Consider the following 72,089-nt stretch of genomic DNA (forward strand, 5'->3'; position numbering starts at 1 on the left):
GGGTCGGTAGTTCTTGATATCGCTTTTGTCGCCTTTTTTGTGTATTAAAATGATAGTTGCGTTATTCCATCCTTCTGGTATAGCTTGGTTCTGGATGCATTTGCTGAAAAGCCTAGCTAAGATATTAATTAGGGGGGGGCCGCCACATTTTAGTAAGTCGATGGGAATATTATCTTCCCCTGGGGTTTTACCATTCTTTGCAGTTTTTAGCGCGGCCTCTACTTCGCTAGGCAATACTGCAGGAACCCTTTGGCCGTGTGTCGATTCCAGAGTGGGGAATTGGCCGTTGTCGTTCTCGTATAGTTTTGCATAGAACGTGTAAACTCTGTCTATGATTTCTTCTCTATTCCTAATTATTACTCCGCTCTCTGATCTGATTGCGATCATTTGGTTTTTGCCTAAGAAAAGATCCTGTTTGCACTTTTTCAGGCTACGGTTATTCTTAATGGTATTTTCTATTAGCTTGCTGTTAAAATCCCTGACATCCCTGACTATTCTCTTCTTAATTTCCTTATTTACTAGATTGTATTCTTGCTTATTATTATCCCTATCTAAATTCCTTTTATGCTTAATTAGGTTTTTTGTTTCCGCTGAAATTTTGCTTAATTTAATCTGTTTCCTGAAACCACCTAATTTCTTACCTGTTGAGGTTAGAACCGAACTAATTACAGTGTTCAATTCCTCGATGTCTGCTTCTGGGTTTAATTTCCCGTATCGATTTCCAAGTTCGAGTTCGAATTCCTTTTTCCTAGACCTTAGTTGAGCGAAATCTGGAGAGTTACTGCATCCTTTTATTAATTTCCTACGTTCGCAATTTATATTAATGGCCATCTTGGCACGGACTAATCTGTGATCGCTGCCTATATCTACTTTACTTAAAACACTAACGTCTTTAACGGAGTGCAGGGCATTTGTTAGGATGAAATCGATCTCGTTTCTGTCTCCTTTAGGACTCTCCCAAGTCCACTTATTGTTGGTGTTTTTCCTGAAAAATGAATTAGTGATGAAGAGCCTGTTGTGTTCTGCGAATTCTATGAGGCGATCGCCTCTGTCGTTTCTTTGGCCGGTACCAAAATTGCCTACTGCTCTTTCTGTGTTTGCCTTTTGTCCTATTTTTGCGTTAAAGTCGCCCATGATTATTTTAAAGTGGTGGCGGCTATTATCGTATGCGCCCTGTAGTTTTTCGTAGAAGTCTTCTATTTCCTCGTCTGGGTGGCTAGATGTGGGGGCGTACACTTGGAAGATTTGACAAGTGTACCTGCTCGAGATTCTTAATACTACATAGCATATACGTTCCGATATGTCGTTTATTTCTATAATATTTCTTTCTATTCTCTTATTGATAAGAAACCCTACTCCTCCTATTCTACCATTTGGTAGCCCTCTCCAGTAGAGACAGTTACCACTTTTTAGGATTATTTGGTTTTCCTGTTTTCGTCTTACTTCGCTAAGTCCTACTAAATCCCATTTGATACTTTCTAGTTCATTCTCTAATGCAAGCACACTTCCTTCACTCGATAACGTTCTTACATTGTACGTGGCTAAATACAGGTTTCTATTAGCTAAGCTATCATCCATCGTCACTCTTACCTTGTTGGAGGTTTGGATATTATTTTTCTCGCATTTATCCAAGATGTGTTGAGAAAAAGGCGGTACTTGAGAGAGATTTCCATTCAAGGAGTGAGTTCTTACCGCCATAAACTCTTCTCTGTGGTCAGCTTTGACATATAGTCATCCTAGGTATCACTTGGATCACTTATGAGTTATTACATGCCATTTAACAGGGTTACTTTGTAAGTGAAAGTAGTTAGTTATGATAATAATAGATTAGCAATTGTTATACTACTTTTTTACAGATCTTTATCGTGAGACGCCTCTTTGGAGACAACGGATTTATATATGTGAGTGCGGTTTGCAATTTAATATTTTAATAATAACTTTAGTAAAGTATATAAAATTACACGAATTACTTTAATATAATTATATATATATATATATATATATATATATATATATATATATATATATATATATTTACATATATTGTCGGGAAGAAAAATTGTATATGCAGTGGTGTAGTCGGGCCAGGTCGCCACCCTGGCACTGTGATTGATATAAACATGTTTTACGTAAATTAAAAAATATTTTGGTTAATATTTCATATAAAGATTTGTATAGATAACAAATATTGTGAGCAGACTCTCGTTCTAACATTTGTTGACCACAAGCTAAAAGTAATCTCAGCATATTCAAAACTTAAAAGACTTTTAATGAAATGTATGGGCTTTTATATCTAAAACCACCCAAAACTTCGAAAGTAAACATTCTTTGAACTATTGACCATACGCACTTGAGGGTAGATAAAATAAGGGGACTCAGCTTAAATAAGTAGTCATCTCTAAATTGTTAAAATTTTAAATTTTTGCGACACACAAACACTATTTGATAATTAGCATTTGATTTTTTTATAAATATTTGAATTACCAATATTTTTTAATTAAGGAAAAACGCGGGGGGGGGGGGGGTCATAAAAACTAAACACCGACCTGGTTCTTTTTTATTTAGCACTACACCATTGCATAGACACATACATATGTATATACATACATATATACATATATTGTCAGGAAGAAAAATTGTATATGTAGAGTTTGCGATCTTTCCGAAAAGTTTTACAAACTTTGTAATGTATCTTATTTTGATGCTAGGGTATATGTCACAGTGAAATTATATTTTCACTGACGATTTTGTGAAATCATAACCAGTTACAAATTCATTGTTTGATACATTTTCACTGCTTGAATTGGTGAAAATATATTTTCACTTGAAATATGCTTTCACTGTAACATATATATGTACCAGCAGCATGTCTCAGTTGTTGCTGTCAAAAGTTGAGGCCAAGTTTTTTTTTAAATAAAACTTAGTAGTAGTACTTAAGTATATAAGAAGTATGTTATAATCGACGCATGCTAGTGACTGTAGCGAAATCTAATAATTAATTTGATTTTATTTGCAGTATGGGTCAGTGGTTGCGTTTATGTTTAGCACCAAGAGATTTTTGGGTTGGATCCCGGGCTAATATTTATCTGATCATCGTTGAAACGGTTCCTCAAAATTGGCAAAAATCATCTTTCCTGTTGTCACAAATCTTCTGTATTTATTGTGTGTATAATTTGTAAAAATTATGTACAAATCTAAAATCCATAGATGTCTCAATGGATTAATTAAATAATTAATTGTTATTTCGAGTTCTTCAGCCTCTCGAAATAAAGTGATTTATGTAATAAAAATGCTGCATTGTTTGTAGTTAATTGTCTAGGAAGGCGCATTGGGGTCTTCCTGTCAAGCCTTCCTGGTATATATAAAAAAAAATATATATATATATATATATATATATATATATGTGTGTAAAATAAAATAAAATATAATTGCATACAAAACGAAAGAAAATGAAATAAAATTTTAATTATAATTGTATTAATCAAAATTTTACTGTGATTATGTATGAATAATCAATTAGTATTTAGACCACTTTTCTTCACAAGTTAACAACATCGTTTTGTATCTTATTATGGGATGAAGCTTAATCTATTATTCTAGATACTTATACATATATTATATATACATGCTAAATATGTATGTACTTTTACTTGTTTTTCATTGTTAAACTCGTATCAGCTAAAGATTCTAGCGAATCGTCATTTATTTGTTTATTGCATATTTCGTGTTTCATGGCCTTTTAATGGTAATCTAAATAGATTTCCTTTTTATGAGGGTCTATTTTTATACGTGTATGAATGAATTAAAGTGATGAAAACAAAATCGATTTTTTACACAGAAATATTTGGGTTTAAAATTAAACCGTTCGTTAAAGTCTCCAAAAGTTATATTTTCGCATCACTCAAATATCGCACTTTTAATCACGTACCATGCTATTTTAAGAGTTTATTGCAAATTAATACCGAATGATTTGAATTATGAATCTTTATTCCACCTTTTCGACACTCATTTTCCACGCCTGAGAAAACCTCAGCAACACAATCGCGAACTCTTCTCCGCTTTTACAAATTGCTCTTATATAATTTTTTAATTAAAATAAATGTACACGAGTAAGACGAGAGAAAGTGGCATATTTAAAAGAGATTAGAACCAAGTGATCCGCTGTTCGAATTCGTGTAATTTGTGAACCGGAAGTCGCTCGCAACTCATTAAATTCTATCGGATATAGCATCTGTAAACATCGAGGTTTATTTTCGAACGCGTGAAAATTGGTCGCTTTCACTCCAATCGACGCGACGGTTCATAAAAATTCATGTCGTTTAATATACATAGTGTAGTTTCACGCGAAAATAAAAATTTGCAAAAAATATCGGGCGACCCCATCGGTCGACTGAAGGTTCAGATATGAATCTAATGCTAAAATCGCAATGGTGCCGTATCATAAGTACGACCAATAACGTCGACAATAAACATAAATATCGTTTTGTCGACGGCGGGCCATAAAGGCGCATTATTAACATATAAATTATGTACACGTCTCTGATTGAATAACGAAACGGAAAACAGAATAATAATGTCGAAATAATAAAAATCGGACGTAAAGATAAGCAATGGCCGCCTCGTGTATACTTAGCCGCCATTCTGAACGCAATTTGTATGCAAAATGTCCAATAACAAATTGTGTGCATTAGCATAATAGACCGTAATGGCGCACGGCCCTGGCCGGGCTACAGGGCGCCAATTACATTGAAATGGGCGCCTCGTTCAATCTTATAATTGGGACTATTTTCCACTGAACAAAAATCAAACGTTACGGCTACCGGATCACTTTACACATATGTACCTACATTTCTCTAAATTGTTAAGATTATTTAACACGCCCTTAATCTCCGTATACAAAGACAATTTTAGTGTTGACATTTGACATTTTAACAATCAATTTTAAATACGGAGCTTATATGTTTTATCAAAGTACGGCTTTTTGAGACGGTTTTCTATATCTATTCGTTTGAGTCGAATTTATAGTGCACATTATATAAAGTGAAAAAATAAATAAAATGGAAGTATTGTAAACGAAGATGCAGATTTGTCTGTTTTTTTTAAAGATTTAAATACGAACTCCATAAACAAATAAAGTGGAAGGGGGTTGGGGAGGATTTGGGATGGCTTCTATGATGATATACATATGTATGTACCTACATATGTACATATATATAAGAATACGTTCAATACTTGTACGCACATATATACATATTATATGTACATTCATATGCGTAAGAAAAACAGTGTCAACGTTTGAGTTTTTTTTTCTGTAGAAAGATTTTCTTTAGCATTTGGTAATTTCCATCAAACATATAAGAATGTATTCAAGACTTTACAATTTAACAGTATGTTTGAAAGCGACCGAAACTTCGCTATTCGTCTTCGACGGGTACATAAAAATTTATTTGGCAATTTAAAACTGTAAATTTGGCGCGGTTCAAAAGTCCGACACGAGTAGGTAGGTGCATATATGTCTTGATCTTATCTTGGAAGTCTAAATTGGACACTAAATCATTGTTATATATTGGCGTTTCGAAAACGCAAGTGTCGAAACTGGTTCCTCTTTCACTTTCCGCATGAAAAAATATATAAAATACGCCGTAAAAAAGAGCCGACACAGAAAAACATGCAAATAATGTCGGTAAGAGTGTTAAATTTGTTTTAATTTATCACGCGTGTCCGAGAAATAAATCGCAAACTCGTTGTGTAATAATAGCTGATAGTATATATTCTGAAATTTCGCACATACGACCGGTTCACTTTGTTTTGATAAACGATCAACTATTAAATTTATTTATCGAATTGCATATGTACATATGTATGTACATACGTATGCATAATAAAGCGATCGTGTAGGGCATAGCGGGTTTTTTGAATCGTTATAATTAAGGGCCACTTAAAATGGTTCTATGTAGGATGAAATCTCAATGTTAAATTAGACGTTGCCCTAACCATTTTAAAGACACAAATCAACGAAGTTTATAAGGCGTTAAACTCGCCAACTAATGATTTTACGTTAGAATTTCTCAATTATGACACTCGGAAAACTTTATTTGTACATAAAAGCACACACGCATTCGTTATTATCAGTATTCTACCGGAAAATATTGCTTAAATCTGTATTCTTCACTATAATTGGACTATAAAGCGAATATTTTAGTACACGTGTTTTATATACATATATTTTTTAATATTAATGCACTATATTTTTTTTATTTAACGGTGTTAATGATATAAGATTTTCATGTCTGCATTTTACATATAATCAACAAAATAGATTATTACGTATTTACTTTTAAACAAGTGTGGTGAAGATAGCTTTTAAAAATGTATATACATATGTATATAATTTATTTTATATGGTTTATATTAATCTTATGTACGTCTATAATAGTCTATGAAAAATTATATTGAAATTGGTTTGGGTTGAAAAATTATATTGAAATTCATAAAAATAATGCTCCGCATATCAAAACCTTCATAGAGTAATTTTACATATTGACTGAAAATGTGTTTGTTTATTAGAAATATAAAAGTTGCCAGTACAAAAAAAAACCTTGTATTATTTATGAGTGTAAATTATTATTATGAAAAATCCTTGTATTAGTTATGATTGTAAATTATTATTAAGAAAGTGAAGATGGTTAAAATAAAAGTTCTATTAATTAGCACCCTTAGCATTATTAGCTGCATTATGGTGCTGGATATGAAATCTGTGACATACCTATTCCAAAAAACTGTCACATAGCCCTATATGCAGATGATACAGCTTGCTTCACAAGTAGCAAAAAACCAGGCACTATTCTTAAAAATCTTGAATTTTCAATTAAAACAATGACTGAACACTTCACTAAGTGGAAAATTCAAATTAATCAAACCAAAACAGACGCCATATTCTTTAGTGTTAGAAAACATAAGCCAAGTTCAGATCTGAAAATCCCCTCTGGAGAAAGTCTGAAATGGCAGTCAGTAATAAAATATTTAGGAGTAACGTTTGATAAAAGAATGAGATGGGCACCTCACATTGAGGCAGCGAAATGCAAGGCGATGCGGGGTATATCCTCAATATATCCAATATTTAATCGCCATAGTTCTTTATCAACGCTAAATAAAATAAAATTATATCGTGCGCTCATATTACCATTATTAACCTATGCTTCACCTGTATGGAATAACGCCTCGAATACTAACCTTTCCAAGCTCCAAGTAATACAAAATAAATCCCTTAAAATAATTTATAATACACCCATATATACTAACCTGAAAAAACTGCATGCTATATATAATATTCCGTTTGTTACAGACATTACTAACAAACTAACCAGTAGATTCTATGAAATAATCACTAATAACCATACTAACACACTTGTGAAGAGTCTCGGTGATTACAACAAAATGTCTATACCCTTCAGGTATAAACACAGATTACCTAAACACAATCTGCTTTAGGTCATCGACTTTAGATAGTCTTTAATTAATATTATGTATTAGATGTATTATGAACATTTATAAGGATTGTAAATAGGTTTTTGAGCTCTTTTTCCTATTATGCTTTAGATTAACATTAGAATAATATAATACTGTGATTACTAACCAAATTAAATTTAAATTGTAAAATAGAAAATGATCAGTAGATCAGTAGCTATTAAAATAGATATAAGATGTATTGTGAACATAATTTCGTAATAATAAAAAGCATTTAAAAATCAAAATCAAATATTGACTGAAAATGTGTTTGTTTATTAGAAATATAAAAGTTGCCAGTACAAAAAAAAACCTTGTATTATTTATGAGTGTAAATTATTATTATGAAAAATCCTTGTATAAGTTATGATTGTAAATTATTATTAAGGAAGTGAAGATGGTTAAAATAAAAGTTCTATTAATTAGCACCCTTAGCATTATTAGCTGCATTATGGTGCTGGATATGAAATCGACACACAAACTTTCAGTTTATCTTATAATATCAAACGAACTAATGTTATATTATACTAGTGTTGTACCCGATGAAATATCATCGCATAGGTGTTGGCATATTGAATATAAAATAAATAAAAGAAATAGTATGTTGATCTTGTGTTCGATCCGCACGCCATCGATTTTTTTTTCAAGTACCTTTAATTTAATATTTATATTTAATTGTTTAATACAGCGGTTTCCAAACTTTATGCTACTACGCCTCCCTAAAAAAAATTTTTTTTTTCCGCACCTCCCTACCTTTTATTTTTTAATAGATATAATAATATAGACACTTTTTAAATAATAAACCTTTATTTAAAAATAAAATACTGAACTCTACAATAGACAGAATAATAAAAAGGTTTTGCTATAACATAAATTTATACGAACACGTACATATATTTATTTTTATATTAAATTACTAATTAAACTACATCTAACACATCAAAATTGAATGCGAAGGATGTTGTTGTTTACTGGCACAAAGTTTATCAAATCTTGGGGGCAATATGGAGAGTGCCACTCGTAACTCCTTTTCGACTATTAACCTGGCTCGATATTTGGTTTTCATTGCAGCTAGTGCCGAAAAGCCCGTTTCGCATAAATAAGACGTTACGAACGGTAGCAGCACTTGCATTTCTTTGCAATACAAAGATTCATACTCTCCACTAAGATTCATCTAAAATTTAATTATGGTTTCATTTTGAAACTTTTGTTTTAGTGAGCTATCGCATGATAATTCTATCAATTTTTCTTTTTCGATGGTTGTCAGATCGAATTCGTCTTCTTCATTGTAGTTAAATGGATTCTGTATCCACAAAAATTTTGAGAAATCAAGGTCTTTGAAATAATTGGAAAAATGCAGCACTAAAACATCCAAGTGGTCGGTAAAAATATTTTTACTTGCTTCAATATTGGCTGTGGCCCAGAAAACTTTGGGAAGTGAAAACCTATCCAACCCATTCTTTTGTAAATTTGATTTCCATGTGCCTCTTCATGATGGTTTTCTTCGAGAAAGGTTGCTATTTCTTCTTTGAGTTCAAACACCCTTTAGAATCATTTTTGCACGAGATAGCCAGCGAACTTCACAATAATACAAAAGTGAGGTATAATTGGCTTCCATATCAGCACAAAGCTTTGCAAACAGCTTTGCTCTCAAAGGACTATTCTTAATGTAGTTTATAATTTTTATAACTTTTGTAAAAATGCTGTTCAGTTCTTCGCTCATATTTTTTGACAATAGAGCTGCTCTCAGAATCATACAGTGTGTCCAGATAGCATGTGGTGCTTTCTTTTTGATCAATGCTTTAAGACCTGCTTTGTGTCCGGACATTGAGTGAGCTCCGTCGGTACACAGTCCAATTATTATTTTTTGTCGTTCACAACGCAATTATTTCACTTTATGTCGTTTTCTTCAACAAAACTGTCTATTATATTAAAAATTTCAATGGATGTGGTCTTTCCAAGAATGTGTTTGCAAAATAATATATCTTCTAATATATTATTATCCGCGACATATCGAACATATGCAATTAAATGGGCATCTTTAGCTAAAACAGAGCGTTTGCAAAGGCGCAATTTTTAAAATCTTCTTCTCCGGATAACTTTTTATAGGAATTAAATGTATAAATAAAAATGAAAGAAAAATAAAAATAAACATTCATGCGTTGAATTTTTACTGTTAAGCTACGATATGAAGCTTTATTTATTTGTAGATATTATGGTATGAAAATTATTTTTTTATTAAAAAGTTTTGGCGCCTCCCCTGGCAATAGTCCGCGCCTCCCCTGGGAGGCGCGCCTCCCAGTTTGGAAACCGCTGGTTTAATATGAAAATAAAATAGTAAAAACCATTTACCTGCATACATATAAACAATATAAAATACCAATAGAAAAAATAATCAAATAAATACATTTTCAATAAAAGGTGCTAAATGCTCAGAGACTTGCCTAGCGGAAACATTGGTAGCAAACAAGTACATATATGTATATGGAAGTTTTTTTCTTTCATTATTATATTCGTACATTTAGGTGGCAGTTTTTTTGCTGTGACGTATATATGTACATATGTATGTTTGTATGTATGTCGAATCGAAACGACTATTATAATACGGCGAGCGTTATCGCAGATACACACTCAAACTCAATAGCAATATTACATATACATATGATAACTGTTTGTTCCAAAATATGCGCAATGTAGGCTTTTGAGCTTTTTACTTTATCTATGTATGTACGTAGTAACAAAAGGTGAAGTTTTGTGATCATGCGAAAAAAACTCGAGATTTTGACTGATTTGAACTCAGAATCGATCACCGATCACGTTTTCATGATCTAGAATGTTTGTGTGTCTGTATTTTGGGGATTTTTTGAACACCGTTATTACTATCGAACTGAAACTTAGTATCGGTTACTAAAGTTTTTATCGATACGACATAAATTAAAGTGACAGTTTACTATTGTTCGATTTTTCTTCCAGTATTTTTTCGACCCCTTAAACATATCTGCTCTTCACGAAAAAATTCAAGTATAATTCTTGTATCAATGTTATGAAATTAAAAAAAATCACTTAATTTAATAAACCGGAAGTGGGATTGTTTCCTCTTAGAAAGGACAAAAATGTTGTGACCACGATTCTGTCCACACCCCTGAACGTATCAAGCTGAAAATTTATATTTGTATTCTTTATGTACTAACTTAAAGCTGATTAGGCTTTGGTCAGAATTCGTAAACCAGAAGTAGTATTTTTTTTTTAAACAATATTTCATTATTTTATTTTGACCTTCTAAATTATTTTTGTTTTCTTGATATTTAATGTGTATAATACTGATAGTGTTTTTAAGTAATTAAAAAAAATTGAACAAAATCCAACAACCGGAAGTAGAACTTTTGTCTTGTGCAAGTTTCCATACATTTGCACTCAATTTGTATCGCTGTCATAGTTATTAGTATTTCATAGTCCGTATGTACGGTTCAATATCGAATTTTGTTTTGTAACCTTATATTCCTCAAATACATAGATAAAGTCATGGGTTGGTCACACCCGAATTTGAGTGCAAGGAAGACCACATGGGAGATGGGTGGATGAAATTAGAAAAATGTATGGAAGGAGATGGACGAGAGATTGAGAGTTGCTCAAAACAGAGACGAAGCGTGTTGCAGAGGCCTTCATCCAGCAGTAGATGGCGAATGGCTGTGAATGATGATGATATTGTTTTCTTGATATTTAATGTGTGTAATACTTATAGTGATTTTAAGTAATTCAAAAAAATTTGAACAAAATCCAACAACCGGAAGTAGAACTTCGGTCCTGTGCAAGTTTCTATCCATTTGCGCTCAATTTATATTTTTTGTATTTTTATTTTTTTGCTTTTTTATTAAACATGAACATTCAAAAAATACAATACTGCAGGATCTGATTGTCGGGAGAGAAAGGCTGTTTAGAAAAAAAAATGGACTAGTTGAGCGGCTTAAAACATTGTTTATTCGGCGGAACACCACAACGACCTATCATTCATTCTACTCATGCATGCCAACCTAATCATTGATACATGCATTATTCCAGGTTATAAAACCAAACGAAATATTTCTGATCTGAAACCCTGTATGACATAATAAAAAGGTGAATCATTCGACAAGTAGATAACATAATCCGGTCGATGCGTTAAAGCGGCGCCCGGTAGCGATGATGTTGTTTCGCCGGGGCGTCGCTTTTGATGTGTCGATATAAAATACGTTTATAATTTAAAATAATATATATATATATATATATATGCTGTATGTGTGTACATATACATAGATACAATTTATGATAGTAATACGAGAGTGTGTCGATTTATCGTGTGTCGATTGCGGTCGATTCGCCCGCGCCCGATTAACAGCCCATTAATTATTGCCGAGAGACCACGGCCGAACTCGCCCGATAAATCGCCAGATCGCTATCTACTACATTGTGTATGTATGTATGTATGTATGTATATGTATGCATACATACGTATGTATGTATGTATATACGTGTGCTCGTATATACATACATTGTACTCGTGTTGGTGTGCGTGATCGCACTTTATTACGAGGCATACATTGATATTTATTGCGGCATCGCAGTTATTTATGCGGCTATTAATTTAACGAACAGCCTTCTTAAAAATAAATTATAAATAAAAATAAAAACTCTGTATGTGTGTGTCGGTAATAAAACGGTCGCAATGTTTCACCGATTTTGGGTATTTGTGTTGTTTAACTGGGACTTGTGTTGTTGTTCGTCGCTTCTTGACAAATTGATAATTTATAGAATAATTGTTCCGGGAGATTTATGAGAGAGGTTGTACTATCGATCCCTTATTACGTTTTCATGCTCTTAAGAAAATGTGAATGTCTATTTCACCACAATTTGACTGTTTCAAAGCTGTTTTTATTTATTTTTCTAGCTTCCTGTAAGATTACATCTGGAAATGAAGTCAATTTCAGCACTTACTCTTATGTAAGAACCTCACATTGTACATTATAGAATAATTTAACCCTTTGAATGCTGACCAACGCCGATCGGCGTTTTGCCAACGAGTCTGAAAAACGCCTATAGGCGTTGTATTTTGAGCATGTACAAAGTAAACGAGAATACTACCCGCTAAGCCTTTCCAAGTAGCATCGAAAATGGGTCGTGTAATCCGTGTCAATGTTTATAAAGACTGGTTTACACCGGAATTTCTGAATTTATAACCATAGCAGAATTTCCCGATGTAAGCTGCTGCTAACTGCTGAATATTTTAGATTGTGGCTTTGCATTTAGTTTGTAAGCATTACATTTTAACAACAATGAAGAAGATACAACTAGTTTTGGAAAAATACATTCATTAATAGACTTATTTTGTTTATTTTATATTGTTGCAAGATATATTAGAGAGTCTAAACACACCTTTAAAAAACTCAAAATCCTCGGCGATAGTTATCTAGGGTTTGTTTGGATTAGCTACAATTTTTATACCTGCTTTCTATTGGATTTCAAAATAATTCTAGTTGGAAATTTTGGCGAAATTTTTAGCGTGGCGGGGTTTTCAACAGAAAAGACGTCAGCATTCAAAAGGTCAATAAATATTTTCATTTGAAATATAAGTAAATGGGTTAGTTTCATAATGGAAATACATACTTACATGTGTACGTATTAGACTTACTTTATATGGTATACATATGTACATACAGTGGTGTAGTGCTAAATAAAAAAAACCAGGTCGGTGTTTAATTTTTACGAAACCCCCTCCCCCGCTTTTTTCCTTACTAAAAAAAAGTTTTATCCTAATATTGGTAATTCAAATATTTATAAAAAAAATCTAATAATAATTAACATATATTCTTAATTATTATGTTTTCTTATATTTTATAAAAACTTCCATAATGCATCATCTTCAACATCTTTGATTTTCCAAAACCCGTGTTTGTGTGTCAACTGCAAAATTTCCTTTTAGCAAAGCTAAAACCATGTACACATGTATACATGCATATGTCAAAAAACTATTAAATTTTAACATGTCAATTTTAACATGCGTATGGTGAATAATTCAAAGAATAATTTCTTTCGAAGTTTTGGGTGGTTTTAGATAAAAAAAAGCCATCACATTTCATTAAACGTGTTTTAAATTTCATATTAATATTTGATTGTGGTCATCGAGTGTTAGAACGAGAGTCTGCTCACAATATTTGGAATACAAAATTTTTTAATTGTACTCGAAAAAACTTTTATATCAATCAAAGTGTCAGGACTGTGACCTGGCCCGACTACAACACTGCATACATATGTATATAAATTTTTAAGTATTTTACCTACATCATCACAGCGACCTGCTAAGTCGGGAAATTCTATCAATCGATTCTTTCAAGTCCATTTGGATCGTCCCATTGACCTTTCCTTTCCAACAATCAAATCTTAAAGCTTTCCATTCATTTGTAAGAAAGCTTAATCAAATCAACCAACAAATGAATAAAATATTTACACATATAAGTTTCTAAATCTGCTGCCTGTGCTTTTGAGCCTTGGCCTTTAAATGTACGTACTTGTATTGCAATCTAGAAATTTAAAATTGAAGTCACTGACAAATTTAATCGCGGATACAAAATCATACTTGGTACTTTGTTACTGGCAAGTTGAAGCTACATATGTACTTCCGGGGGTACGTATCATCAAATACGTAGGAATTTCCAAACGATTTCGTCACGTTTTGAGAAGCTGCGTGTGGAAAGAGTCACCTGCATGCACGGATTCGAGAGAAGCACATCAAACGACCGTAAACCGATTTTATTGGTCTAATTGCGTATACAATTGCTGTGGAGTGGCTCGGTAGCGCTTACGGTTTTATTGTTGAATTTATTATCTCGATGACATTTACAACAACGAGCGAGCGCCGTTTAGATGGGTGACCCGATACCGACTATTTATTATACCACAGCTTGTACAAAAAATACTGCATAATATATAATATCATATTATACATACATTGTATGTACATATATACCGACTGCACGATGCAACTGATAGTACTAACCATGCTTATGTTTTATCGACGATAACCGATGTCCTTTAGGTACACTTTACATAAATCGTGTATCGCATTGGATTGCAACGTAAAGTGAATAATTTGCAATAAAATTATCAAGAAAATCAATTCCCTTTTTGAACTCACATACACATACATATGTACATTTAAGTATTTAGTATAGCATTATTTGTTTTAAAGTGTGTTGCCGACCTCTGGTTGCGTTCAGAGTTGGCCAGAGACGACTGCCGACCGAAGTGCCGCAACTGGAATTTCAAATTAGAAAATAAGACGTTTTATTGGCCATTGTTGACCGGACCAGGGCCGTACTAGCCCGTTTATTGCCCCTAATAAGTTTCAATTTCCACCGACCGGAAGGGCGAGGGAGAGGGCTTTAAATCTTGCCGCGCAAACGGTCGAACGTCCAAGCTTTCCCTTCTTTATTTAAAAGGAAACGGTTTTAAATCGACTAGGGGTGGTTCTTATTTAACGCCTTTTAGTATTTCGGATCTCTTTAGCTCCGAGACGAGGAATTTAAATGTGTTTAAATTGTATTAGAAAGCGATTCGTACATACAATAGAAAACTTTGAATTTTCCAAATGAATGTAAGCTAAAATAAATTTATATATGCAAAGAAACCTAATTGAGAAATCACCAATTCTCTCCGTAAACTTTGATCATGAGTATATCAAAGTGCTCAATCTGCCATAGCGAGAGGGTAAAAGGGCGAAAAGGGTAAAAACGATCAGTGTGGAAAAATGCGACAGTGTGGACGATAGACGTCACCGTGAACGAAGATGCAGTATTTTCAAACGTGTCTATTACGATTATTTTTCACCATCGTAATGGCGGACGACATTTCCACATCTATTGATGACCAAACCGAGCAAAATGGCAAAGTTTGAAAATGATCGGATAAGAACCCAAATTTCAGACGATAAAATCATAAGTAAAGTAAGAAGAGGCTAGTAATAAAAAGGAATGTAGCATCAGTGAGTCGTCACCTAACAGAAAGATTGTAGAAGGATAGAAGTTTTAAAATATCGGTTATGTAATTAAGTCACAGCAAAGGCCATCGATCAATCAATCATAAAATTTTATGCCAAATTCAAATAATTATATATGTAGTGTAAAAAAACGAAGAGAAAGCTTGACTTCCCTGAACCATATTCATTTCCACTTATATTGATGACCAAACCGAGCAAAATGGCTAAAAGTTTGAAAACGATCGGATAAGAATCCAAACTTCGTCACACGACAAAATCGATTCCGAACAAAGAAGAGGTTAGTAAAAACAATTAAATATAAATATTAAATTAAATATATTTAAAAGGTGTTAAGGTATATAAAAAATAGCCTTGTAAAAAAAAGTTTCTTAAAAACAAACCTGTTTTCTAGTTTTGTATATAATATTAAGATATATAAATAATTATTTTGAAAAAAAATACCAATAATTTTATTTTACTACCGCCGTCTATGTATAAAACTAAAGACTACATAGACGTCACCCAGATTTTAAATTTGCAAACTTCAAACGCGTCTTAAACGATATTTTATCTCTATCGTAATGGTGGAGGATCCATTTATTTATATTGATGACCAAAATGAGCAATATGGCAAAGTATGAAAACGATCGGATAAGAGGCAAATTTTTTCCTGAATTGTAATCGCAATTGAAACGTAAAGGAGGTTTGTAAAAATGGGGTCAAGTTTGAAGACTATTTTAGTTAAATAAACATTAATTTAAGAACGAATAGATTAGTTTGAAATTTGCCTTCCGAGATGTTACTTAAAAATATATCTATTTACCTTGCTATTTTATATATTTTTTTGTATTTCAAATATCTATTCATCATATCGATCAATTTATTTGATCTAATCACATGCATATGTATCAGTTCTGATGCAATTGGTAAAACAATTGTTACATAAAAAGTGTGCTAAAACAATATCATCATCATTCACAGCCATTCGCCGTCTACTGCTGGATGAAGGCCTCTCAAACACGCTTCGATCCGTCTCTGGTTTGAGCAACTCTTAATTTCTCATCTATCTCATTCCACACATTTTTCTGATTGCATCCACCCATCTCCCATGTGGTCTTCCTTGCACTCTAAATTCTCTCGGGTATAGGGATTCCAATCGAATGTTAGCATACCTTGTAAAAAGGCAGTGGGAAATGAATAGGGGTAATATTTATAATGATATCATTACGACCACTTTAGAAGTCAGTTAAGTCAATCAATAAAGCCCTCTACATGAGGCTACCACCCCCTCCCAAAGAAGACAGTTTGAGAGACCCTTTCGTCGGGGAACGAGATGGTTGTCTAGAACAACCGCACATCACTAATGATATACATACATATATAACCTGAAGCATAAAATGATAAGAACAAAATGAAAAAATCTTTTCAAAGGAAAAAAAGCAAAAGTTATATTATTTTACTGTACCTAATTACGACTCGACTATTTATTACCCATAAACGAAACTTGAGCTCAACTTATCCCACATTGTACTAAGTTGGTCGATCAAAGTCACACGAAAGCTTTTGATTTACCGCATACACAATGTGTGTGTATACATATTTTAATACGGCCACGCCATAAAACTGACAGGTATAGAAAGACGATTGTACAAGTCTACATATATACGTGGTGTGGCTATTTCCCATTGTATTGAGTATATGTGCATTTTATTAGGGGGAGTTTGGTATTATCCATACATACATACATACATACATATATATCGTATAATTGATTTGTCTCCGTCCATAAACGGGGCCCCGGCCGTATTTTATTTTATGGCCTAATCATTTTACGAGCGGGAGAAAAAAGGGTTCCATTAAATTTATTACCTAGAACCAGTCATTTCGAGCATAAATCAAACGGCTTATATGGGAACGGCCCTAATAAAAGTATTTGTTACACGTTATTGCTACTAAATCTGTACCATTTTTGCTGACTATTTTGACTCCACTTTCAATAGTGATTCTACCATTAACCTTTCTATCTCTAATACAGATACTTCTTCTTGTAACTTATCTACTTTTCATTTTGACTTATCTACTGTACTCAGTCACATCAACTCTCTCAATGTTAATCTTGGTGCGGGTTGTGATGGTTTGCCTTCTTTTTTCCTTGTTAAATGTGCTGTCCCATTATCTCTTCCCATAACAATCCTTTTCAATCTTTCTATGTCGAACGGTAAATTTCCTGACTATTGGAAATTATCTTACATCACCCCTATTTTTAAAAAAGGTGATAAGAATCTTATTGAGAATTACCGTCCTATATCTAAACTATCTGTCATTAGTAAAATCTTTGAAAAAATTATCTATAATTTCCTTTTCTCCAATTTCAAAAACTACATTATACCTGAACAACATGGTTTTTTTAAGGGGAGATCGGTAGAGACTAACCTGCTTAATTTCACTAGTACTCTCACATCTTATATGGACAAACGAATCCAAATAGACGTCGTTTATACGGATTTCTCTAAAGCTTTTGATAAAATCAATCACAACCTTTTACTCAATAAACTTTGGTCCCTCGGAATCCGAGGAAATTTATTTCGTTGGATCTCTTCGTATATACTAAATCGTCACCAAATCATAATTCTCAATGGTTTTAGATCATCACTTAGACATATTCCTTCCGGTGTCCCACAAGGGTCGCATTTAGGTCCCTTATTCTTTTTACTCTATATTAATGATATCTCATACATCTTCAAACATTCCTTTATACTTCTTTACGCTGATGATTTAAAAATTTACAAACCTATATACACCATAGACGATTGTCATAAGATACAAGAAGATCTAGATAGATTCTCTATATATTGTTTAAATAATGATCTTTTTATTAATCTAGAAAAATGCTCTATTTTAAATTTCACTAGAAATAAGTCAATTATTACTAATCAATATCAATTAAATCATTCAATCCTTAACACGTCATCTTCTATTAAGGATCTTGGTGTAATACTCAATAATAAACTAGATTTCTCTGAACATATTTCTTTTATTACCAACAAAGCATTTAAATCTCTTGGATTCCTACTCCGCTCAACAAAACCCTTTAATGATCCTTATGTACTAAAATTACTTTATTTTTCCTTTGTAAGGTCTCACCTTGAATTTGCCTCAATTATCTGGTCACCTTTTTATTTATCCCATATTAATTGTATTGAGAAAGTTCAACTTAAATTTATTAAATCCTTACGCTACCTTTTTCCTACCTATACCCATTCTACTGTTTCCGACATTTTAAAAATCCTTTCTTTTAACAATCTTTCTGTCAGGCGACGACATTCTGATGCTATATTCTTCTTTAAGCTCATAAATGGTTTCCTTGATTGTTCTGATTTACTGAATAAGGTTAATTTCAGAATCCCAGTTCGATACCCTAGACGCGTTGCACTCTTTTCACTTGATCCTTTCAATACTAATTCCCAAAAATATTTTTATCTGCAGCGCGTTTATCGTATGTTTAACGGAGAGCTGAATGAGGTTGATCTGTTTGGTATTTCCTTACATCAATTCAGGTCTAACATCAAGAGAATCTTGACCGATTGATTCATTTTTTCTTCTATTCTATTTTTCCAATATTTCCATTATTTTTATACTTTAGTTTAGTTATGTAATGTGCTATTTAATCATATTATAGCTTTCATTCCTTTCCATTTCATTTGTTTATTTTGTATTTACCTTTTTCATTTGTTTTTTATATTTGTAAATTTCAATTTCTTCTTATATTCTATCTTATAACCTTTTCCAATTATTTTAATACTATAGTTTAATTATGCAATGTACTACATATTTTGTCATGCCTTTATTCTTTACTTTTTAATTTGTTTTCCTTATATTTATCTTTTTCATTTTTGTAAAAATCTATTATTGGACTCGGGTGTTACATATATTATTTATTTACTTTTTGTGTTTTTTATACCTATCTCTGTACATCCTGTCTGTTGATTTTTCAATTAATAAAATAAATAAAATAAAATAAATAAACAAGCGGCGAGGCTCACTTTGCACAGATTCTACAAGTTTTCTTCGACGGCACCACCTCGTTCGTGTAAATTAGCCCTATCGTAGAGTTAACGACTCTAAAATGCACCGTGATAAATCCAAGCACATCGTATCGTGCTTGCATGATTGCGAAAAGTTTCAGTTCCATCATCCGGCTGATTTAAAGATTTGATATATTTTTACTGAAATCACGGCTTATTTTAACCAGACGATAAGTCCACACTGTAGAGTTTCCAATTATTCGACTTCGAATATTCGAATATTCAAATAGTTTTAAAACAATGTGAAATATTAATTCAAAATAATTAAAATCAGTGGGGTCCTCATATGTACATTAAAAAGAAAAATTTAATTTATCGTCATACACAAACTTTATTTTAATTTTAAAAATACATATTTTAAAAGTAATAATGCGTTCAATGTTTCAAAATTTAATCTCAACCTTAATTTTGTTTTTGTTATTCCTGCTGTGGAGAACACTCTTTCAGTAGTAGTTGACGTTGGCTTAATTGTTAATGAAGTTTTTAGAAGGATATCTAAAGTTTCGGTTCGTTTTTTCAAGTTATCCAAGTACTTGAAATCTTTTTTTAACCATTTGGAATTATCTTGGAATTTGTAAAACGTAATTTTATAACGAGCACGGGCGTTCAATCAATTTATTTAATTTGAGAAAAAATACATGAAGTTCAAAACAACATAAATGAAACGAAATATTTCTGCTTATCCATAAAAATTGCATTCCCGCTTCGGACTATATTTTCGTTTCCGTTTCAAATAAACGCTGCAATAAGTTATCTTTCGTAAAATACATAAGTTCAATTTCTAAAGCGAGGATTTTCAATGTGAAATTCCACGAATCCACTGCACTGAAGCGATAAAATGACCCGAGTCGACGACTAATACGTTTTTACACAATATACTGTTGCGTTACACATTTTGAGTTAAAATAAAATTGTTTGATGTTAAAAAAATTCTAAATTTGTAAAATATTTTATTACAATTTCATTAAAAAATTTCACGAATATTATTCGAATAACGAATAGTTAAAAATAAACCGAATATATTCGAATATTCGGATTGCAAAATCTAGTCCACATGTTCATGACTAGTTCTTAATGTGATCAAAATGTTTATTTCATTATTATTTGTCATTGAAATACTTCATTGCTAATCAAGAGCTTATCTGTTCAAGAACTTGACACATTTAAAGATTATTTGGTTTGAAAATATGTAGTGAAGCATTCAAAAAACCAAAGTATGACTCGGTCATACAAAATAATGAATACATATAGCACAACGAGTCGAAAAATGGGAATTGTTTCTCGAAGGAGAAGAGGATTTGTTTGAAGAGGAAAAGGAAGAGGAGGAGTTAAGTGGCGTTCCCGGTTTTATTATATTAGGAAAGTTTAGCAGTGTATCCTGGCGAGAGACGCGCTCTGAATTTTATTAGCCAGGACCCCTTCCTATCTATGTATGTATGTATGTATGTAGGTGTACATACATACATACATACATACCTAGGAGTAAGTGGAAATATTCGGTCACTTGTTATTCGTCGGGTGCCAGGGACCCCACTTTTCGACCGATTGTTTTATTGTCGACGCGTTCAATAAAACCTTGTCTTGTAAGTTATACGACACCGAGCACAGCGTATTCTTTATTCATGGACCCCGCTTAACGGACTTCGCGACTCGAGGTGTGCCTTTCTAGGTAACTACTTCGCCCCAATTTATGGCAACCACAAAAAAACGTGCAAGGTAAAAAAGGTGCTACGCGTCCAAGTGCTACTGAGCATACATACATATGTATGTACATTGTATGCACATACATATGTTCGACGAAGAAATTTGTTCGCAGACTAGTCTTTCGTGGAATACATATTTGGTTAAAGATTCTACGACAGACAAATTTATCGACTTTTCCTGAGAATATCTTCTTCTGCACAAAACAACAATGTGTCATATCAATTTTGGATTCATATTGATAAAATCAGTAAACATCGTAGTTGAATATTAAACCTACCTATGACATATCTACATACATGCAAAAAATATTTATTTTCCTTGACGAATACAACTAGGATCACCTGCCCAATTGCATATATTCATATATTTTCACTGACGTTTCGGTGAAATCATAGCCAGTTGCATTTTCAGGGTTTGTTTTATTCATTTAAGATTAGATTGTTGGGGTTGGTATTATTTAAGGGTTAGGATAGGTTAGGTTAAGTAAGAGTTGGCCCTATTAATTTAAGATTGAGTTTTTAGGGTTAAATTTATAGAGTTAAACGTTGTAGATTCATTGTTTGATACATTTTCACTGCTTGAATTGGTGAAAATATGTATTTTACCAGTGAAAATATATTTTCACTTAAAATATGCTTTCACTGTAATATAGATATTAGGTTTATATTGAAAAGTTTCTTGTCTCTATAAAACCAAATCGCTAGCCTGTCAATTTGTCTGCATGCAATCACCTTCAGGTAGTCTTAGACGTTCGACGGATATTTTTTTTATATAATAATAGACCTCTCCATTACTGTTCAAAGCAAGAGAGCAAAAAAGCATGACTTTTCTAAGAAATTGACAATAGTGAATCATTTTTTGTGCGAAAAGCATCCATCGAAAGTCTACCACTGTTTATAATCTTCAGTAATTGAAAATGATATTTGTATGTTGTCCTAAAAAAGCGACGATCTCTTTTAAAACGAAAGTCCAATTATTTGAAAACTTGTTGCAATTCAATGATCCGTATTGAAATTTTACTTTGCATAGAAATAAATTTGATGTTGACATTATGAGTTTTACTGTTGTTTTCCAGTGAAGTCGAAATGAAAAATATTATACCAATTAATGTAATGCCTTGATAATACAATTAATCAAATTTATAGCTTCCTTACATATGTATATGTATATGTATAACTGAAATATATGTATATATCATTTGAGGTGTATCACAGAGCTGAATTTATTGTTGATTTTTAAATCAATGTGTAAGAAGGATTAATAGGGATATACATATGTATGTATCTACATATTATTCAACCGAAAAAACGAAATTTCAAATTATATTTTTTCCATTTATTAATTTGACTTTTAACAACAAATAATAATAATAATAATAATAACCATAAATTATAAAGTATAACGATAAACTGTGCTTAAATTATGTAACCGTCCAAGGTTTTAGGTTTTTTTAATATAATTTTGTTTCTGTATTTTTGTGATAATAATTGTTTAATTTATAAAACATGGGGATGCCTAAATTTTTTTTAATTGTTTTCAAATTATGATATAAATTATTTTCAAAATCAAAAATATAATATGTTCTATATAGTATTATATGCAGATATTTTTCGCATTGAATTTGTTTAGGAATAGAATGAAGGCCTTAACAAAATAAAACAGAAATTTAATATTCGCAAACTTTTGGAGGATTGATTTTATTTGAAACAAAAATGATTTGCAAAATGATTGAAACAATCGAAATATGCCTATTACATAATATTTGTTTACACGATTTAATTAAAAAAAGTATTGTAGGCATACTAAGATTTTCATATATGAATTACTGATTGCATGAATATTTTTTTCAAACACTTCTTTATCGAATAACAACAGTTTTGGAGACACACATTTATTACAAACACGCATACATTTTTCACACAGAATCCTGTCGATTTCTTCTGTCTACTATTGTTTATATAATATAATAATTTAATTTCTATAGCACATGTTTTATACTTTATTCAGTTTTTTTCGAGACGCACACTTTACGTGTTAAACAATCGAAAAGTTAAAAATAAGAAATAAAAATAAAAAATGTATAATACAATCGTAACACACTTGCAGTGTCCACAAATTAAACAGAATACATATGTACACGTACATAAATAATAAAAAAATAATAATAACACCACATGTCCATTTAATCAACAAAATTTGGACACAGTTACACCTGTGATTATAAACTAAATTCACACCCAAATATTTTTTAGCACAGGTTAGATATGTCATATACACACATGTAATGAATGTGGACCGACGAGAGTGGTACGAGACTAGCAGATGTTTCGAAAAAGATGTGGAAAGTCGTCGATATTTTCAATTGAATAAAATGACTCCGAAATTAAAATATCATCCATTTTAACCAGTAAAATCTGGTTGAAAACACATTCGATTTGAAGCGAACGCTTCAAATCTTACCGAGCGATAAACTACACTATTTTTTTTTCATCTAAGGTCAAAGACGAATAAATTCAAAATAGAATCAAATTCGCAGGTAAACTCGCCTTTGATAAATTGATATGAAGCAATAAAGCTGCCAACGTTTACACTAATTCTGAAGCGTTGATATGCGGTAAGGTAACCATAATATTTCAGCACCTAAACGATTAACTTTCAACCCTCTTTAACGATTCATTTACATCGACGTTTCGTTAAGAAATAAATTCAATTTAGTTCGAAAGCGCTCATCAGTGTGAATGCCCCTTAAGAAGAACAGGTAACAGTAAAAACAGTGCACTCCGAAGTTAATTAATTGCATTTTCAAATGAAACATTAAAACGGAATTGGTGAAATAAATTACTAAAATATACTCGAAATAAATCCTCAGAGACTTCTCTTTACTTTCTAGAACACATATTTAAAGCAATTTATTAAATATATATAAGAAAAAAATAACATAGAAATTTTTGTATTTAAATTTAAGTATTTATAATTAAACTATTATTATTTATATTATATAACACACTCATAAAAATAATCTAATCAAGCAAATGAAATGAAATTTAGAGCCTTGAAATGATTCACTTTTTGCAATTGTGTTAGGAAATAACGAGTTAAATAAAAAAAAAAAACATTCTGCACAGATTTGGCAAAATAAAAAATATTAAAGTTAAATTAATTACTAAATCAAATGGTTATTCGGGACAAACATGATGAAAGAAACATTTTTTTTAATTTTTTGGTTGTAGGTTCTTCATATCGTCAGTCCGGAAGAAAAACGTCACAAATCAAAAAGTGTATTTTTGCAGTAGAGACGATTGAAGTTTGCACGTGGTGAACAATTCCATACAAGTGAAAAATAAAAAAAGAATTGCCCCGTGTCAACCGTAACTAGAAAATAATGAATCGCAATCGATAACTCAAAAATCGTTTAATCGTCAAAAATAACTTAAAAATCGTAACAATTGATGAAGTTTTGTGATCATGCGAAAATCAGAACTCGAGATTTTGACTGATTCGAACTCGGAATCGATCACTGATCACGTTTTCAAGATCTAGAAAAAAAAAGTGTGTCTGTGTATTTTCGGTATTTTTTTTTACTTGCGACGTTTTTCTTCCGGATTGACGATATATCCAATATAAAGTAAGTATATAAAGTAAAAATATGGGTGCACTGTATTCAAAGACGAGTTTCCACATCTCGATCGATAATAATTGCGAATAAATTTTTCACCGATTACCGAATAGTGAACAATACAATATTAACATCATACACATATTATTATACATAAATTACTTAAAGCGAATTTTCATCAATTTGATAATATTACATCATATCATAATAATAATCGATCAATATGTACAGAGAGGTTCTTTGTAGAAGAGTTTTATTTTTTTCTTTATTTTTTGCTTGTTTGTTTGTTTTGAATTTCCGTATATACATATGTACATACACACGCATGGATGTACATATTATATATCTACAATAATATACCACAGTCACGTTTTATTTGGCTTGCGTTGGGAATTGCGGGTCAACGCGCGGCGCCCCCCTCTGCGGCGAGGCGGAGCGCGCAGGGTCCTCACGGGTGCAGACCTCTGGGGCCGAACAGGGGGTACGGGGGGAAGTAAGCGGCCAGAGACGGGTGTGGGGGGAGGGGGAAGGGCAGCTGAGGGTGCTGCATCAGGTGGGCCGGTTTGCTGTAAGGGTGGAAGCGAGGAGCCAAAGGACTCAGAGGAGGCGTGGGGTACGCCCTGGGGAGCAGAGGGTGAGAGCTGGATAACCCCAGGGCGCTCAAAGCAGACCCTCCTCCGGCCTCTCCCAGAGCAGCTGCGTGTCCTCTCAAGTGCTGCAGCAGCTCGTCGGATCCTGCGAACCTCTTGCCACAGTAGGCCGAGTCTCCAGCCACCCAGCTGCAGACGTAGGGGAGTTGGGAGGCAGCAGCCAGAGCGGCGAGCTGAGCGTGGGCGTACGCAGCAGCGGGGTGCCCAGGGGGTGGGAAACTCTTGGCGTGGTCGCATTGAACACACCCAGCTGGACAGGCACCGGCTTTGTACCCGCCCAAAAGATGGGCACTCAAGGAGCAACCGGTGCAGTAAGGATCCCGGCAGGCGTCGCCGGCTTTCAACCTGGCGTAGCTCAAGTAAGGATTGAGAGCTCCGCTTTTGAGCGCGTGATGCTGGGCGGCCAAGAGTCCGCTGGTCATCAAGTCGGCCGGAAGCGGAAACCCCGGAGCTGGAAGTCCACCCAAGAAAGCCGACGAGCTCACAGGTATGCCTTGTCCCGGCTTGAACGTGCCCAAAGGTAAATCTTTGACGGCGAGATCGTTGCTCGAAGTGAGCACTGTCGGGGTGTATCCTATCTTGGTTGGACTATCTCCGTTGGGTCTGGGCGAGGCCTGAGACGGACTCGACCTGTCTGCCGACTTCTCCGACGGGGACTTCCTTTGGTGGGGTGATGTCCTTTGCGAGGACGAGCTGTGGTTGCTGGCGCACCTCGGCTGCACCGGTGTCGTGCTCTTGGACGATAATGGCGTTCTGACTCGGGGTCCACTCGAGGTCCTCTCTTCGGGCGATCTCGTCTTGTCCCGCGATGTCAAGCACGACTCGTATGGTTTGAAGCTGGCTTTCACCGGCACTTCGGCTGCTGTCGAGTTGTTGTTGTTGGGGGACGATTTGTCGCGGTTGCTGTCCGAGCTGTGTTTGTGGCTGGATTTCAGGCTGGCTTTTTCAGCGGCTGAGATCAGTTTTGGATTAGGCGAATCTGCACCGATTGCGCTGCAAGTTTGAGCCAACAGCGCTAAAGGACTCTTCTTAGCATCCAACTGTAACAAGCGAAACACATGGTCAGACTTTACATACATATGTATATGAAATGAGTGAAATAAAAACATATATATATATAAGACATAATGAAAACCTATAATGCAAATTTTATAAGATACTAGCTGAACCCGGCATGCGTTGCAATGCCACAATTTATTGTAATATTTTTAACGATTTGTAGTCTATTAGGGGCACTAGCTTTGAAATTAAATTAGAAAACGATGTAAATATATGTATAATACATATATTTGTTTTGTTCTGTAAAAGTTTTTTTTAATGAAAAAACTATTCATCTATACATAAAATATACAGTCAATAAATAAAATTTAATAAAAATGAAGTTTTTTCTATGCATTAACCATATTTTCTTTAATTTGAAATACTGATACCCAGGGCCCTTGGGAAAATTAATTCCGGACCCTATAACAAACTTTAAAAAAATAAATCTCAGAACTATTAGAAAAATACCTACAATATGTTACGTTGCCATTTAATTGAATAAAAAAGTATGATATAACAGGTATGATTTTCGACTAGGGGGCCTTTCGAGTAGTCAGGGTCCTGGAACTTTACACCCCCCCCCCCCCCTCTCGTCAACCCTTGCTATTTGATTTAACTGGTCATACAACTTTTGACGAAAAAACAGCATTCAAAAAATAGAATTGTTTTCTTGGACAAAATTTGTAATTTTATGTACATATGTATGTTACTACTAAGCGGTAACATAAAATTTTACGAATAAATTGCGGTTTTAATACTGTTTTACATTTCAAAATGAAATAATTATTATTCATGATTCTTTAAAATATTTTCAAGCGCTATAAAAATTTACCATTTCGTAATTCCATATATTTGTTTTTATTATTTTTATATTCATATTGAATCGTAGCGACATTACAGATACCCCTATCGCTGAAACTCCCTATTACGCTCAGGGACCCAAAACTTTAACTTCTCCAACATAGGGATTGGTAATCTCACCCCTCAAAATTTTTAATGAGTTTTTCAACAGAAAAGAACATCTCTTCTTCTTCAAAAGCTTTTGCAAGCGAGTTAAATTGCAATGAACGTTACAAAATAGCACTGGAACATCTATATATTTATAAATCAATGTTTGTCTGTCACGTATACGTTCCTATACCATTCAACCGATTCCGATGAAATTTACAGAAGTTATTGTGTGAATGCCACGATGGTTTCTGTAAAAAATGGGAACGGGAATGGGAATTGCATGAGTTATTGTGGCATTGCAACGCATGCCGGGTTCAGCTAGTATGTACACAAATAAGGATAGCAAAAATAATAATAGATTAGACTCAAATCCGATCATGTTCAATAATGGCCGCATAAATGAATCTACATATAACAGGCATTTCTTTAATAATTTTACAAAAGCCTTTTGCTTAACCCTGCCTCACCGAAGTGGGGTATGCAAGTGCTCCAATTTTTACGTTTTTCGTAATAACTATATGGTTTTCAAAGCTATACACCCTATATTTCTTGTATTCCTAGAATGAACTACAAGAAATTTATTTTAATAGATTTTGTATGATTTATAAAAGGGGTACATTGTAAAAAAAAAAAACATGTATACATTTCTACGTTCCAAAGTATGATTTAAAGGCGGTAGCGATAAGTCATGTTTTTGACTGTTCGCTTGCATATCCTTGTCGATCGATGAATCAATGCGAGAGAAAGAGACAGCTATATTTTCGTCGCTTTTGGCGCGTGGCTATTTAGTCATGCAGTCGCCTGTTGGCCTTACCTATGTGCGTTTGCATGTCGATGCTTATCGTTATTTTTTAATACAAAAATAGTCAAAAACATGCTATAGGACTAAAACTTTTTTATGTTGATGTATAAAATGATTAATAAGATATATATTGAACCCATTTGTATCGAAAAAAGCTGTATTTTGATTAAAAAATACTGGGGTCTTACTCAACCCCGGTTCGTGACACTCGTTCGATCTCGACGCTCCGTCCTTCAAAGGTTAAACATGAACATTAAACTAAGACAATACTGTAGGATCTGGTTGTCAGAAGACAAAGGTTGTAGGTAAAATGAGACATTGAAAACATTGTTTATTCGGCGGAATACCACATCGACCTATCATTCTACTCATGCATGTCAACCTAATCATTGATACATGCATTATTCTAGGTTAGAAAAACAAACGAAATATTTCTGATCTGATTCTGATCAAAATCTCGATGCTCTGTCCTTCAAAGGTTAATTAAGAGCTGTAATTCTTGTAGTAGATAAAAGGCAAAATATTGGTAGTAAAAATCAAACGTTTGAATTTTTTTTTTTTTTGACATTTAGCGATTGATTATACATACACAGTAAATGTGATGATTCATACAGTTCTTCCTACACGTGGAACGAAAATTGAAATAATGTTTAGTATCTTCCGGGAGCAAAGAGGCAACTTGATAAGGTTCAATTCCACTTGGCTCACCCCCTAGCTCGAAACTCATGTCTATCAGATTAAAAACAATGTAACAAAATGTGTAGAAGTGAGGTTATCCAACGTCTTGAGCAGACGTGGTCCAATCATGTGGGGAGACATTTTCATTATCCACACGTCTCCCTCCGGAACGGTTAAACGCGCGGTAAACACGCCTCAGTCGTTTCGAACCTTTTCCCCAAATACGTATTGTACATCATTAGGTACATACATATTAAAAATATACACACACCAATAGACACACGGTAAATTTTAATCGACACGCGGCCGAGAAAAAAAATCACTAATGATGTTATTATGTATATTATTTGGTCGAGTCGAGAGAATAAAATTAGCCGTGGGGGAAAATATCGGCGTGCGCAGGTGGCATATAATATATGCGTTGTTAAAATAACGATATAACCAATGTTGATTTGAGAACAGTGATAAATTGCTCGTTTAAGTCGGTAGTTAATTATCCGGAGGTGATTCCTTATAGAAAAACGTGTCACGGATAAACATGAAACATGGCCGGGCCGACGCAGACCGAAATCGCTGTTATTTCCGAGTGAATTATCGCCATAATTCGAAAGACGAATGTGTCATATTATTCGGAGAATTCGAAATGTTGAAATTTTTCGCGTGGTGGCGATGCTTGAAAAATGTCACGCAATTTTTCACTTGTGCGGGATCGATTTTGCATACTTTTTCCGTATATTTCGTGTTATATTTTACATTCGGCGGAACTGAGACGAAACGACGTCTATTTCTATCCTATTTACATTTAGTGTGTCTATCAGTGATATAAAAACTACTAAAGTATGGGCTTTCGATGAGTACATAATATCTAACTAATAGTTTATGAGTATTGAAATATTTTATGTACGTAAAAGTTCCGAATAAAAAATATTGTATAAACACACTGCCTAGACTTAATATATTGCCGTAATAAATACCTGTAAAAATATTATGTATTCAAATACAGTCGATTCTCGTCGATTAATCATATTTATTAGCATATTGGCTAAATTTTTATCGCTTTGTATCTAATGTATATATATAGGAAAAGTATTTTATTTTGGCAGTTTTAATACAAGTAGATTTTTCATGGTTTTGTACGTAAGCTCAATTTTAATCAAATTTTAAAAAAAGCTCAAATTTTAATCATTCTATGAATTCAAATGCAGTTAAGATATTGCTAAACAGCAACAAATTACTCATTTTATTACTTTATATTTGACATGTGGTAAATATGAAGATTCTATGCTAATTTGTTGCTATTTAGCAATATCTTAACTGCATTTGAATTCATAGAATGATTAAAATTTCACTTTTAAAACAAGGTATTATTTATTACAAGGTAAAAATCTTAATAAAAGACAGGAGTAAAATTGGGAAAGAATGGTTCAAAATAATTTGATATAAACACACACAAAAAAAAATTATAAATACGGCTCTTCATTTAATTTAGGATTTTTCTAATAAATTTCAAACTTATTTCGGTATAACAAAAAAAATTACAATTTTTTAAAACTCTTCAGTCCCATATTTTAATTGAATCATAGATATATATATATATATATATATATATATATATATATATATATATATATATATATATATATATATATATATATATATATAATATCGCTATTCTGTATGTGTATCTGTGTATCTGCGATAACGCTCGCTATACTATAATAGTATAATAGTCACAGCTAAGCCACCGCCAACAAAATGTACGAATATAATTACAAAAGAAAAAACTTCTATATACATATATACTGTTTGCTACTAATGTTTTTTTTACCTCTAGGCAAATTAGTCTGTGAGCATTTAGCGCCATCTAATGAATATTTATTGCATTAATTAATTAATTAATTATTTTTTATATTGTTTATACATAGGTAGGTAGGTAGTTTTTACCACTTTTTTCATATTAAACAATTAAATATGAATATTAAATTAAATATATTTAAAAGGTATTTGAAAAAAATACGACCCTGTGCGGATCGAACACAGGACTGACACATTTCTTTTATTTTTTTTTATGTAATAACTTAATATGCCAACACCCATGCGATGATATTTCATCATTGGTAACATTTCATTTGTAACCGTTCACCATAAATGGATGGATTATTATATTTTTATAGGCATTAATTGAGCAATTTTCTCAGCGCCTTTACCATTTCAATCTCTTCTCTAAAAACAGGCAGTCTGTGCGTTTAGAATTAAATTAAAGTTTAACACGCCCTTGTTTTAGATCAAATGTATACAAAAGTAATTGTTTATGGTATCAACGGGGCATTTTGATTGAATGTACTTAATATAGAGGTTGAAGTTTTGATGAAACATTACATATAGTATGTGTATGTGTTATCAAGTAAGAAAAAGAAAGAAAAGTGTTGGCAATCCCTGACGGGCGAGTTAAATCTTCCAGCGCCGCGCTTGACATTTCACTTTGGCCCGCGCATGATGTAATCTCTTGCGAGACGGGATGAAAAATAAGGTAGACAGTCGGAAAATTTGAACACAATGTGACGTGCGTGAACGTGGCAGGTGGGTTTAGTGGGGTGCGGCAGTGATCATTCATCATAAGGAACCGGGGTGGGGGTGCAGTCTAGGGTAGGAGAAGAATTCCACCCCCTACAGTCTCGCACACTACTGGGTAGTGGATTTTCATCTCGGGCCATCAAATCGACACACTTCCACGGCATAGGAACATATACATAAGTTCCCAAGGTTGTGTTCCGACACGAGCAGTAAAAAATACACTGTAGAGGTACATAAAAAACGACTAATTTAAAATTCAAACTTATCACTCGGTGTTATAATAATTAAGTCGTAAAATGAACGAGGCGATGAAACGCGCCGCCGCTGGATTTCAGCGGCGCGCTTTTGAGAATACTTTTCGTTTAATTATTAATTAGCGGTGTGTGAAATGCGCACATCGACCGAATGGAGTTGCACATAAAATTTACGAAGTCATAAAAACGCGTTCGAATCGGCGAATACTAATTTACAAAATTGCGAGATTTCATTTCAATGCGCGAATAAAATATTAATAAAGAAAATGTCTACCTAATAGATGTTGGGCAATCGTGGTCGATTGCGATATTAATAAATATGAGCCGTTTAATAAATGAGCGAAAATTTACTATAAATACGATGTTATTTGTCATATGATAATAATAATAATATCTACGAGGAATAAATAATGTGAAAATTATCAATTTTTTATGTATCGTTCGTTAATTTTATAGCGAGGGGAAAAGATCATTCACATAAAATATACGGCGATAAAGAGGAACACTGATAAGTGCTGCTTTAGCGGAACCGCAAACGACCCAATTGAGAAAAAAGTGAGATAAAGCCGAAAAAATACTCGTTTTATATTCAATAGTAATTTCGTGTACGGTAATTTAAACTTTTTGTAGCGATAGTGTCACTTTATTGCGTCAACACAGTTATATTATCAACAAGAAAGTTTATTACATATGTATGTACCTATACATACATACATTCTTATAATGATATTTTATATTTAGAATTCAATTTCAATTTCAATAAATCCCTTTCAAGAATTAACCGTGTAAATTAAAATTACTTATTGTGCAAAACTAAAAAAAAATATGTTTGATAAATATAAAATATAAACATGTATATGAATTTCCATCGTGAAAAATTCAATCCAATTAAGTTTTAAGAGATATTAACAATACATTATTTAGTTAAAAACTTAAAAAAAAATACAAATGAATTGTATAAAACAACTGTATTATAAAATAAAAGTGAGCAATACAAATAAAATTTACCGGATACATTCGTTCTTCACATTCCGATACAAAACAAAGTGTGGTTTTATGTTTGGATTAAATCGATTTTTTACTTATCCCATACATTTTTACATTTTAAATATATTTAAGCCTAAGCTTTATGTTTTAAGTCTAATTTATCTAATCTATCAGGTGTTAGAAATTAAATTAATTATTGCCAATAGTGACAGTTATATATGACATACATTATAATATAATGCCTTCATATTTTATTACATACATATTTCAGTATAAGAATCTACACGTGGAATGGATTTTATTAACGAAGCAGTCAGTTTTTTTTATTTAGTTTTTATGACGAAATATACGATTTCAATGAGTTTGATTTCAAATTTAAATTAACACGTTTATATAAAAAGATAAAAATTGCTATTGCGAGGATACAATCATAGTTAATGCTATGAGATAAAACGTTGATTAAATTAAAAATAATAAACATTTAATATATTAAAAATGAAAATAAAAGCACCCAGTAGACGGGCAGAAAAATTAAGCGAATAAAAATAAATATCGCGTAAAGATTATGTAGTTGGTAAATAAGAAACAATTTATAGGTACATAAAATTGACAACAAAATCTAAGCCTCTATTTTTATTATTATGCACTCGTTTTGCTCCGTTTTGAAACACCTGTAAAAAAATACAATTTGTAGGATGTCACTCAATATTTCTAAAATTTCAACGGGAAATTCAACCCGTTTATTAATTTGTATTCGTTAGGCTATATACCTAAAATGGGGGGTCACGAGTTCAAAACAAAAATTTTGTGTTTGGGCATTTTATTCATTGTGCCCGCCCTCAAAAAAAGTTTGAAGAAAAATAGCATCCGGTAACTTAATATTATACATAGATATACTGAAAAATATTTTGAGCGAAATTCACCGGTAAGAAATTTCGACGCGGCGCATTACAATTAACACGTTGCGCACCGGACACCGGATTGAGACCGCGTGAAATGAGTAGGTCCACATCCAATGGGAGGGTGTGGGGAGTAATGGTGGTTAGTCGGTGGGTGGGTGGGTGGGTGAGGAGGTCGAGAAATAAATTTCGCCGCATTCGAAAGGCATAAAGCAATCATGGGTCGTAAACCGCCGAGTCGGCGAGCGGCCGAATTATATACTGCGATCGTAAAATTGATTGCGATTTCTGCGCCGACTTGTATTATATTATATTATACATACATACATACATACATACACACGTCTCTAAGTATACAGGGTGGGGTGTAATTTGGTCGGCAATTATGACCGCCGACCAATATCGTTATGACCGTATAATATACGACGTCTCAAATTCACACCCGGCTCCGTCGAAGGCCGAATAGCTTCAATAAATCGATCGGAATTTAATTCCAAATAAAAAAATACATTTAAGGTATTTAATGTATTTATATGAAATATCAGATGTTTGTAAATAAATGTTATCTGTTTACTTGCGAGCTAAATGAACGTTAGCGAATATATCTGACCTTTATGCGGGTATATCGCTAACGGTCTTCTTATCCTTTGGTTAATTAAATATGACAGTATTTACTGTTTATAGACAGAAATTAAAATGCGATTAAACACCAACAGAATGGTTGATAACCTCGGTCTACAATGTATGTATGAATATACAATGTATGTATACAAATATGCAAGATGCATACAAATGTATTAATGAATAGTGTAATTAATTACAGATAGTAAACATGGTTATCGTTAAATCAAAGAAATAATATATATTATAAAACTATAATTCTAATAACACGGTAGATCGATTCAATATAGAAACGTACGAAATAAGGGATTTTATAAAAAAGTTATAAATGGAATTATCACGTATTAATCAATTTTCTTTTTTTTTTTCTTTTTCCTAATGCATAGTTTTTTGATCTGCCTTTTGTTTGGAGATTGGCTGTAATTTAAATGTTTTCTATTTTTTAATTAAATTAAGCAACGCATTTAAAATAAATATAATATATACCGACCTCAATTAAATATTAAAAAGTATATTTATTTTTCATGATGATTTTCAATAAAATTTTCGAATTATCAACGCGTAACCTTTTCAAGACATTAAATGTATTGTACATATAGTAGTATAAATTTGAATAGATTATTGTAGAATTTAATTTTCAATATAAATACGTACGGTAACAGTAGTAAACTATCGATTATACGGGCGCGGATTATCTGTGCTTGAAAAATATTAATTATGTTTTTTAAATTAAATTAATCTTTTTTATATGATTATGAGACGCACATATTGATTGCGACCGTAAATACGCGTGTTATTTGAAACAAATGATGTCACACAGAAATGTTTTTCGTTCCCTTTTTAAATGTCTTTTACTATCGCGTTAATTCTTTTAGTCGCTTTTGATCAGCGAAGAAGTAACGAGTGCGTTTATTCAGTGCAGATTTTTTCGTAACATACATATGTTTATTATTATCAATAATTTCTGTGTGAAATTATTTTCTTTGCTGTAATATTTCAGATTTACACAACCTGTTCGAGATATAGTTAAACAAAAAAATAAGTTAGAGGCGTTCGCGAGGAATTGTAATAGTTGTGCAGGTCCTTCGAAACGAAAAAGAATGAAAATGTCAACATACGAAGATTTGAATGCAACTATGCTCATATGGTTTAATCAAAAACGAGCAAAAGGAATACCAATTAGCGGTCAAATGTGTATTGAAACAGCCAAATTTTACCATGAGAAATTAGGATTAGAAGACAACTTCAATGCTTTTTCTGGCTGGTTGACTAGATTTTTTTTATATTTTGGCAATACTAGTACTAACTACTAACGGCCACCTATCTGCTTAACATTAAGCTCTATAATGAGTATTAAAATTGTGAAACAAAAATTTGTGTTGTTAATATGATATTATATTCGAAACCGAGTCAAAATTTGATGATTCCTCCTCCCCAGAATTAGCCCGGATAATCGAGAGTGTACTGTATATACATATGTATATACATAGGATTGAATAGCAACTTGTTGCGTCTTTAGATGACTTAAAAAAGAGTGGGCACATTATATATCGCTAAATTATATAATAGTAGATTATGTCAAAATAATATACCATAATTCGAATCTATGATTCAAACATACAGACTACATATGTATGAAAAACGCTGAAACGCAGTTCGTTTAAAAATGAAATTGACAGATTAGATGAGTCGACTCAAATGGCGTTGCGCCGCACTGACAGACAGAGTTCGTCATCAATTTCAATGGTGGTGATGGTGATGGTGATGGTGATGGTGATGGTGATAGTGTATGCATTGTGCAATAAATAAAATAAAATAAAAATGCCGACGGTGACAAGTTCGACGATATATATGGAAGTGTAAGATAGGGTGTGTGATTTGTGAATAAGAGACAGACCATTGTGCGATCGGCAGGGTCGGACTGGTAAGGGCTGTCAGACAACGAGCGCAGCCGCTGACCATAAGGCGAATAGGCGGTCAAGCAACCATGCTAGAAAGAGTAAATCGAACCATGAGAAACATACACATTTAGCAAACATTCAATATTAAATACACATCAAAAAATCCCCCACAACACAGGCCAAACACAGCGCTGAGCGAAATTACTCTCAAACAGGCTAACAGTTGCCTGAAAAATCGGATACCAATAGTCTCTCAAGTTTATAGAGAATGTACGAGTCGGCAGGCTCGTCTGACTACGATATTTTTCGTACCTATGAGAAATGAGAAACAAATCCCTTCGTCTCGTTTCTGAGATCTTAATTAATTCGGCCGATCCAAGATCCTTCGCCTACACTGGAAATTTCCGCTATTTTTTACTTGAAATATTGCCTTCACAAATTAATACGTTTATATGACAATAACTTAATATATAATACGTCTTATTTTTGAAAAAAAAATGTGTTTTAATAATTAGAAATTTCCTGGATCCGCCACTGGGATCAACCGACTAATACTGATTGTATGGAATTTTGAATTACGTTGTCAGTTATGTGTTGGCAGACAAGTTACTGATCTCTAAGAAACAGCTACGACTACTACAGACAATTCGCTACAGGACTGTTATCTGATTTGTATACATACAAATTTAGATGCCGACTTTAATCGCCTGGTTTTGAATTAATTGTTTTTTGGTATATCAATAATTTCAAAACACTGGCTGTATTTTCTAATATAGCCCAAGGTTTGAACTTCTATAACTTACAATAATAGTTTTAGACTTTTAACATGATGTTCATTTGCATATTTAGTTCATCTCCAAAAGCATTATAAAAATATAAAATCTTAAAGTCCTATAAGTAGAGGTAGGACCGGAAGCGTGCCGTTTATTGTTCAATTGTTGTAAATGCTTTGTAAAAAAGGTTCGGCAAACCTTCAACAATGCATTTACAATATTTGAACAATAAACAGGGTCCTCAGGGTCCGGTGACTACTTATAAGTTTATATAAAATAAGTGAATTGTTATTATCCAAGCATCAGTAATGATTCATGCTTTTAAAAATTGATAAATAAAAGAGTATATATAGTTGTATCTTGAAAAGCACTAACTCTATTTGAATATGCGGATTATATATGTATTTGTGTCATTATCCTGTATAAAAATACAAAGGCAATTCCCAAGATATTTTAGTACATTCATTAAACAATAAAAACTTATCCATTAGATAAAGTATATTGTAGTTACAGGCGAACGAACCTTCCGAGGAAATGAAATAAGTCACGTGATTTCAAACGATGCATATTAAAACTCCATTCAACGCATTTAAGCTGTTTACTACGAGCAGTTAATTCTCACAGAAATGAAATTGCAAATGCAATAAAAGGCATTCCTTCGTTGGTTTTCACCAATGGAGTCGAGTCGAGAACCATTAACATAGGTCGCGGTATGCTCTGTAGCTTCAATGAATTCACAAGTTCAATGGTTCAACTACATATGTATAATACATATTGGAACTATCGGTACGTACGAATATATGCACATAGAAAAATAAATTATACGAGTCTGTGTTGTAAAGAAATACAGATGTGTATTTTCAGCCGATTTCACCTAGCAGGTCACAGCCCTGAATTTGTTCGCAGAAGAACACACACACTCCCAGAAGGAAGATTATTTACAAAGTGTAGTTTTATGGCCCAATTCCTTATAGCAGCTAGAACAGCCGCATTTATGCAGGATGTCGTAAATTTGGTAAAACGGGTACGGGCGATTATGAAATAAAACACGGAACGTCACGTACGAAAACAACACAATAATCTATACACGCAACGCGGTCAACAACGTGTCAATAGGGGGCTAAATTACATACCTATAGGTATAGCCGGCATTCAAAGGGTTAACACGGAAGAGAGCTATTTCATCGGAATTATTGAACAATACATGCATAGCAGTTACTCAGTTCAGTGTTCTTCAAAATGGATTACGCGAGTCTTGAACAGACTTAGGCGGCCAGGATACTTTAACCTAAAAAATGTTTTATTATTGTCAATTACTATTGTCCTACAAAGCAAGAGCGCAAAAAAAAGATTGGCAATAGTGAACCATTTAAAGAATCCAGGCCGTCTAAGGCTGGTCATGAACAGAGACCGACGGACAAGTTTCCTTTGCCCACAAAAAATAGTTCACTATTGTCAACCTTTTTTTGTGCTTTCTTGATTTGTAGGACAATAGTAATTGACAATAGTTAACCATTTTTTGTGGGCAAAGTAAACTTGTCCGCCGGTCTCTGGTCATGAGCATAGTCTGTGTGAAAAAACGAAATTATATTGACGAGATGAAATAATGTTTTTAGCTGAATTGGAAAAATTGGATGCGAATATGCTTTGCAATAAATATAATATATCAAAATCAGCCGAATCGTTGATTACATATGTATACGATTTATCAATGAAGATGAAGTTTTGCAATTAAATCAAGATGAATTCAAGATTTTATTCACTGATTTATGTTCGGTATCTAATTCGGTGGATCGGATTTTCAGTTTTAAAAAAATGTGCGTGTATGTATGTGCTATTATTATTGGAGATAATTCGAATAACTTTTATCCGATTACACTAAAAACTTTGCATTGGTCAATGAAATGCTCATCTAAGCATAAAATTCTAACCTTATATTTTATATATAGGAAGTAATCCTTTTGTTTACAAAAATTTAAATTTATTTCAAGGAGCTTCTAACTTTATAAGCATGTCTACAAAATTAGGATTTCTTGAAGAATATGATACATAATTAGAAAGGTTGCAAAAGCTACGAAAGTTTGAAAGTCGCTGCAGTAGGTGTTTGGTATCATAGATGTCGCACATCATTCGAAAATACAAAAATTCAACATGACAATTTGAATGAATGTTAAATTATACATAGATATTGAGTAATATATTTGTAAATTAATTAAATTTAATATTTCGTTGTAAATTTTAAATAAAAAATTGAGAATTCTTGTAAAAATTAAAGAAAGAATAGTATACGTCGATATTTCGTGGATATTTTGCTGTATATATTAAATAAATAAATAAAATTAATAATATAATGAATTAGTGGCTGCAGTATCCCATTTTAATGGAAGAAATAAATGTAATATGTATAAGTAACACTTCTGTCTCTAAATGTAAATATTATGTATTATATTTACAGCGTTGAATAAAAAGTAGCAATTTATTTTGAAAAAATACATAAAATAATAACTTTTGTACACCAAACGAGGTAGAGGCGGATTTTTATAAATAGCAAATAATGCCTCTGAAAAAAATGAAACAATGGAAAATGAGAACACAAGTGCGTTTCAATTGTAGGTATTCGATGTACAATGTATGTACATATAATAGATTGTTGCACAATATGAAGTTTCTGTTTGTTATAAAGCTGACAGATTATACTAGTAAATGTTCATGGTTCGAAATCGACACGAGTTTAACACGAATAATTTATTTCTTTTTCAATACATCAATTTGACTTGTAAATAAGTTGGATAAGATTAGCCATTGTTTTTTTACATATTATTTCATTCGACACGAAAATGTTTTAACAGTTAAATAATTATGATGTAATAATATCACCTGCCACAACGAAACAAACTGCTTATTGTTATTTGCGGGAAAGTTTCGAATTAAATTTGCGATAAAAATGCATACGTATTCCGCAAAAATTTAAATCACAATCGCACACGTAGCGCAATAAACACGACTTTTTAACGCGAAAAATTAACGCAATCGCATAAACACAGCTCAAAGTACCCAAATGTCAACTTTAAAACCGTTAATTTGCATATAAACATCAATTTCGCATATTATGCACGTTTAATTTATCCTACGAAAAATTAGCCATACCGTTTGCGAAATGTTAACGACGCATACGATGAATAACATAAAATAAATCATATTATATAGAATGAAAATTAAAGTGCACACACAGGCGAACAGTGTTAGTATTTAAATTCTAAATTATCATTGAATTCAACAAGTTTAGACACTTTGCATAATCAAATGTCAAGTCGAAGTAATTTATTGCGCTTTTAGAACCGACTACCGAATTGATTTAATATGCAGTTCTATTCAAACGATCGTGAAATTAATATATATACTTTCTAAATAAGTATATACATATATATTCTACATACTAAACTTCATTCGCAACGAAGTGTTTCCGTTTTGAAGCAATTTACTAGAAAATGTAGCGGAAAATTATAATGAATCACATACACTTATATACATATACAAACATACATAAACATCGTATTAAACCACAAAAAAATCATATAAATTTATTCGAAACTCGTAAACGACAGATTGAAGTTTTTCTTTTTGCAGTACACTCGAACGGAAAATTCGGCGGGAAATTATAACAAATCATACATAAGTAAACCGGTCAGTTTTTCCGGGAAAGTTTCTCTACACACTGAAAATCGACAGTATTGAATAAAAATTGAATTCACTGAAAAGGAGACGTTTTGTTGTCGGAGGGTACACTTTTGAGTTAGATTTTTAAGACACTGAGGAGTGAAGAGTCGAACATTGGGGTCACAATCGACTTTGACTTCGGCTTCGAGTTGGAGGATCCGCTTACCGTAGTGGGCAGCGGCGTGAGGTACTCCGGCCTCAGGTACTGATTGCTGGACGTGAGCATCGTGTTCATCTTGACGGTCACAATAAATTGACAATTATCAAATTCCAATATAAACAATAAACACGCACACACACAGACACTGTGTAAATGAGTAAATATCCAAAGAGCGAGGTGGTCGGTTCACTCGCGATAGGCGACAGTTAACGCATCGGCGAGGTTAACACATGAGCGTCGGGAGAGAGGAAAAGTGCGCGCGGCTCGACGGCCGGCCGCAGACTGGCGGCGAGCCTCAAAGCGGCGTGACGTCACGGAAGTGGGGAGTGTGGGGAGAGTGGGGAGAGTGAGACGCGACGCGACACGGACTTGCGGACTTGAGTGTGGTGTCGGTGTGTCGTGTGTGTGGCGGGGCGGGGAGCCCGAGACACGATCAGACCGACAGACCGACAGACGAACCGACGAACCGACGAGGGGAAGGGGAAAAGAGGAAAAGAGGAAAAGGGGAGCCAGGGGTGTTACTAAACGCGTGGCGCCGCCGCGCTGCACCGGCAGCAGTTGCAGTTGCCGCTCCGACGGCGGCTGCCAAACTGTGGGGCGCGTGCTCTTGTGTTTTTTATATCAACATGTATTCGTTGGGGGGGTGGTGGCCTCATGTTGAGGGCTTTGAGGGTCAAATTCCTTGACATTTAAAGCGGGCTTTGAATATCAACATGTGGCCCCTTCACGGGTCAATTGGGCAAAAATTTGCCCAATTCATGAAATCGGCAATGACGCGAAGAATACATGAAATGATTAGCATATAATGCTTTGAGAGTGGTCACGGGTTCATATTCCACTGGTTTTTTCTGACCAGACCTTGGATTTGTGACTCGAGGTCGATAGTTTCCTATCAGAATTTACCACAATTTATCTGATTTTCAAATTGGCAACCTTGCTCATTTTCAGCAGTCATTTAGTAAATTTACGAATGTCTCTGTGGATATTAATTGATATGTATGTATGTACTTTGTATAGTACAAATTATATTTGTATCAAATGTGCAATGTTTCTGGCCAGGAAGGTGCTTTGGGGTTACATGCCTTCCTGTTATCAATTAAAAGATATAAAATAAAATCGCATTTATTTTTCTTTTTTTTACTAGCTAGTGGTGCTACCCGGCTTCATTCGGTTCTACTTTTGACAATCTATTCCGTTTTAGAATAGGATATAATAAAAGTAACTTAAAATGGAAATGCAGTCTAATAGTGAGAATATCGTCGAACATGAAAAAATCTTCATTTGTTTTTTTATTCATTTATGTGGGTCGAAAATAAATAATATCATTTAACGAGCGACCAATCACAAACGTCTTTGACCAAACCATCCAATCAGAAACGACTTTGATGACAGCCAATCGGAAACGAAACGGGAACATATTTTCGCGAAAAAAAGTCAAACGTATAATCTGCTATAGATCGTTAACTTTTAGGAGTTTCTAATATTTTTGTAGTAAATATTATGAACATTTATACATAATTATTGTATGTATGTCCATGAATAGGTTTTTGAGATTTCTTTATATTACACTGTATACACTAACATCTAAATAAGATACACCAAAAACACTAACATAGTTTGTATAATAAAAAACGATCACTGGATCAGTAGCTGTTAGGCCTAAGATATATTGCGAACATGATTTATGAATCAAAATAATAATAAAAAAAATGGTTCCATTGTTGAAGAATTAAAAAAAAAGGATAAATTTCAACACGATGAATTGTTACATACATAAAATTTATTCAGTCTTGAATAAATTATATCTTGAACGCAATCAAACAAACACCAAAAGTGTGTCACTTCCGATCGACATAAAATTTAAGCTGGCAACACTAAATCACACGATTAATCTTATCTTATTGCACAAAATTAAACATCACTCGACGACATTTATAGCACTCGTCCGAGTCAACATGCGAATCCAATTGTGCAACGTTTCCTATATTCAGGGATAGCCGAAGAGTCGTTGTTTAAAAAAACACGTTTTTGGATCCGTGTATGCATATAATAATAATAAAATATAATAAATATCGAGAATGAAGTTCCACGGGCGTAAAACGCGCGCGCGGCCTTTGACGGCGAAAGGTCTTTTAACACTTTAAGCGCGGGGCACCGCAAATTTCATCACGATCTCGCGTGATGTACGACCCTGTTAGCGCCTCCGGCTCTCTGCTCTCGGCTCTACTCGTTGTTATATTATATACTATATACTACATATATTATATTATTCCGTATTTTCTTTTTTTTTTGTTTCTTTCACCTCGACTTGTCTCGATGAACGATTTACGAGCGCCGACGCGACGGTGATAAACAAATAGTCGAAGAATCAATTAAGCCGAAAAGATAATTAGGCGTCAATACGGCCGTTAGTTAGCCTCGAATGATTAATCGATCGTTTAGCGTGAGAAGTCTATTAACTCTTTAATATCATGTTCGATTCGTATGCTTTCCGATGGTTAAATTGTAGAAGATTAGGATTCCAAAGAATATGGAGATGAAATTCGTACCCAAAAGTATTTTTAATTTTGTCGTTATTGGATGATCCTTAGTGTGCCAAAAGTAATTTATTCATTTGGTATTTAATTAAGTACAAGTTTCGTGGCACAAATTACAATATATGTAGATAATATTATAGGAAAAGCTTCTTACGAACGGGCATAGTGAATGCGACATGAAACTTCTTGAATGAAACCCTCCCCACTCATAATCAATTTCTTATCTACATATGTAGTGTGATTCAATTTTCTAGTGTACATATATATACTTCATTTCACAACTGTTTGCAAAAGAGAGAAAAATAATGCGATTCCTATTGCTCAGCCGAGACAAATGTATTTTGAAGCTCAAAGACTACCTACTGAAATAAAATTTTATATTATGGTTGGAAAGTTTTTGTTTCATAGTAAAAATTACACAGCACGCTTAGCACGATTATTTCATATAAAATAGCACATTTTTTACAAGGTTTATGTATACATATATATAACCAGCAGAATAGACTAGTGTTTAGCATATAATGTTTTGAACAAAGTGATCAAAACAAAACATCAAATCCCACTGATTTCTGCTGGCCAGACCTTGGATTTGTGACTCCAGGTCAATCGTTTCCTATCAGAGTTTGCCAATTTATCTGATTTTCATTGAAACGGTTTCAACAAATTGGCAACCTTACCCATTTTCTCGCAAAATCTCGAGTTTTCGGCAATCTCGAATTTCTCTGAATCGTATAAAATGTTGCAAATTTACAAATTTGACCATAAATGTCTCTGTGGGTGTTAATTGATATGTACTTACTGAATTTCGCTGAATTGTTTAAAAATAATGCTGCAAATTTACAAATTTGACCATAGATGTCTCTGTGGATATATATTTAATACAAATAAAATAATACTTGTATCAAATGTACAATGTTTCTGGCCAGGAAGGTGCCTTGGGGTTCCTTGTTAAAAATTAAAATTAAAAATAATAATAAGGCTTACTTTTCTAATCGATCAGACAATATTTCCTACCTTCTTCCGATCGCTTTGAAACTTTGCCATTTTGCGAAGTTTGGCCGCCAACGGTTCTTAAATACTCTTATGTAGATGTAAAAAAATCAACGTCATCCATTAATAAATACTCTTGGAGGATCAACTGGCCATACATTACGCAAATTATTCTGACATCTCACCATAAGCGTCAGTCAGGTTGCAAAAGCAAATCAGTTCAAACACGTCCATATACAATCAAACAACTCTTCAAGCGCTCCCGGATTTGAAAATTACCGTCAAAATGCGATAAACACTGTGTGTGAATAAAATTTACATATATACATTGAACCACAGCCCTCTTCAAAATATTGCACAAACTTCAAACGCTTCGAAAAATCAAAAATTAACCCGAACAGTTTGTAGGTACTTTGTACTTGTTTTATTGTTATTTATTTATTATTAAATAGCAAATTGCTAATGAATTATTTACAATTAAAAATTTAAAACTTAAACTAACAACTATAACTACATATATAACAAAATGAACAAACATAGCATTTTATCAAAATTACATATCTTCCACAGAGGTATCCATTAACACCCCTCAATAAAGCACCAATGTTACCTCTAAAGCACCTCTAATGCTCTCAGGAAGGGCATTATATATTTGAACACCTCTGTGAAAAACACCTCCTGCAGTTTTAGCTTTCTTAACTCTACCTATAATTAATTTATTCCTGTTTCTAGTTTTATAATTATTTTTTATTTTTATTTATATATATTTTAGCTATCAAGCTAATTTAAAAATACATCTTAATTATTATACTTAACTCTTAAATCTATAATTAACTTATATGTACTGTGCCTCACAGAGGTGTCTCTTCGCACCTCGCAGGAATGCTTCCATGTTTTTAGCAGACCTGATGCACTCAGGGAGGGCATTATACATGAGCACACCCCTGTGAAAAACACCCCCAGCCGTCTTATTCTTTCTTACTCTACTTACAACTAGTTTATCTCTATTCCTTATTATGTAATCATCAAAATACTTAGGTAATAACTTATGATCTAACTTATAAACAAAAGACAATGTACTAATATTTAGACTAATTCTAATACTCATCCATCCTAATTCATCTAACATACTTCCAATACTCTTAAATCTACTCACATTCAAAATACCTCTCATAGCTTTATTCTGTATTTTTTGCATTTTTTCTAAATCTTGGCCACTAAACAAATTAAGCACAGTGGCAAAATAAACCACATGTGGCAAGACAATTGAATTAAACACTAAAAATTTACTTTTTTTACTTAAAATATTTCTTAATCTACATAATATACCAACTTTTCTAGCCATTTTTTTTATTATATAGTCAGCGTGCATTTTAAAATTTAGTCCCGAGTCTATGTATACTCCTAAGTATTTTATATTTTCAACTTTTTCAATTAACTTATCATCAATTCTAATTTCATTCAATATATATTATTATGTATCTCTCTATTCCTAACTATATGATTATTAATATATTTGGGAAATACATTATTATCTAGCTTATATACAAATTTTAAGGTGCTTAATTTAAGACAATTTCTAATATCCAACCATTTCAATTCTTACATTCTTACGTTTCCCCATATTCAAAATTGCACGCAATATACAGTATGAGGCAGTACAATACAATTATATATCAATATTTTACTTTTTATACTTAATAAATTTCTTAACCTCAAAGTACACCAACTATTTTTGCCATTTTTTTAATAATATAATCTAAAAGTATTTTAGTTTAATACTTTGAATTGATACTGCATTGAATTACGAATATAAAAATAATACCACACACACACACACACTCCCAAAAACGTACATTATAGGTACTTTGTTGTAACAGTAACCGAATTTTTTCCCCACACGAGATCATATCTCCATTCTCCAGTCGGTCCAAATGGAACCGTTCTCTAATCTGTCGTTGTCTCTCGTTTCGATAACACAATGGCCGTTGAAACTGGATACATATCCGAGTGAGTATGTGTATGCATGTACGACGGATTTGCCACGCTTAATCCCAGACAAGATGCTAAAGTGCATTCAGCGTCTGTGCATTCAGCCGCGGTGCATTCAACGAGCGGCAGATTAAATCGTTCACGCCTGTTATTTCCCCTTTGCGGCGGGATCACGTGTCCGTTGGCTTCTATACTTTTACATACAACATGTGTGTTAGTGTATATTCATATTATATTATGGATGTAAAAGATGTGGAGTCGGTTTGACGTGCTTTTGTCGACCGATTCGACCGGTCGAATGCGCATATAATATGCGCTTGTGCATAAACCTTTTTAATTGAAACGTGCCAGCAGACAGTGAAGCCGACCGACAATGCAACGCAACGGTGCATAATTGCACTCTGTGTGTGTGTTTTTTTTTATTTCGCTTCGACACTTTTCGAAGCTCCGATTATGGTATTATGAACTGAGCTTTGCTTGCAAATGCATTTCGGTGTATAATGTGTAGATGTTATCTACGTAGATATGTATGCACGGAGATATTTATTTGAGTAGACGTGTTTCAAAGCATGAACGACGCAAAGATGAAAGAGAATTACCGAAGAAGATTCTGTGAAGCATTAAAACGAATTTTAGACAGATTTCGACGATTTTATAGCGTTGAAATGATCAGTTGGTCTGCAGCCATGCGTTAAATGTAAGTAGAACACAATTAATCACCTGATTTGATTCGCCTGTAAGATAATATGTACCTATATGTACATACGTATATGTACATTCAACAAACTGATTTTCTTAATATAAATCATGTAACAAGGTTTTTTTTTGTATTTTTTAATTTTTTTTTGTATATTTATAATGTTATTAATACTAATTTGTAATGTTATTAATAACCATCTGACCGGGATCAAATGGTTAAACACGTGTCAAATAAACATATGAAGTTGTTGTGCGGGAGAGGCTAGAAACGAGAGTAAGTAATAGAAGAATTTTATAAATTATAATAATTCTGTGAAAAATATTTATTAGTTGCCTAGTTCGGTCCGCATAACTGCCATTTTTTTGTCGTTCGGTCCCATTTTTTGTTCAACGGCAAGCTTCCGGTCCGATCTCTAGTTATTATAGCATTGATTCAAATTTCGGTACATATAAATGGGCCAAATTGATCACCCAATTAATATAATCAATTAAGCAAATCATGCTTTAGTAAAATTTGAAAAATATTTGATTGATTTGAAAAATAATTTGTCAAATTAATAGTATTTCAAATATTGCAGCTATTGATATTTACGGAATCGATTGAACTCTGCGATACATACATTTAATTTTTATTTAAATCACATAAAACATTTGATTGCTTATCTGATACAGAATAGGCAGGGCCGGTGAGAGGGGGGGGGGGTGAGTCGGAATAAAGTTCCAGGGCCCGGACTACTCGAGGGGCCACGTATCGGAAATCCTACCTGTTATATCTTATTCTTATTCAATTATTTAAAAAAATAACAACCAATAATAGGTATTTTTCTAATAGTCCTGGATAGATTTTTTGTATATTAAAAATATATATTTTTTTAGTTTGTCATAGGGCCGAAAATTAATTATTCCCAGGGCCTGGGATTTCTCTCGCTGGCCCCGAGAGAAGGTAAAAACTAATGTATATTACGAATAAAATTAATTTGACTTTATTATCTATGTACATACTTTCATGCTAAAAAGGTCAAATAATTCAGTTGTTTATTTAGTATTACAATAAAGAACGATAAATTACAATGTTTAATAATTATAAATGAAATTTGAATTAGTTAAATTATAAATGAATCTTGGTGGCCCCGAAATGGGCCTTTGCTACCAAAATTTACAACTTACGAATTATTATCATTGTCCACAATACATTCGTACGCCAAAAATAATATCTATTTTATTGAAAAAACTGTTGGTGTTAAGTACATACATATATATGTATGGAATAAATAAATAAAAAAAATGGTTTTGTAAAATCCTAATGAAAAACCATATAATGAAAAGCATGGTAAAAAGCGATGATAGCATTTTTACTGTATTTTCACTGAAGAGGGGGTCTCAAATTTCAAATGTGCCTGAGGCCCCCATTTACTTGATTCTCCACTGCGTATTTACATTTTATATGTATGTAGTTCAAATATAGGTCATATTGTTGAAATAAATTTGAAAATATCATAACGATAAAGAGAGAGACTTGTGTAGATATTGACCCCTTTCAATAATGGGTACCTACGGAGGTATACCTCCAGAGTTGTCGGCCCCTTTCTGTCAGACGAAATAGAAGAAGTGGTATTGTTTGAATTAGGGGCTAAACAGGCGTCAACCCATTCCTCTTTCTCCCCATTGTCCTTACGATCCATTATCGCGAGAACCGCAACAACCCGAGAAGACAACAATGAAGAAGACACCGAAGGCTAGGAAAGAAAGAGCAAAGAGGTGGAAAAAAGCAGTGAAGCGGGAGAACACAAAGGATGCACCGTTTGTGGGGGCGACGCGAAAGAAATGTTTGGCATCGGTGTCGTCTTCTATTTATTGCATCTGCATTGTGTGCAGACTGCAGAGTGCAATCGGAGGACGTTATCCTAAGACGGATCTCTCATAACTCTATTCGGACGCTATTACATGTGTGTATGTAATCAGTAATCACAGCACATCCGAAAGAACTATTGCTATTTACTTTATTTTTTAGACAGGTCTGTACCGAGTGATTCACGGCTCGTGAGCACGCATTGTGACATGATAAATACAACACATATACCTATGTACATTGAACTTCGTCTTCATATGTAACAGTATTTTTAAACGACCTTGTACTTTAATTTGCAAAAAACTTCCATGCAGCTGAAGGTACATATGTACATAGTATAAGGGAACAATTTAAATGTCCATTTTATAAAATCAGGCCATCATCAAACCAATATGGATACGGGATACGGGATACAGCTTTGGGGGTCAGCGAGCAAAACAAACGTGGAAATAATCTAAAGGTTCCAGAACAAAATCCTGAGAATTATACTGGACGCCCCCTGGTTCGTCCCGAACGTCATAATCCACCGGGATGCGAGAGTGGCAACGGTCATTGAAGAATTAAGCTCTGCGGGCTCGAAATATAAAGAAAGGCTTAGGAACCACCCCAACAGTCTGGCCAGGGAGTTATTAGATAACAAGCCAATAAAAATACTCTAGAGAGGTGATCCCTTGAACCTCTAACAGAGAATGAATTGCCAATGGGCATTTCACCTACAATCTAGGGAATAAGGAGAATATCCCGAGGAGGATAGATAGCTGCATGTTAATTGAAAAAAATATATAAAATAAATGTGCATTTAAAAAAGCAATTTAAATTTTTTTTGTACATAAAAAAATCATAAATATTTTTTTTTTATTTATGGTTTGGTTAGGTTAGGTTAAGTTAGGGTTGGTTTTATTTATTTCAGATTATATTTGACTAGTGAGATTATATTATAATTTCACTAGGGAGAAACAAAAGTAAACACTTTTGACAGTTGACAGTTGGCAATAGCGGAAGCTTGCAACATTGCCACTTTTTGTATCCATTCTAATGCTAAAATCTATTTTTTCAAATGATCGTTTCATATTTTTTAATGGTCACTTTATAATTATATGTAGTATACTAGTTGTTTTACCCGGCTTCGCTCATTATTTGTAATATAAACAGTGTAAACATGGCGAATCTAAACAATATCGACTCATTAGGATCTTCCGGTATTGCCACAATGGTCCAAAAGTATAAATGAATAATGCCAAAATATTTTATTCAATGCACAATACGAGATGCACCGAAAATAATGCATATTTTTAATGAACATATTTTTTAAGATGCAAAGTATTTTTTTCTCAATGTACAGTTAAATCGTACCCATACTATAATATTGTAAATATCGATCTATGTACTTACAGAATGAGAATGCTTCTAAGCTACACTGTAATTTTTCATCATCTTGCAGCACGACATACATATGTACATACACACGTACATACGATAGTACCTACAGTTGAAAATAGTAATAAAAAGTGTGGTTGCGGCAAAGTGTTGGATAGTGGCTGGTGGTTGGTGGCTGGTGGCTGATGGCTGGTGGCTAGTGGCTAGTGGCAGGTAGCGCAATAAGCCGCCCCGTACAAAAGTGAGAAATTAAAATTGTTTTGTTTGCGCGGTTGGGGCTTTGCGCCCCGTCAACTACTGAGCCCTCGGGCTTCTGGGGGCTTAGCACCCTCTCGGAGCGACCTCTCCTCCCCCACCCGACCACCAACCCACCACCCACCCACCCCCTCCACCCACACACAGAGCACCCGCAAGAATAATGGCCCGCACGAGCCCCCGACAAGCAGAGATTGAAAAATCTCACTTGATCCGCCCTGTTGCTGAACAACTTGATTTTTCACCCTTCGCGCGCCGACACTGATTTTTATCGCGGAACACGTACAAAACTCACAGCAACCCTCACGTCTTTTGACACACGCTAGAAATCTTGCTTACGTCCTACCATCACAACCCAACCTTTCGGAGACACACGCAGCTTTTACATATATTGATTGTTATAAATAACTAGTGTTGGCATATGAAGCTATTAAATAAAAAAAAAATTGTCGGAAGAAGCATGAAATTTGTTGGGCTTTTGCCTAGCACCGAGAGGCACCGGGTTCGATCCGTGAGTTGACCCGGATTGAAATTCTAAAATTTATTCCGAGTATATCTGTAATGCTGCTGGTCAGACTTGGATATTTGTGACTCCAGGTCGATCGTTTTCTATCATAGTTTGCCAATTTTTCATTGTTGAAACGGTTCCTCGATTGAAAATTGGCTAAAAACCTTCCTACCTACTATGTCACAACTATTTGAGTATGATTAATATAAAATAAAATGTAAAAGTTAAAATTCATAGATGTCTCATTAATTTTGAGTTTTCAGTGTCTCGAACTTATGTAATAAAATGCTGCATTGTTTCTCATTGGCCAAGAAGGCGCATTGGGGTTTACGTGTTAAGCCTTCCTGGTATATTTTATTTATTTATTTTATTCTAAACAGACCATTGTGGCATAACAGGAATTCATAAAGCGCCACAATGGTCAAAAAATATAACACAAAAAAAAACAAAATAACAATTAAACAAAAATTAATACATAACGAAAATAATATACTCATCAATTATACATAAAAAAATACATTTGAACATAAACATAAATACATCCATACATAAACATAAAAAATAGCGTTTAATAATAACAGATAAAGTAAAAATATCAAATAAAAAATATAGCATAAGGAATGCCTTGCACCTACAGCCAGTTCCAATAAATATGTAAGAAACAACTACAAATACAAAACATCCTTGTAAGGCCCAAATGGAAGAGAGTTAATCAAAATTTTACTCATAAATCACAATCAATCATGAAAACAATGATGAGCGCAGACTACCAGATAAATGGGTTAGAGTAATTTCCGACAATTTACGCTCACTAAGGTGGAAAATATCACATTCAGTCTCGGCAGCAACGATTTCATTAAGAAGTCGAATAGCTCTTGGAATAGAAGCAATTCGATAAAGAATTGTGCGGACAGGAGGTACAGCCAGCAAATGATGATGTCTACCACGCACATAGTGATTAGAGGCATAAAGTCCCAACTGCTCTAGCAACAATGGGCATGACGTATATATATATATATATATATATATATATATATATATATATATATATATATATATATATATATATATATATATATATATATATATATATATATATGTATATAATAAATAATATAAACAGTATAAAACATCAATAGAATTTTTTATTTTTTTTATTTGTAATATAAAAAAATGGGTTACATAGTACATAATATTTTACAGGATATAATGTTTATTTCATAGTTGGACATGTATTCCTTATCAGATAAGAGTAGCTCTTGTGCCTGATAAGGGAAGAATGAATGAATTAAATAAATTTTCAATAGATGGCGCTAAATGTCCATTAACTTATTAGCCTAGAGGAAACATTGGTAGCAAACAGTATATACAAAAGTTTTTTGTTGGTCATTTTTTTTACATACATATGTCGAATCAAAACGACTATTATAATACGGCGAGCGTTATCTCACACAGGACACACACACACACAGACACAGAGAATAGCGCTATTACATATATACGGTGAATTTCATCCTCGTTAGTGGATGAAACCAGTCAGAAATCAAACTAGGCATTCTATCTGATGTAATAGAATTAGTGAGGTTTTATTTCAAAACAGCTTATTTTAATAAAGGGGACTTACATATATTTATATAGGAATATAAAATTTAGTTCTATGACGAAACCGTTCTATGGTTTTAATCTTCGATAGGCTTTTCACTAAAATAAGAATTAGAGTACGAATTTTTAAACGTTCACTTCTTAATTATTTCAAATATTTTATTTTACTTTTTCTGTTTCTTTCTCCTTATGTACATATATATATATTTAGGTACTATTTTTTTTTTTTCACTGTGAAACTAAGAATAGGATTTGAGGATTTTATTTATTTGATTTTTACAACTTTGTTTATTATTCGTTTTCTTATGTATTAGTTTTCTTTTGTTTTCTGTTTTTTTATTTTATTTTTTCATTATATCATGTTTTTCTGCCTTTGCATTTTTGCTTTTTATTTTATGTATTTTATTTTTTGTTTTTCTTTATCATATAGCCAGCAGCATAGCTAGGACGTTAAGCTTCTGCTTACCGTCAAGAAGGTGCCGGGTTCTATCCCTGAATGAAAATGAATTTTTCAGAGTATGCTGTTGTTCAGACCTGGATTTGTGACTCCAGGTTGATCGTTTCCTATCAGAGTTTGCCAATTTTCTCTGATTTCATTGTTAATGTCACCACTATTTGAAATTTGATGGATGTACAATAAAAATTTATGTACAATTCATAGATGTCTCGTTAATTTGCGAGTTTTTTCAGTGTCTCGCAATTCAACGACTTATAATAAAAAAATGCTGCATTGTATTTGTAATTGGCCAGGAAGGCGCATTGGGATTTACCTGTAAGGCCTTCCTGGTATATATGTAAAATAAAATATGTAGGCCATTGTGGCGCATTAGGTTCTTCTTGTAATGCCGCAATGGTTCAAAACTAACTATAAATAAATAAATAATTCATAACATCAACTTCTAAGCTTTATTTTTAAATTCTATAGCTACAATGAAATAAGAAGTGGGCTGTAGGTATGCAATTGGTATTTCAAGTTGTGAAAATCAATTTTAATGGTTTTATCATTTTAATATATGTACATATAGGTACATCTATACATATTTACCTATAAAAATATATTCGTCCTAATTTTTATTTTTGCAAAATATAAACAGTTTGTTTTCATCTATAAACAATTTGTTCTTGTACCACCAATATCTGCGTAAATAATTCAAATTACCGCGAAAAAGTTGTGTTTTTGTTTCATTTTTAGATTTGTTAGTTAGTTATGAATATATTGATACAAGGAAAGAGTGAACATTGAGATACACGGCTTTAAGTACAGATGTTAATACTTTGAAAACAATCTGGACGTTTGTTTTTGTTGGGAAACTCAGATGTAACTGGCACTCTCTCCCCGTTGTTTTTCTTCTGTTTCCAGCATTTGACAAAGTTGTTCAACACCATCAATGGGGTTGCTCGCATCCGCTACTATTTTTCAACTGCTCTGACTGCGTTTACAGAAACAACATTTCGTTAGGATTTATCACTGTGTATTTAAACTGTCGCGCGGTAATTGACGTTGGATTTGTGCGACAAAAAAAAAATCGGGAACAGTTTATTTTCGACGAATTACCAGCCCTTATCATATATTTTATTCTGCACAATTGGGATTGATGAAGTCGGTCAGTGACGGCGAGGTTACGTCGGAAGTGGCAACCCTAATTTCCGCAGCTTCCGTCCCACAACCCTTAGCACGGTGTCGTTCCGGTTAAGTGGCGAGTGGTGTGATCATCACGTACAAACCACCACTACCTACTTCCCACTTGTTTTATTTTTGGACACGTGCCATGCACCACTAAAGAGACCTAACTCTATTCCAGTGGCGTACGTACCACAGATTTCATTAGTAATAATATTATTTTTAAGGGTGTGGCCATTCGGCGCATACACATTTTTGGATTTGCCTAGTTTTAGGTAGCCAACTCGATAAGAACCAATTTAGTACTTCGATTTTACACTAACTTAATCTTAAGAATGTACAATTTCGACATCCAATTAGGGGTTTCAATATGTATAGATTGAAGCTGGAAACCCTCTGGCTGATCAGTAAAATCAGTGCCGGCCTTACACCCCATGGCTCCCTCGGAAAAATTTTTCCTAGGCGCTCCTAGAAAAAATATTAAAAAATGGGTTACCATCCTCCTTTTTCCGGGCTTGGGACTATCCCAACCCCACTGGTGGAGTTAAAAATAAATAAAATTATATTTCACAAGTGAACTTTCTGAGTCATTTTTTCGCAAAATCTTTAATTAAAGCTGAAAAATCAAGATTCTCAGCGATCATTTTCAATAGATTGAGGTCCCAAACCGGAAAGTCTATTTTGTGACACTGTAGACCGGGGATAAGTTTTAATTAATTTAAGTTTTGAAAAACTACGTTCGCCACTTGCTACAGTTATAGGTAGTGTCAACAAAATTCGCATAGCAACCCAAATGTTCGGATATAATTCTTGTAAATGTTGTTTTATGAAATTTAATACAATGAGTGGATTGATTTCACCTTTTATTTGAAAGATAGGCTTTTTAACTAATAAGTTCATTACTAATGATATCAGATTTTTAATTCGTGGTGAGTTTAATTTGAAGATCGGCACAATATTTAAAAAGTTCGTTTCTTTTCGGTAGATTGTTTATAATCAAAATCAAAATACAAAAAAACCTCATATCTTTGAATATTCGTTCAACTGCTCGAATCTTTGTTTCATTGACACAAATGTTAAGAGAGGATTAAAAAACTCGACCTCTAACCATTTCTCAGGACATATGACTAACTCGTTTTGTGTATTTTCGTCAAATTGCCGTTTCACTTTTTAATTGTTTAAACACCGACTCCATTTTTAATTCTACTACTAAATCTTTATCTGAAACTTACTATTTTCACTTCCGATTATGTGTCAAATTATTTTTTTAAGGAATATAATTGCACGTGATCAGTTAGAATCTTCCAGCGATATATTGTAGCTGAAAATAGGGTAAATCTTTGGAGAATACCTAAAAAGTGTGTGATGTTACAGATGCCACAGTGAAATGTGATACTAATTTTTTGTATAGAATTAGATTAGTTTATGAACTAATTAGAATAGTACGAATGTTTGAACTTAGAACGTAGAGGTGCCATTAGCGCTCTGATCTAAAATTTTGTAGCGCATTTGGCGCTCTAATTTTAAATTTTGACTAAATTTTTCTAAAACCGGCACTGAGTAAAATCCATATTGAGTTGGGAGAAACTTATCACTTCCTGTAGCAAATGTCATGCGTGTCTCAGTATTAGAGTGATTTTTCGGTGGTGCCATTTTTTTGTATGGAACCGTCTCAATTATTTAATAAAATAAAATCGGCAACATCAGACAGGTGACATGCAAATATTATATAAATATCCAAATTTGTAGGCCCAATAACTGAATAGTTTATCATGAAAAGCAAGTTCGTTTTACAGCTGTCGGCGATATACATGTCGTCGAGCAGCCTTTAGACTTTTAGAAGCTGAGCCCGTAATCGGGCTTCAATTCCATCTCAGTTTTCCAGATCTTAAGCTACTTACTGGCACCGTTCCGTTCCGGGTTATTATGAACTTATAAAGAGGGGCTCAAACGAAAAGATAACTGATCTTAGACGATGCCGAGAGGGACGTGATCCTCGCTAGCAGTGGACAGGCACGTACGCGACCCACCCTTTGCACCCTCTACATCTGATGAAGTCACGAAGAAACTTTTCCGCATAGGCTTGTTTGTTTTTCCTCTACACAAATATCTATTATAAAATATATACAAACTAAACTAAGAAAGCCACCACAACACACTGAAAATATATCATTTTTAATATTTAAAGCATTTGTGATGCAATTGCAAGATCTTTCTCTACTTTGGAGATTATGTATGTTTACTAAAGTGAATAATATAAACAATGAAGTTCTTTGGATTACCAGATTTAGATTAAGTTATTTGAGCTCAACCTGTATTGAAATTTCAGATTTAATTTTGAGGGAAAAACATTGATGGAGAGCGTAAGTAAATGAAAGGAACTCTTCATTAAGTGCAACATTAAAATTTACGCTGTAAAGGAGACCACTTACAGAGCAATAGTTTGACCGATAAAATTCTTGCTATGAAATTTACCATAGCAATCAATTTATCGAGCAACTAATTAATCGTCTTCGACTTCGTTTGAAAATTCGTATTTTTAAAAAATAAAGTATTTGTCGTTTCACATTATATACATATGTATCTAGTTATAGTCTAGACAAGGCATTATAAGAAGTACATAGATCTAGTTTTAAGAAATCTATATTTAGATTTAGAAAAGCTGTAGATTTTCGAAAGTTTTGTTATCTAAGCTCAGTTTTGGTAGTTAATTTTTTTTCAATTCACCTCATCATATACATATATGGAATAATTTTACATTATAAAATTTCATATAGGATATTTCTTCATACTGCTGAGGTACGAAAAAAAATCAAAACCTTTGTCGCCCGTAAATATGTATGTATGTACCTTTAACGCCAGAATTAGCGCGTCTCCTGTCCATTATCGATGTTCCTTACCGGACATTGTTAAAAATTCAATGATTTTTTTTTTATTTGACGTTTCCTCGATACGCCAAAAGTTTTCCTCTAGCTTCATCGATGAAAATCCAAAATTTGCATTTTTTACTTCGACCTAATGAATATATAATATGTATATAGGTATGCCCGTTTTAAATTTTGCAATATCGTAAATTGGGAAAAAACATCTATGTATATTTCTTGAACTCCGAAATAATTTGAATCCCGGATATGACATAACAGGGGTTGAAAAAGAGTCTTTCTCGAGTAAAAATATTATAAATGAGGAAATTGCGTTGCAGACAATTATTTTCTTAATTGAATATTAATTCGACCGTTTCATGGAAGAAGAAGTGTAATGACGATACAAAATAAAATATCTATAAAAATATATTCAGTTTATTGAATGATCCGACTTGGATATTTTGGGTATGTGGCCATCATATGATATTAAAAATAATAATATTATTGTCCTCTCAGGTAACGTAAGGAAAAATATGGGGAGTTTGTTCGAATGACCCATTCGAGGCCATTGCGATTCAATTTCAACCCCTAGCAGCCCGAGGCCTATGTAGTAGGTGGTGTTATCCCGACGAAACATGATGTCGTGCTTTTTTTCCGCCACTTCCCGTTACTCATTACGTTTAATTCCTTCCGTTGTCGCCGGGGGCGGAAGGCCCCCAACAAAGGGTACCCGATAACAAGGTTGTGATGTCTCCTCCTCCTCCTCCTCCCCTTTATTCCTCCTTCTTTTTCTCTCCGGAAGCCGAAGTCCCCTCAGAAGGCTCCACGCCACCGTCAACTTCCGGTACGTGCTGGAACTTTCTTTCGTGTGAGCTTCCACGTGCAATGAGTGCCTTCTTCATAAACGTTGGCTTCAGGTGTTGCCAACCCTTAGATAATCAATTTAAGCTTTTTTCAAGTACAACTATGTATTTACGTATGTTTATTTACAAAGCTGCAGATGATGCTTTGCAACAAGAATACAAAGATTATTTGGCCCGGTGACTTAGAGAGTAATGTAGCTCATTGATATGAAGAGTAGACTATTTTTTTTATTTATTGAAAAATCAACAGACAACAAATGTAAAAATGCATAAACATCTGAGCCCAATCATAGATTTTTACAAATTACATAAAATGGTACATAGAGACAAACAAATGAAAAAGAAAAGAATAAAAACTAAAACATGACTAAATAGAACAGTACATAACTAAACATAAAGTGATATAATATTAGACAAAGATTATATAATAGAAATAGAAAATGGATCAATAAATCAAGACTCTCTTGATGGCAGTCCTGAATTGATGCAAGGAAATACCGAATAGATCAAAGTTATTTAGCTCCCCGTTAAACATACGATAAACACGCTGTAGATAGGAATATTTTAGGGAATCGGTATTGAAAAAAGTGTAACGTGTCTAGAATAGCTAACTGGGATCCTGAAACCAACCTTACTCAGTAAATCGGGACAATCGAGGAAACCATTTAGGAGTTTAATTATAACTAAAAAAACACAACATTAATATAAAGGTTAAAACAAATCTTTGAAGTTTGGTTAAATTTTTGAAAAGTTAATACTATAAATGACCACAACATTTTCTAGGATAGACTTCAGTTAGATACACCAGTTTCACTCTGAAGAAACTATACACACCGGTGAGATAAGATGTATCTGAAACAGTTTTAGTCCCATTTATCGATCGGTACAGACCACACAGTAGTTATTTACAAATTGAAACTCACCCCCATTCGAAGAGACGACAAACGACAGGTTCTCGTTATCTCTCATATATAGGTATATTCATACATATGTATATACATATATAGGTATGAGAAATAATGAAAACCTATTAAGCAAATTTATAGGCGTTAAAATAATTAAAATCTGACATAGTGAGAGGGTGGCGAAAAGGGAAAAAGACGATCGGAACATGTGGACAAATGCGACAATATGGAAGATTGTAGAAGGATAGGACTTTTAAAATATCGGTTATGTAATTAAGTCTCAGCAAAGGCCGTCAATCAATCAATCATAAAATTTTATGCCAAGTTCAAATGATTATATAAGTAGTGTAAAAAAACGAAGAGAAAATTTGACTCCCCTGAACCATATTCTGGAATAGTGGTAGTTCAGCGGTAAAGTGTCTCAGATAATACGGCAACCGTGCAACAGAATACGCGGGGCTGGGAAATGTGCAACCTCTTTGCTCTTTGCCACAATCTTCCTGAAAGGAAGTCAGAGAGATCTAATAAAAAAAAAGTGGGATACAACCGAGCCACAGTGCGAGACGAAAATGAATACACTCGGTGAATATGTCGGTACCCTACATTGCCATTTATCGGGTATGACGTTACAAACCCCACACAAACGTGGGGATGCTATGTGAAAGGCGCCTATGAAGATACTCATCGCGAGGGTGAATCCGGAATTTTCCGGAAATTCGAAACGCTCCGCTCACTCGCTGAGGTGTCTCGGTGGTCCACGGGTCGAGTCGAGTCGAGCCGGTAATCCGGAACAGCGAGCCGCTCGTTCCGGTTTATCGGACGCGATCGAACCGGTTAAGCTTTGTGCTCGGATATCTATCTCCCCATCCGCCACCCCAATAAACAACTCGCCAATTGTAATCCAATTTATCATCCGGACGCATTCTGGACGGATTGATTGGACTCGGAATGGGGAAAAAATCGTACAAATTGGATTTAACGTCGATGTAAATTAATACTATGGCGTTTTGTGCCTCTTTTTGTGCGTTCTTCCGATGACGCTTTCAGCGTTTCAATCAGATTACGATTATTTCGGTGTGATTAATATCCATTTGAAAGTGTGACTTAATCTATTTACGTATAAAAAAAATGTTTAGTAAAATGCTGCGATTTATCTATTATTCATAATCAACCCTTTGAGTGTTGACGTCTTTCCTATTGAAGGCCCGCCACACTGAAAATTTCGCCAACATTTCCAACTAGAATTATTTAGAAATCCAACATAAAGCATTTAGAACAATTGTAGCTAATCCAAACAAACCCTAGATAACTACCGCCGATGATATCGAGTTTTGTAAAGGTGTATTTAGACTCTAATATATCTTGCAACAATATAAAATAAACAAAAGAAGTCTATTAATGAATATATTTTTCCAAAACAAGTTCCATCTTCTTCATTGTTGTTAAATTGTAATGCTCACAATCTAAATTACTCAGCAGTTAGGGATTTCCATTGGGTAATTTTGCTAAGCTTATGATTTCAGAAATTCAGATGTAAACCAGTCTTTATAAACATTGACATGGATTACACGTCCCATGTTTAATGCATTTTTTTTCAATGCTACTTGGAATGGCGTAGCGGGTAGTATTCTTGTTTATTTTTTACACACTCAAAAAACAACACCTATCGGCGTATTTCAGGATCATGGACTTGTTGGAAAAACGCCGAACGGCGTTGGTCAGCATTCAAAGTGTTAATAAATTTAAACTTCATCTGTTTTTTTTTTATTATAGCCAGCTTCTTATAATAATTAACGACACGTGTTTAAACGTTTGGCACAGATTCTTTTATCGGATTTTTGCCTAAATTTCAAAATTAATAAACTGACACACTTTCTCTGTAATGAATCCGTATTGCTCATGGCTATTATAGATATTTACATGAATTTATCAATATCCATTTTTATTAATAATCCTATACTTATTGAACATTCAATTTAACGAAATGATTAGGCACAATAGTGCCTAGTGCTTTTGTCTTGGGATCTTTGGGATTCAACACCTTGGCCAAGAGAAGAGATTTATTTCTTGGGAAATATTTCATAAAATTATTAAGAGGAGAGATTCACAATCCCGCTATCCTGGAGAAACTAAAATTTTTGGCCCCGAAAAATCATAGGGTTTTACGAAAACATGATATATTGTTATAAATTAGGACTAGAACAAAAAGCTCGTGAACTCGCCCTCTCGAGAACTGTTCGATTCCTTAACTTACTGGCACATTCCTTGGATCTCTTCAATGCCAGTTATATGTAGGAGATTTGCTATAAAACCTCTCAAATGCAAAATACATATATCTACGTCCTTAATAATTTGCACCCATGTATATGATTACCAAGTTTTACGCACACATTAGTCGTAATGACAGCTCACACGAAACTTGGTCGATTATAAAAATTGGTGACACGCTAAATTTTACAAACCGACAGACGTCTATTAAAAATATGTACACACATGCACACACAGACCGACTGTCACACGTCATGTGATTTATGCTTTCTGTATAGCACAAAGAGCATGTCCAAGTCGCATTAAAAATGAAAACGTCACGCGTTATATGCGACGACATAACGCTAGTCGATCTACATATGTACATACGTATGTACATATTCACAAAAATATATACATAAACACCCTCGCACCCTTTCCACCCACCACCCCCATCGAACGAGCCCGTGGCTTTTGTTCGACACCGTTCGAATGTCGTCGCACGCACCCGTCATTCGTGAAATAATATACAACGCGATGATTTACTGCGGCTAGGGGTCGCGCTGTTGATTGCCAGGTGTATCATTTCGACGTGTGTCACCTGTAAAATATATGATAACCGGTTGCAAATTTGTGTACGCGTACCCGTTTGCGGTTTTTATGGGGGATTTCATGGGAAAAGGTCATGCTGGCTTGCTCATTGCGCGTGATTGATGAAGACGTTGACGTTGAGGTGATGGGAACCGTCGCGTCGAGACCGTCGACAAATTGTGAACGCGCAAAAAAGAAACAAGAAGCGTACCGACGAAACAAAAGGCGTGGGAAAAGTCAGTGATGATATTCAGTTGCGAAAAAATTAATTAATTGTACCGACAGCAGTTTGTGCAGCGCTGATTGATTTCGAGCGCGCGCGAGAAACGTGCGAATGTGGAAGGATACTGTTTACATACATACCATTGTTTTCTTTTTTTTAATTAAAATGTAAGATTGTATCTTGCGTATCTTGCGGATTTTTGGAATGAGGAGAATAATATGAAAATCACATTATTAATCTTTTTTACACATTTTTTCTAAAACTGCATCTCATACTTTACTACATTTTTTTTTTAATTTTGCAAAAAAGTTTTGAAATTGGTATAGTTGTTTAATAAAAAACGTATATTATCATCAGAGGTAGGACCAGAAGCGTACTTTTTCCAGGAAACAGGGCGTTTTGGGTCTATTCTCCATGAAACAGGGCAAACTACAAAGATAGAGAGCATAAAAAAAGGTTAATAAAAGGAATAATGAACAATGAACTGCGCAAAGTTGGTCCGCTCTTTAATCATCATCATCATTTACAGCCGCTCACCAAACACTGCTGGATGAAGGCCTCTCCAATACGTTTCCACTATTCTCTGTTATGTGCTATCATCCATCTCACTCCATACATTTTCCTTATTTCGTATACCCATCTTCCCCATGGTCTTCCTTTTACCCTTTTGAATTCTCTCGGGTACCATTCTGGCACTTATTTTGTCCACCTTTCGTAAATTCTTCTAGCCACGTGGCCCGCGCATTGCCATTTCAATCTCTTCACTCTATCCACTATATCCACTACTCTTGTCATACTTCTCACCCACGTATTCCGTTTCCTATCTTTCCTCGTTATGCCAAGCATACAGCGTTCCAGACTTCTTTGAGTGCATTTGACTTTATGTAGTATTTTGGCGTTCAATGTCCAAGTTTTGTATCCATACGTCATCACTGGCATAACGCATTGATATGAATGTATAAATCACCAAAAATATTAAAGCAAATCTAATTTATATATTCAATATCGAACTACTAAATATGACGAAACTGGTATTATTACATTGTAAAAATTATCAATTGTTAGATTGGTTTTGATCCTTTTTTCAAATCTGATTATTTCTTTTCAACAACAGGGACCAAATACCTACTTGATTTTCAAGAGTTGCTTCTATACATGTTATATGTATATCCTGTATTGTTTACTTGTTACAGTGGGAAATTGTTTGGGGAAGATTCTTTCAACAGCTACATATCATCGTACATATTTTGTAGGAAATAGAAAGGGCTCTTTTTTTCTTTTTAAATACAGAGTGGTTTATAAGTAAGTGTTCGAAAAATTAAAATGACAAACCTTTACGATCTATGTATGTATATCCAAAGAGGGATTTGTTTCAAATAATGTTTTAATATACATGTGAGCTATAAATAATTAGGTTTTTTGTTATTTGCGATATTTCAACTTGAAATATGCTATATGAAATAATATGAAATATGAAATAAATATTATAAACTTGGTGTAAATGATAGCCACACCTCGGAACTAGGGATTCCAATTGAATATTTGAATATTTGAATATATTCGGCCTTTTTTGGATACTCGAAAAATCGAATATTTTTAAAACAATTGAAAAAGTGACAAAGTGTGCACATTCATGCACACGCGTGTTATGCTCGTTTTTTTATAAAAAAATATATAATTTTTCGAATATTTCATAATTTTAATATTCGATATTCGAATAACTCATTCGATGAAAATTTGTGACTCTAATAAAATGTTTTAAATAATTGACTATAACTATTAAATACATAATTGATGTCATTATATTTATCAAATGTTAAAAATATTACAGTTAACTGTTGCAATTAAAGAGTTATTCCCAACTATTCTTACAATATTTTAGAGATTGTATGTCAGTGTGTATTAAACTAATCAACACATCTAGTCTCTCAAACCCCACAGTAAGTACCACGAATGAATCACTCTGTAGTACATATTTTCACACATACACAATAGAATCACCCCTTTCGCACACGTATGTGCATATACAGCCCGTCAAGTGGTTGTATTTGGTCCTTTAGCAATTTAGCAGTAGTATTGAATGCCAGTTTTCCCCTGTCGCTTGTACATCTATCCGACTGTAAATTTGATACAATTTAAAGGCGGGTTATTAAATATGATGGATCGATCCGACGACCCTCTAGCTATTTTTACAGCACGCATACTCTCCATTGTTGTAAATGTAAAATGTATCTTCGACGTTGAAATGCGTCAAAAATATCGCGATTATGTACACCGGAAACTTAGCCCCTGTGCCTGGTCGAAATTAGCAAACAGAATGTGTCGGATAGTCGTTGTGGTGGATGATTGATGAAGACAAGTTGACTTATCGGAAAGCAGAAGGTACCGGAGCGGCTAAATGTTAATTTGAATAACATCAACCTTGTATGCTCGAATCGCATTGAAAGGGGTAGTTAAGCTCAAAGCTCGATGTGAAATCTATTTTCAGGTGTTAACTTTCAGGTGGTTAAATTTGTTCTAATTGTATACGTGAATATTGCCAAATCGAAGCTGTTAGGTCATTTTTTGTAAGATTATAAATAAACTTGTGTTGTACCCGATGAAATATCATCGCATGGGTATTGGCATATTAAGTTATTAAATAAAAAAAAAATTAAAATAAATGTATTCGATCCGCACGCGTTCAAATTTTTATCAAATACCTTTTAAATATATTTAATTTCATATTTATACTTAATTGTTTAATATAAAAAAAAATGGTAAAAACTATGTACCTACATATAAACAATATAAAACACCAATAGAAAAATGAATGAGTTAATTGATTGATTAAATAAATTTTCAATAGATGGCGCTAAATGTTCAGAGACTAAATTGGCTAGAAGAAATATTGGTAACAAACAGTATATATATAATTATTTTTCATTTTTTATTATATTCGTATTATCTAATATATAATTTCGAAAGAGACTTTATGTAATGTTGGTTGGTACCATCGAAAATAAATCATAGTTTCTATGACGACGATTCGATATATATTTTTTTCGATTCTAATAAATTTAATAAAAAAAAACAAATGAACATTTACTAGTAGATTCGCCATGTTTAGGCTGTTTATATCACAAATACTAAGCGAAGCCGGGTAAAAAAACTATTATAGTATATAATATATGATACGTTTTGTTGAAGTACATATGTATGTATGTATGACGAATCGAAACGACTATTATAGTATGGCGAGCGTTATCTCAGACAAACAGACAGACAGACATACACAATAGGTAGAATAGCGATATTATATGTATGATAAATGATAAACTAGTGTTGTACCCGATGACATATCATCGCATGGGTGTTGGCATATTAAGTTAATAAATAATAAAAATTTAAAAGAAAAGTTTGATCGAATTTTTTTCAAATACCTTTTAAATGTATTTATTTCAATATTTATATCTAATTTTTTAATATGAAAAAAAGGTAAAAACTACCTACCTACCCACATGTAAACAATATAAAACACCAATAGAAAAATTTATTAATTAAATAAATCTTAAATTGATAGCGGTGAATTCTCTGCCAAGAGGAAAATTTGGTAGCAAATAGTATATATAGAAGTTTTTTTATTTTGTTATTGTATTCGTATATACGTTTCGGCAGTGGTTTAGCTGTGACGTACATGTGTATGTCGAATCGAAACATATGACAAATAATAACTATATGATATATGATAAATAAATAAATCAATAATATAAAGTTTCTGCGACTGCTCGTTAAAATCCGAACATTTAATTTTTGCACTACGCTTCATCACTGTTCGAAACTATCGGCACGTAAAAATGCACCGGAAATAAAAGCCGTAATTTTGAAAAGCGCAACATAAACACATACACACAGGAAATAATAAGCGGGAGGGAGGCAACTGCAAAAACATCGAAAAATTTAAAGTGGGAAAAAAAAAAAAAACAAACCGAACAAATGCAATAACTGCAACGCAATAATAACATACGGTCGTACACGTCGACAATGGCTCGTTGACATAAAAACAAATATGCATCCGAGCGCATCGCCCACTTTGCTCGCGCTCACCCACCCACCCCATTTTGATAAATATGGATTTTACAATTTATACGTCCATTTCGAAATTGAATTATTTATCCAAACACGGGGTAAGCCCCCGGGGGCCAAACGTAACAGGATGGCCCCCGATTGAATTGTCCCTCCCCTCCTCTATATACGTACATATGTATTATATATATCCTATAGTGAAACGCACCTAGGCCAAGTGCATCCTCGGATGGGTGAAAAGGGGTGGTGAGCCGAGCCGTTGATACGGCCAATGCGGTAATCATATTTCAAAACCGTGCTCGCAGCGGACGGGGGGTGCATTTTAAAACCACTCATATCCCCCTCATCCATCCCACCACACACCCCCTCCTCCCCATCCGATCGGAAAAAGTTGGATCTATGGGGATGTATGAGACGCAAATCCGATGACGAATTTTGCATTGGTGACGCGTACGCGCTAAACTTTCAACCAGGGGTTTGAAGTAGTCTAATTTTTTTTACATCTAGAAGAACATGTCCCGGTATAAAACAAAGACCAGTGTTTTTCAAAGTGGGACACAAGCCTCACTGGCAATAAGTATTTAATTTGCTGAAAAATTATTGATAAATTTGAAAAAAGATTAAAAATAAGCTCATTGTTGTCTACACGAAATGCGGAATCAAAAGTCGAAATATTAAAGCTAGTTTCTCTTTTCATAGCTGAAATTTGGAAAAATTACACCAAGTACATATGTATAGGGAAGGATTTACTTAAGCCGAGTTTCCCCAAAAAAAAATCTATAAATAGATGACAAAGATTTAAAAAAAATTTCACTGAGTAATAATAATGTTATTAATAGAATAGACGAGATGACTACGTGGTTTGTGGTTTTTTTTTAAAATTTAGATACTTTTAAACATGTGAAAAAAATGTGGCATGCCTTGCACATATTCATGGCACGCCCCATCACACACCATCCCAAAATCACCACCTGGAGTGTTTTCGGTAAAATTTTATCCTTGTATTTATCCTTGCTTGACAGTGATCGATAGCGGTGTAGCGGAAAACCCCCACAGTAGGGAGAGCCACGCACACGACGTGCCGTTCTTCCCTGTGTGATTTCGCACTAAGGATTTAGAGAACAAAAAGAAATCTCAATACAAATGGATGAATAAGAAACAATGAAGCTGTATTGGTTTATGATGGGTGTATTACTAGTTTATGACCTTCATTGATTTTTAGAATTTGGTGAGATATACATATAGTTGATAATTTTTGAGGCATTAAAATAGGGCGTGGTGGAAAAAATCTTCGAAAACACTCACCTGAACCTTTCGGACTTCGAACCCAGGGCCGAATTTAGACAAAAAAAGAGGCCCTAGGCAATTCCACTTACGAAGCCCCCTCCAACCCCCATTCTCACTTTATTATCAATTTTTTTTTTAAATTGACCTGTCCTGTACCTCACCTGTAGATCATCGCTATAGCCCCTAAATCCCGAAAGGGGCTCCCTGGCCAGGATTTTTGATAGTTCTCCCTACATACCGCTATTTTTAAAAATAAACAAATATATGAATTCAATATAGGATAATATTATAAAATGGCAAATTTTGTAAAACCATTTTTTTCATTTTATTTCCTTAAAAGCTTCTTTTACCACATTCAAAACTACAATAAAATCAAATAAAACATAAATAAATTTAAATTTCCACTTTATTTTAAAGAAACAAGCGACAAAAATAGGAGTAAAAAATCGCAAAGTCTCAATTTTTTAAACCCTTTTTATCGGCGATAATTTGCACCAGCAATACATCCAACCCCTTCGTGTAATTTTATGAGAAATTTCGGGTCGATCCGACCGCCCACCATGAATAATCCGATGCGCCCTGATCGCATTTACCAATTACGCCTTTTGCGATCGCCGTTCGAGTGAACTTTTTCGTAAATGATGGACGACCCCGTCGCGTCCCCTCCATAAATCATTTTTTCTGAAACGAACCCCGAGAAGGGGATGGGGGGGTGTTTATAGCCCGATCGGACAGATTGCCCATCATCAGCGTCCCCCAAACTGTACAGCACACGCAAAATAAAAATCGAACCCCAAATGCAAAATCTACATCCTACAAACTACCACAGAAAACCTAACCATACACAGTAAAGCTCCCTTAAAAGTGAACAAGAGTTTTTTTGGTAATCCTACCATATGTATAAATATGTGCAACGCACACAGGCGGCCGAAAGAAATGAGAGTCGAAAAACTTAAACTTTTTAAAATGCATTAAGTTTGGCTTGTTGCATACTTGTGGATTTCTGTTGCAAGTTACAACTTGTACGACACCCAAACTATAATTCAGGGAAATAACGGGATAGCAGGTATAGCTTCGCTCCACATAGATCTAGGTCTTTTATGTTCTATATTTACGACTGCCAGATGCATTTCTTCAAGGATGTTGAGTATTGGTTGGTCCTTTAAATAACAATGTCCTAGATGTGAGATTGGGGGTAAACACACTATATGTTTATGAATGAACTAGAAAACGCCCAGTCTCTAGTCCAGTCCAGTCCAGGTCCTGTTCAGAACTAAACGTTTAGGTTTTCTGCCTTTTCTTCCGGTTAATTTTCTTTGTTATTAAAATTTTCAACAATACACCCCGAATTTATATCTATCTATATATGTTACAGTGAAAGCATATTTCAAGTGAAAATATATTTTCACTATTGAAAATATATTGTCACCAATTCAAGCAGTGAAAATAAGAACCCAATAAAATAAAATAAAATAAGAACCCAATATTAAATGAATAAGGCCAACTCTTACTTAACCTAACTTATCATAACCCTTAAATAATACCAACCCTAACAATCTAATCTGAAAATGTAACTGGTTATGATTTCACTTGAAATATAATTTCACTGTGACATAACATATATATAAAATTCAATGTCTGTTTGTTTGTCTGTCCGTCTCGTATAGGCTCCTAAACCACTCAACCGATTACGATGGAACTTTCAGAATTTGTTGTATACATATCCGGGAAGCTTACTGTGAAAAAAAACGAGAAAAAACCTCTGAATAATAATATTGATAATTACGATTTAATCGATGCGAAAGTTTGAAGCGCCATTGTGTAGTTAAGGAAATGTTTTCGTTGGTAACCACTTTACCAGTTGGTTAGGTACAAACGTTAGTTGAGCTCCAACCATCACTTAAAACGAGAACGAGAACGGGAATTGCATGCCTTATTCGGGCATTATAACGTATGCCGGGTTCAGCTAGTGATTTATACAAACTGATAAAATTAAAGAGCGGCAGATTTAAGTTTGCACACAGGCGGCCGAACTCCTAGGCACGGCCCTGATAGTACTCGGGAAAACTGATAGTACTCGGGAAAACGCCACAATGGACTACAGTTCAGAACAGAGAATAATGGAAGTGTGTTTTGTAAATTTCTTAGTATGCATATTTTCAGATATAAGTGTATGTTTTATATCTGAAAAAAAAAAACTGTAATCCAACAGTTGAAAGTTGACAATCGATGTACCAAATGAATATCCAAGATCCATGGCTTGAAGTCGACAGGCCTGATATCATCGATGGGCGGGTGCTGTTGTCGTTATCGTCGAAACGAAATTGGTAAACAGTAAGCGAATGGCCCATAAATTATGTCGTTATCGCCGAATTCGTGCTGTCATTTGATAGGTTACTTATATTCACGGCAATAAATTACTCGTTTTTATTATAATGTGGTGTGTGCGATAACGAAATGTGTCGTGCATACATACTGCATACATACATTATTAACTATTATTACGTGTATTTAAACATAGCGAATTTTATTAAAAGGGGGATTGTTCGCGATGTGTTGCTTTGTTTGCGGCAATGTTTACACGGGCGTAAATTACTTTTTTATTATTATTATTATTTGCAACTATGTACCTATGTATAATATAATATATCTAGTGGTGAAATCTTATTCGTATATTTTTAAGTGTACAAGTGTATGTAATAAAAAAGCCATAAAAATAATTATCTAAGTAGCCGCAGTAAAAATATTTATTATATGAGTATTATTGCATGCAAAGATTGAGTTGATTTAAAATATATATATATATATATATATATATATATATATATATATATATATATATATATATATATATATATATATATATATATATATATATATGTATGTACCTAAGTAATGTAACATGTGTGCATAATAAGTACATACGTATATATGTAGATAAAATTAATTATAACAGCAAAGAAAAAACCTTCTTAAGTCTAATATTGATTGAAATTATTTCTAGAGGGAGTTGACAGTTCACATATTCATTTCTAATTTTGTCCCATGATTGAAATTTCTCGCGAAGTATCAAAATTAGTCTTCCTCTTCAACAGGTTTACACTCGTCTCTGTTTTGCACAACTCTCATCCATCTGACTTGAAACATATAAAAAAATTTCGTCCACCCATCTTCCCTGCGGTCTTCCTTTTACCCTTTTGCATTCCCTCGGGTACCATTCTAGCACTTCATTTGTCCACCTTTCGTCCATTCTTCTAGCCACGTTGCATTGTCATTTCAATCTCTTCACTCTATCCACTATATCCACAACCCTTGTCATACTTCTCACCCACGAATTCCGTTTCCTGTCTTTCCGCGTTATGCCAAGCATAAAACGATCCATACTTCTTTGAGTGCATTGGACTTTGTGTAACAATTTGGCGTTGAATGTCACATTCATACGTCATCATTTTTAAAATACATATGTAGATCGAAAATCTTTTTCTTCAGGCAAAGTGGCATTTTGGATTTAAAAACAAAATTCATTCGTCCAAATGCACTCCATCCTAATTTCATACATCTCTTTATTTATTTTTCTTTATTACCGGACATGTCTATTATTTGATCTAAATATAAATTATTATCTACTTCTACTATTTTATAATCTAATGAAATTCTATTAGACATGTAATAACTAGAGGTAAGATAGTGCTATCCATTGTTCCATTGTTGTAAATCCTTTGTAAAAAAGGTTCGGCAAACCTTTAACAATGCATTTATAACCTTTGAACAATACGCGGCACCTTCTGGGTCCGGGCTTTAGTAATAACTATTGAACATTAGTTTGGTCTTATCTACGTTTATTTGTACTGTAATTTTACTTTCCTACTTCCTCTGTCCGTTAGTAAATTAACTGAATTGCGAGCTATTCAAATTATATAGTCTACGAACCGAGGATGACTCAAGACAATCCTATTTAGTATAATATAAATATATACTAGAGTGAAGTCGACAAATTTGGCCCTACATCTGATTCAACTCGTTTTGGGTCTGATGGAAAGAGTCCACACACGTTCTCTATATTAGAATCAGCACATTCAATTTGTGATTTTTCAATGCTCCGTTGACAGAATTGAAAAATGTTTGAAGTAATCTTTCCGGAACACTCTGTAGATAGATGGGTCGTTTATAATGTCAGCTGTCGAAAACTATTCGGATCGTGTCGATCCGCGAAGTTTGAAAGGTGTTGCGGCCCACGCCACGGTAGAGCTGGGGGTGGGGGTGGTTTTCCCTCGATTTCCCCACCGCCACGGTGTGGGGGAAGCGTTTTTCCCATTAATCAGCGTCAGCTTGGGGCGCTGCTGTCATTGATTTCAATCTCTCGAGCTACCCGGAGCCGCCGCCTGTGGCAAAGGGATGCTGCAGAGCGACCTGCCATCTTGATATTAGCCGGGACGTCACTTGGCGAGAAGTGCTCGCCGACCTGCCCGCACATATATCATCCGACCAGGCCATTACCACCCACCACCCACCACCCATTTAACCCTGCGCTGCCCTGTGAAATATGTCTGGGCAACTGTCGTCGCCTGACTTCACCCAGACAGTGATCTCTATTTATGTCGCTCACCCACTACTTCTCAGCTATTGCACAAACGTCACGTGACTATTCACGTCTCTGATATTCATGTATGCATACATACATATGTAC

At 33.8% G+C, this 72,089-nt stretch overlaps 1 protein-coding gene across 2 annotated transcripts; it reads right to left on the bottom strand.

Annotated features, from left to right (window-relative positions):
* Nucleotides 1-24,525: 24,525 nt before the first annotated feature.
* Nucleotides 24,526-41,507, bottom strand: elB (zinc finger protein elbow B). 2 transcript variants are annotated; one of them, XM_077439369.1, is made up of 3 exons: nt 40,934-41,334; nt 36,274-36,366; nt 24,526-26,609 (listed from the first exon to the last, which is right to left on the bottom strand). In XM_077439369.1, the coding sequence occupies exons 1-3, from the start codon at nt 41,000-41,002 to the stop codon at nt 25,368-25,370; spliced, it is 1,404 nt and encodes a 467-aa protein (XP_077295495.1). In that variant the 5' UTR covers nt 41,003-41,334; the 3' UTR covers nt 24,526-25,367. The 2 variants fall into 2 exon arrangements, with proteins under 2 accessions (XP_077295495.1, XP_077295497.1); XM_077439371.1 differs by lacking the exon at nt 36,274-36,366 and having other exon boundaries at nt 40,934-41,507.
* Between the last annotated feature and the right edge of the window lie 30,582 nt (nt 41,508-72,089).

The sequence above is a fragment of the Arctopsyche grandis genome, chromosome 10 (assembly GCF_051622035.1).
Source record: "Arctopsyche grandis isolate Sample6627 chromosome 10, ASM5162203v2, whole genome shotgun sequence".
Classification (NCBI taxonomy): Eukaryota; Metazoa; Arthropoda; class Insecta; order Trichoptera; family Hydropsychidae; genus Arctopsyche; species Arctopsyche grandis.

Coding starts and splice junctions, on each gene's coding strand:
- elB (XM_077439369.1), bottom strand. CDS start 41,002: ATGAACACGATGCTCACGTCCAGCAATCAGTACCTGAGGCCGGAGTAC. Junction 36,367..40,933: donor TCACGCCGCTGCCCACTACG/GTAAGCGGATCC, acceptor TACTCTTTCTAG/CATGGTTGCTTGACCGCCTA. Junction 26,610..36,273: donor ACCCTGCCGATCGCACAATG/GTCTGTCTCTTA, acceptor CGCTTGTTACAG/TTGGATGCTAAGAAGAGTCC.